This window comes from Rana temporaria, chromosome 12 (genome assembly GCF_905171775.1).
Source record: "Rana temporaria chromosome 12, aRanTem1.1, whole genome shotgun sequence".
Classification (NCBI taxonomy): domain Eukaryota; kingdom Metazoa; phylum Chordata; class Amphibia; order Anura; family Ranidae; genus Rana; species Rana temporaria.
The window spans coordinates 41,275,780-41,347,868 of NC_053500.1; the positions used below are offsets into that span (position 1 = coordinate 41,275,780).

The following is a 72,089-nucleotide window of genomic DNA, read 5'->3' on the forward strand; positions in this document are numbered from 1 at the left end:
CCTCCCCCCTGACACCGGAGGGGGGGAGGGTTCCAATCAGCGTGAGTTCCACGTTAGGGTGGAGCTCCGCTTTAAATCCCCTTTCTTCCCCATTCTGACGCTTAGTTTCAACTTTGGCAAGTTGTCTTCACAGCGTCTAGATGCCTAAGGCCCAGTACACACGACCGGATCGATCCGATTGATCCGCGGATCAGTTCCAGCAGATAGATCCGGTCGTGTGTACGGCCTAGCGGACATTTTCAGGCGGATAAAAATCCAGCCGACGGATTTTCAGCGGATAAAAATTTCTTAGCATGCTAAGAAATCTATCTGCTGGAATCCTGTCCGCCGGACTTATCCGATCGTCTGTACAGACTCACCGGATAAGTCCGTCCGATCCCATCCCTCGCATGCGTCGTAATGATTTGACGCATGCGTGGAAGTATTTACCTTCCAGGGTCGCGCACGTTGCCGCGTCATCGTCGCGGCCACGTCACCGCGGATGTATTCCGTGGGGATTTTGATCTGATGGTGTGTACAGCCATCAGATCAAAATCCGCCAGAGCATTTATCCGCTGGAAACGGTCGGGCGGACCGTTTCCAACGGATATCCTCTCGTGTCTAAAAGAACCGCTGCCATGTGATTGGCTGATTAGCAATTTGTGTTACAGTACCAAGCAATTGAACAGGTGTACCTAATAAAGTGGCCGGTGAGTGTACAGTATAAGTACCTGTAATAAAAAATATTAATAATACATAAAAAAAAAGACTGGGTCGTGTGCTCGCGGCACCCTGGAGAAGTCTAATTGGATGAGAAATAAAAGCAGCGGTACAGGTGAAGTTAGGCTGCTGTTATGAAAACGCGGTTCTAGCGCAGAAGAATGGGCCATTATTCTTTATGTAAATCCTGTTCCTCATACTAATCAGATATCCCCAGGCAGCGTGGGATAAACCAGCCTCTGTCTCCCTATCTCCTTCCCAGGCCGCCAGTTTTAGCTCTACCAGTTTACAAGCAGGTATTTTCGATCCTTGTCACCACTGGCATTCCAGGAATGCCTGACCCTTCCAGCTAGAGTTTTCAGCCAGGCCAGACTAAAGCCGCATGGTGAGTAATCGCACACTGCAAGCCTGACAATCCCTAAAGGCAAAGCAAGCAAGGTAAATAATAGTAGAGAAATGATTATCCTGAGCCCAAGGTGAGTGAAATGTGAGCTGGCGGCACGGTTCACTTGCCAAGCCAATAACACGGCTAAGATTAGGCAATAAGATTTCCTTCTTCGTTTGTGTTACTATGGGAGCTGTATAACCACTCTTCTGATCATGTCCTAAACAAGCAGGACCTCACTGCTCACTCCTCTCGTCCTTACCCCATCGCAATGTCACTCTGGCGAGTGGACGAATTGGTCAGGATAAAATGCCAACTGCAAGACAACGGGCGCCGACTAAACCATGGAAATAAGAGTGCCGGTGGAGATTTTTATTGTCCCAATCAGAAGGACGTCTTGATCAATTTAAATGATCGCTTGGCGGCTTATCTGGAAAAGGTGCGGACGCTGGAAGAAGCCAACCGACAGCTGGAGGAGAAGATCAAGAAGCTGTCCGAGAAACGGGTAATAGACTGTGATCACAGTCGTTATCTGAAGACTATCGATGAGCTGGAAAGTCAGGTAAAATAATTCATTTTCGGGTCTATTACTATCTTTAATTGGTTAACCACTTAGGGCCAGATTCACATAGAACTGCGGCGGCGTAACGTATCGTAGATACGTTACACCGCCGCAAGTTTTCATCGCAAGTGCCTGATTCACAGAGCACTTGCGATGAAAACTACGCCGGCGGCCTCCGGCGCAAGGCGGGCCAATTCAAATGGGCGTGAGGCATTTAAATTAGGGGCGCTCCCGCGCCAGAACTACTGCGCATGCTCCGTTTCTTAACTCCCGCCGTGCTTTGCGCGCCGTGACGTCATTTTTTCGAACGGCGACGTGCGTAGCGTAATTCCGTATTCCCGGGCGGCTTACGCAAACGACGTTGATTTTTACATTTCGACGCGGGAACGACGGCCATACTTTAGACAGCAATACGTTTGCTGACTAAAGTTAGGGCACCAAAAAAAACGACTAACTTTGCGACGGGAAACTAGACTAGCGGCGACGTAGCAAACGCGAAAATCCGTCGGGAATCGCCGTAACTCCTAATTTGCATACCCGACGCTGGTTTACGACGCAAAATCCCCCCAGCGGCGGCCGCGGTACTGCATCCTAAGATCCGACAGTGTAAAACAATTACACCTGTCGGATCTTATGGATATCTATGCGTAACTGGTTCTATGAATCAGTCGCATAGATAGAAACAGAGATACGACGGCGTATCAGCAGATACGCCGTCGTATCTCTTTGGTGAATCTGGCCCTAAAGACCCAGACCTTTAGGCAGCTAAAGGACCCGGCCAGTTTTTGCGATTCGGCACTGCGTCCCTTTAACTGACAATTGCGCGGTCGTGCGACGTGGCTCCCAAACAAAATTGGCGTCCTTTTTTTCCCACAAATAGAGCTTTCTTTTGGTGGTATTTGATCACCTCTGCGGTTTTTATTTTTTTGCGCTATAAACAAAAATAGAGCGACAATTTTGAAAAAAAATCTATATTTTTTACTTTTTTCTATAATAAATACCCCCAAAAATATATAAAACATTATTTTTTTTCCTCAGTTTAGGCCGATATGTATTCTTCTACCTATTTTTGGTAAAAAAAATAGCAATAAGCGTTTATCGATTGGTTTGCGCAAAATTTATAGCGTTTACAAAAAAGGGAATAGTTTTATTGCATTTTTAATAATTTTTTTTTTTTTACTACTAATGGCGGCGATCAGCGATTTTTTTCGTGACTGCGACATTATGGCAGACACTTCGGACAATTTTGACACATTTTTGGGACCATTGTCATTTTCACAGCAAAAAAATGCATTTAAATTGCATTGTTTATTGTGAAAATGACAGTTGCAGTTTGGGAGTTAACCACAAGGGGGCGCTGATGGAGTTATGTGTGACCTCATTTGTGTTTCCAACTGTAGGGGGGTGTGGCTGTAGGTGTGACGTCATCGATTGTGCATCCCTATAAAAGGGAACACACGATCGATGTCAGCGCCACAGTGAAGAACGGGGAAGCTGTGTTTACATACAGCTCTCCCCGTTCTTCAGCTCCGGTGACCGATCGCGGGACTCCAGCGGCGATCGGGTCCGCGAGTCCCGCGGCCACGGTCACGGAGCTTCGGACCGGGTCGCGTGCACGCGCCCGCGGCGCGCGACCCCGCGGCTGGGCTTAAAGAGCCACGTACATGTACGTGCCCAGCCGTGCCATTCTGCCGACGTATATCGGTGTAAATGGGTCCTTAAGTGGTTAAAGCAGGCCATACACAGTCGAATTTCGAACAAATTTTCTTTTCAAAATCAGAAAGTTCGTTTTTTTTGTGATCCGATGATGCCACCATTGATTTTCGAAATTCGGCCGGCCAAACCTTCATGTTGCCGGGAATTTTCGTTTCTCTCCGGGAATATTATTTTCTTGCACATGCGCATTTTTTTTTCTATTACATTTCTTGCACGATTCTCCCATCATTGATCAGAAAATCGTTTGTTTTTCAAAAAATTTCCAATATGTCGGATTTCTCAAGTTTGTTTGCGCACGAAAATCGGCTGTTGCTGCAGCCCACTAACGGTGCGAAATTCTTTCGAAAATTCTTTGATACGATTTTCGAAAGAAAATTCTTTCGAAATTCGAACCGTGTATGGCCGCCTTAACTTTTGCAAAGAAAAGCATATTACAGTATACCAGGGGTCTCCAAACTTTGGCCCTCCAGTTGGTCATGAACTACAATTCCTATCATGCCTAGTCATGTCTGTGAATGTCAGAGATTTATGGTGCCTCATGGGACATGTAGTTCTGCAACAGTTGGAGGGCTGTAGTTTGGAGATCCCTGCAGTATACTACACATTAGGCCCCATAGGTGATAGGAGGCACAGGTGGTGCATACAGCCCACAGACTGTCAGATTCAATGACAGGCTGACATATGCTCTTTTAAAGGGGTTGTAAAGCCTCGTGTTTTTTCACCTTAATGCATCCTATGTCGAGCACCCCGAGCCCCCGTTTTACTTACCTGAGCCCCAAATTTACGTGAGCGCGATCCCGCATCGCTCTCCCCGCGGCTTCTCGGCTATTCATTGGATAGATTGATAGAAGCGCAGTCATTGACTCCCGCTGCTGTCAATCAAATCCAATGATGCGCCCGCCAGGGGGTGAGGTCGAGTCATACACTCGGCGGCTATGTACGTCGAGTGTATGACACGGGAGCGCACCCACAAGGTAACCCCCTCGGGGGAGAGCTTCCCAGAGGGGGTCATCTATTGCGGGGAGAGCCGCCTTGGGACCCCAGAAGAGGATGATCGGCGCCACGCTGGTATGGGGCCCTGGAATTTCCCAAGGCGGAGACGCGCTCTTCCTCTGCCCGGGGTTCTCGGCTCTCAGCTTGGATAGATTGATAGCCGTGCAGCCATTGGCTCCCGCTGCTGTCAATCAAATCCAATGACGTGGGCGCCGGGGTGGGGCAGAGTCCTACGTTTGGCATGTATGGACGCAAATGCTGGACTCAGGAGCGAACCCGCAAGGTAAACCCCCCCCCCCTAGAAAACGCTTCTCTTAGGGGTTATATGATGAGGGGAGGATCCGCGAGAGCCGCCAAGGGACCCCAGAAGTCGAAGATCGAGACCACGCTGTGCAAAACGAACTGCACAGTGGAGGTAAGTATGATATGTTTATTATCTAAAAAAAAAAAAAAAGAGCTGTATGCATACAAGGACATATGCTGAGCGCAGACCTTCTAAGTTCAAGGCATACGTCATTGCCATGTACAGCTGAAGCATACTTCATCCTGTCATTGATTTTGACAGGCTGAAGGCTACAAGCATTACCTGCGCCCTCCAGGTGCTGAAACACGTCCTCTTTTTTATGATGTATAGGCACATGGGCCTGTGTGCATGTGGCCTAAGGCTGGGTTTACACTGATGCGAATTGTATGCAGCTTTCCACGCATCAAATTTGCATGACAGCTAAAAGCTGATTGGTTGCCGTTCCCATATTGCCTTTGTTCCAGTCTTTGTAAATTGGCATCTAAGAGTCACAGTGCGGATTACAAAAGGGTGCTGTGCAAAATTCTGACCTGAATCGCACTTGAACCAGTGAACAGAAACGCAACGGACCCCTGGCTGGAAACCACGGCCGCACATATGCAAACCTGACTTCAAAGTGTTTTTATGTTCTAAAACACCATGGGCAATACACATTTTATTAACCACTTACCTACTGGGCACTTTTTCCCCCACACAAATAGAGCTTTCTTTTGGTATTTAAACTCCTATGAATTTTTTTGTTAAACAAATGATAAAAGAACAAATATTTTAAAAACAATGTTTTTAGCCACTTAAGCCCCGGACCATTTTGCAGCCAAAGGACCAGGCCACTTTTTGCGATTCAGCACTGCGTCGCTTTAACTGACAATTGCGCCGTGCGACGTGGCTCCCAAACAAAATTTACATCCTTTTTTCCCCACAGATAGAGCTTTTTTTGGTGGTATTTGATCACCTCTGCGGTTTTTATTTTTTGCGCTATAAACAAAAATAGTGCGACAATTTTGAAAAAAAAATCTATATTTTTCACTTTTTGCTGTAATAAATATCCCCCAAAAATATATAAAAAAACATATTTTTTTTCCCCAATTTAGGCCGATACGTATTCTTCTATATATTTTTGGTAAAAAAAAAATCACAATAAGCGTTTATTGATTGATTTGCGCAAAAGTTATAGCGTTTACAAAATAGGGGATAGTTTTATGGCATTTTTATTAATTATTTCTTTTTACTAGTAATGGCGGCGATCAGTGATTTTTTTCGTGACTGCGACATTATGGCGGACACATCGGACACTTTTGACATATTTTTGGGACCCATGCCATTTTCACAGCGATCAGTGCTATAAAATGCACTGGTTACTGTGAAAATTACATTGGCAGTGAAGGGGTTAACCACTAGTTGGCGCTGTAGGGGTTAAGTGTTCCCTGCATAGTGTTTCTTACTGTAGGGGGGATGGGCTCTGTGTCACATGACACTGACCTCTGCTCCAAGTACACAGAGCCGAGATCAGTGTTATTGTCACTAGTCAGAGCGGGAAGATGCTCTATACCTCCGTGAGACAATCGCAGGGATCCCTACGGCGATCGAGTCCAAGGGACCGGCGGTCCGACTCACGGGGATGGCGGCAGGGTCACGAGCGCGCCGGAGGCGGTCCTGGAGACCAGTGTTACCAGGACAAAAAGTAATAGGAAGTCCATATGTTTATTGGTTACATAAGGCTGGAGAAAGAGGTGAAGGGGAATCTTCCAATAGGGATAGCTTTTCTAGTTACAGCTTTTCAAAAGTTGATTTCCCTTCACTTTGAAGAGATTTTCTCTCACTTCCTGTTGTATCTCTGGAGCGAGAATTGAAGAGATATCTACCCAACAAGACAAAGACCACAGTATGGTCAGTATACCTGTCAGCATAGCCCAGTAATAGAGACAATATAAAAAAACAGCATTTGCTGCAATGCTCACCTTCAATCTGTAGCTGTACTTTTTCACTTTTTGACAGGTACCCAATTTCTGAGTTTCTCAGTTTCTGACAGGTACCCGATCCCACTTTGAATGCTCTGGTCAGGTCAGATGAGACCAAAATTGCAATAAATAATTTTTTTTTTTTTTTTAAATAACAAAAATGCAAACTTTTTGGCCTAAAAGCAAAACGCTATAGGGGTTATTTACGAAAGGCAAATCCACTTTGCACTACTAGTGCAAACTACAAGTGCAAAGTTGCTGTTGATCTGAAATGAGGGGAAACTCTGCTGGTTTTATTATCCAATCATGTGCAAGCTAAAATGCTGTTTTTTATTTTCCTTGCATGCCCCTCTCGGATCTACAACAACTGCACTTCCAAGTGCACTTCCAGTGCAAGTTCAAGTGCTCTTTGCACTTGTAGTGCAAAGTGGATTTGCCTTTCGTAAATAACCCCCTATGTGTGGCGGAAAACTAACACTTCACATCACCCTGAACACACCATCCTCACTGTGAAACATGGTGGTGGCAGCATAATTTTGTAGGGATTCTTAACTTCAGCAAGGACAGGGAAGCTGGTCAAAGTTGATGGGAAGATGGATGGAGCCAAATACAGGGCAATCTGAAGCCTCGTACACACGACCGAGAAACTCGACGGGCGAAACACATTGTTTTCCTCGTCGAGTTCCTTGTTAGGCTGTCGAGGAACTCGACAAGCCAATTTTCTCCATTCCCGTCAAGGAAATAGAGAACATGCTCTCTTTTTGACTCGTCGAGTTTCTCAGCGGTTTCCTCGCGGAAAATGTACACACGACCGGTTTCCTCGGCAAAAAAATATCTCCCAGCAAGTTTCTTGATGTTTTTTGCCGAGAAACTCGGTCGTGTGTACGAGGCCTTAGAAGAAAACCTATTATGCCGCATACACACGATCGGAATTTCCGATGGAATAAAATCAGATGGAATTTTCCGTCGGGATTCCGATAAAGCTGACTTTCATCAGTCTTGCATACATGCCGTCAGACTAAATTCCGACCTTCCAAAACGCGGTGATGTAAAACCCCCACGACGAGCCGAGAAAAATTAAGTTCAATGCTTCCGAGCATGCGTCAACTTGATTCTGAGCATGCGTGGTTTTTTTCGTGAGTTGCCGGCTCTTCACCTTATATTCTCATGTATCCAGCTTTGGAGCATCATTGGTCTACCTCCAGGGGGAATTAACCTAGGCGTATATCTTCGTTTGTGTCATTGACCCATCTCCTGGGGTGGCATTATCACACAGCCTAGGCTCAGAATACTAGTACACTAAAAGCTGCTCACATGTCATTGCACAAGCGATGTTCGGAAAATAGACATCTATTTAAGATGTATTTAAAACTGCCCACTAAGGTACTTATTTTAGTAACCAGTTCCTCAGATTTTTCTAGGAGCCAATAGTCTTTTAATAGCCCTAGCCTAAGAAATGTGATCTTGATAACGTAAGGTAACTCTGTACTGTATTTAGGAATGGGTCATTGAGAAAAAAATATTCCAGTGGACCAGTGTTTTACTGAATATTTTTCTGAGCTTATGCTGCTTGGTGTTGTGAAGCTCAGTAGCAGGAAAACCATCTTTGAAAAATGTGTCACATTTTGTTAGGCCTTGGTCACATAGGTGTACTTTAGGGTTGTCCCGATACCACTTTTTTGAAACTGAGTACAAATATTGATCCTTTTTTTAAGTACTAGCCGATACTGATTACCGATACTTTTTTTTAATGTCATGTGACAGTGGCAGTATTTTTTTTTACAATTTTTTATTTATTTTTGTACAGTGCTTTCTTTTTTTGGGGGGGGGGGGAGTGGATTGTGAGTGTGTTTTTCTTATTTACATTTTTGTTATTTTTTAAAATTCATTTTTTTTATTTATTGCATTTTTTTTCTTTTTTATCAGCCCTGTTGGGGGGTCTTTGGTGAGATATTAGGGGTCTTAACACCCCTGACATCTCCCCTTTAAGACAGAGAAAGGGACTAAGGACACAGATTTCCCAGTCCCTTTCTCTGCAGCTTCAGCGAAAATGAATGGAGAGAAGCTTCTCTCCATTCATAAACTGAAGCATCGTAAACACAGTTTACGATGCTCAGTTATGTGAATGGACAGAGTCAGTGATCACTGACTCTGTTAATTCTGAAAAGGTAGGAGCCGGATTTAGCGGCTCCTACCTCCGCTTTACATCCTGACAGATCGAGGCGAGAGAGCAGCATGGAGGGGGACAGCATGGAGCAAGGAGGGGGACAGCACGGAGGGGGACAGCAGGGAGCACGGAGGGGGACAGCACAGAGCACAGAGGAAACAGCACGTATGGGGACAGCACGGAGAGGACAGCACGGCGCGTGGAGGAGACAGCACGGCGTACAGAGGAAACAGCACGGAGCACGGAAGGGGACAGCACGGAGCACAGAGGGGGACAGCACGGAGCACAGAGGGGGACAGCACAGAGCACAGAGGGGGACAGCACGGAGCACGGAGGGGACAGCATGTAGGGGACAGCACGGAAGGGGGACAGCACGGAGGGGACAGCACGGAGCATGGAGGGGACATCACGGAGGGGGACAGCACGAAGGACGGAGGGGGACAGCACGGATGATGGAGGGGGACAGCACGGAGGATGGAGGGGGACAGCACGGAGGGGGACAGCACGAAGGACGGAGGGGGACAGCACGGAGGGGGACAGCACAGGGACAGTCAGCGGTGATCTGTGCAGCTTTGGGGGGAGTTACAAGCATCAATCTCTGCTGTATAACTTTAACTAAAGCAGCTTAAAAGGGGACAGATCAGTGCTTCTAACTCCCATGTCGCACCGATCACCCTGACTGCCCTGGTATCGAGTGAAGCATCAAACAATTTCCCAGAGTACAAGTACTCGGGGAAATGCTCGGTATCGGTACCGATACTAGTATCGGGACATCCCTAGTGTACTTAAGGGTATACCTGTGTGATGACCACGTTAGCCTTCACAGAGACGCACAGATGTTCAGTGCATCGCATGCAAGCAGTCCCCTTCCTGTCAATGGGGCTGGGGGGCCCGTGATTGCCAGGTGATTTTTCACCTTAATGTATAGGATGCATTAAGGTGAAAAAACATGAACCTTTACAACCCCTTTAAGACATTTCAACAAAGTTCCAACAAAAAAGTAAACAGTGTGATGCAGTGGAATTAGCACATTGTCACTGTTCCTCCCAATGCACACCACATCTGTGTAACAACAAGTGTTTACTTTCCCTATATAACCTCTTTCTCCCTTTGGAAAGTTGATGGCATCCGAGTTAAATCATGAATATCTAAATCTTTTTAAATGCCATTAATACAATTTTTAAATACAAATTGAAAGAGGGATTGGATGAATGTGTTGATAAACTGGAAAAACCTTTTAACCATGGCTGTAGGGTTTATACAGCCCCACACTAAAACCATTATGAGACCTCTGCCTCTGTAATCACCATGTCAGAGGTCATTCCTTTAAGGCCTCATGCACACAGGGTGTTGGAAAAACAAGCTGAAAAGCCACTACCAACACCAGGAGAAAGCGGCTGTAAAAACACGCTTTTAGTAGCCTTTTGCATTGGCGTTTAGCCGCGTTTTAGCAGCGTTTCTCTGCCTCTATTCATAATCAATGGTTTCCTATGAGAGTCATCTTAACTGATCCGACTTTCAGTCCATTGATTTGAATATAAGTTACATCCAAGTCGAATCATGATGATCCGACTTGTAGTGCAACTTACGCTCTAAGAATCTTGAAGAGAAACCCCACGTCAAAATGAAAAAACAAAAACAAACAGCGTGCCCCCCCAAGACCATACCATGCCACCCCCCAAATAAAAAAATCCATACCAGACTTATATAGATCAGACCATAGGTGTGTGCAGCCTATTGCATTAGAATGTGCACCCCAAAGCTTAAATACACGTGAATGCCACCCGCTGTCACAGGGAGGAGGCTCTGGTGGTGGGAGACTGTTGATTGGGAGCATATTACGCTACACCCTAAATACGAGTATAATGTATTCCTAAATTTGAACCTAGCTTTTTAATATAATGGGGACATTTCTGGCCACTGGCATCCCCCAATCACCCACCTGGTGCCGCCCCTGGATAATGCTAATTCACAAGGGGTGATTAGGGTGTGCCCAGGCACACCCGGTACACCCTGTGCGCATGCCTATGGATCAGACCAAAATGAGAGACAAATGAGGAGGAAAGAGAGACATTGGGTTTGATTTACTTAAACTGAAGAGTGCAAAATCTGGTGCAGCTGTGCATGGTAGCCAATCAGCTTCTAAATTCAACTTGTTTAATTAAGCTTTGACAGTAAAACCTGGATGCTGATTGATTTTGCACCAGATTTTGCACTCTCCAGTTTTAGTAAATCAACCCTATTGGTCCAAATCGGGAACAGTCCCTCAAAATCAGGGACAGTTGGGAGCTATGTCTTTAGTATCTTCTTTAAACAGTACCAGACAGATGGTATGTATTTCATTATAATTTTTTTTTTTTTTTTTTTATAAGTTAATACAGCAAGGCAATGGAGGGAGGTTAAAGGGGTTGTAAAGACAAAAATATTTTCCTCTTAAATTCAAGTCTGACAGTAGCTGATAAAGTAAAAAGTAATGTTTTGCATTATAACTAGTTTGATACCTGTTGAAATCGAGCCGTTTTATTCACCTCCAGCACTCCTGAATCATTATTCTCACTGACTTCCTGGTTTGCGGTGCGCATTCATTCTTGCTACATCACAGCCTAATGGGAACTACAGTTCCCATTAGGCTTAGCCTCCATGCCTGTGAGGGATAAGAGAGCATCTTCACGCAGGGCTGTAGTCATAGGGAGGGGGTGAGCACATTCTGCTTTCCACCATGCAAAACAGCTCAGATGCTGGTGGAAAGCAAGAAGAGGAGAGACAGGAAATGGCATTTTCAAACCTGAATTACTATATTTTGGAGGTCAAAAGGAAAAACGAGGTAAGTGATATTTAAATGCTTTAGCTTACAGCAATCAATTGATCTAATAAAAAACGAACCTTTAGTGTTCCTTTAAGCCTTGGGCGCCCATAGGAGGAAAATTATAGGTGGCACACTGTGGCGAATAGTAGTTGTGGCAAAATTGCGCTACCAGTGGTTTAAATTTGAGTCTACTCACTATGTACACAGTAACATATGCTACAGGTCCTGTACCCAAATCTTGCAGTAATTCATATGAGCAGTAAAAACACATGAAAGGTCAGCAGTGGTTGCACTAAAGCGACAAAGAACCCCAGGGGAGCGTGGCTTGATATATTCATGTTAGGTGTCCTCTCGGCAGTCTCCCAGCAGCTCTCTTTGCCAGCTGTGGGTCCCGCTGATCACCTCCAGCATACTGCACTTGCCAGTGCGTGACGCCAAAGTCCAGCTGCTAATGCAGCCAGTCAAAGTTCTCCATTCTCTGTGACACTCATCAGCAGTGGACAGACATAGTCTGCTGTGTTAAGAATGACCAGGCTGTGCAACTCTTGGCATCGGCGATACACATTGCATTTAACCCTTTCTTCGACCACTAGCGGGGGTTAAAAGCGCCCGACTAGTGGCCGAATAGCGCCGCTAAAACGATGGTAAATCGCTGCTCAAACTAGTGGCGCTTTACCGATAACACGGCCAGATGGCAGTGTGAAATGGCTCTTGAGATAATTCAGCTTCACTCCATGCCCATATAAATATAGCCTAGAGAATGTACATCTTTCTACATTGCAATACATCTGTTGTGGACATATTTTGATCTTTATGAAAGCAGCCTCTACTGTATAGGTTATTTTCATCAAGATCAAAATATGGCCACAACAGATGTATTGCAATACATTGCAATATAGAAAGATGTACATTCTCTAGGCTATATTTATATGGGCATCATGGACTGGTATGTCTGAGAGACTGGGTAACTTCCATACAAAGTGAAGAAGATATTATAACACACACAAATATATTTTTGCTGCAATAGCTCAGCTGTCCAACTTTCCAAGCAATATATATATTCTCCTCCTAACTGGCACAGTGGCACTGCAGTGCTGTTACCTGTGGTTCTTCAGTGATGCGATAGCGCTGGCAGCGTATTCTCTCTTGGCCACTGCACGCACCTGTGGGTAGAGCAGGCAGCGCGCCGGCCGGATCGGCATAGCGACATTACACAGGCCGGCTGAGGCAGCCAATCACGTTCTGGAACAGCTGAGATGTCAAGCAGAGGCCCGAGCGGCAGTCAGAGCCAATCCGATGATCGGGCAGGGGGTGAGGGACGGATGTCTGTGAGAAGTCGGAACAGACTGAGAGCAGCCCCAGGTCAGCAGACGTAGAAAAAAAGTCCACGGCGGCCATTGTGTTACACAGGGCAACTGTCTTCACTCTTCAACACCTTCTTACGATTCCAAGGGGGGCAATTGCCCCCTCTTGCCCTATGCTGCGGACGCCCATGCCAATATCCCCCCCATCTACACTCCTGAATAGAGATAACCTCTTATTTTACTATATAACCCTTGATCCTTTTCTCTGTAATTGTAGCACACAGCAAGCTAGGCTAGCAATAATACAATTGTTACATTGAATGTCAAAACAGTATATACATGTTGATATCGGCATCCTTTTGATGAAATGCAAACCACAGACGCCAAAAGGGAACAGAATATCTTTTCACAAACAAAGGGTACCTTTATCTTTCTGAGAGAAGTCAAAGAGAGTCAACAAACGCTTGCACAAATAGCGTGGGAAAGAGATTTAGATCTTTAATCGGTTTTATTTGCAATAATTACATTGATGGGAGGCATGTATGGAACTATTAAAATATCTGTTCTACAGAATACGGTCAGTGACCAGTGGAGAAATTATAGTGCCTTGGTTACTTCTAAAACTTCTAAAAGCAAACAGAGTAGGAGATAATCGGGCAGATTGGAGTAGGGAGTTCCATAGGATGGGAGAGGCTCTGAAAAAGACGAGCATGGAAGGAGGTTATGAGGGAACTAGAGAACAGGAGGTCTTGGGAGGAATGAAGAGAATGATTAGGTTGGTATTTTGAGACTAAGTTATTGATGAAGGTGGGGGCTGAGTTGTGGATGGCTTTGTAAGTTGCTGTTAGTATTACTGTTAGTATTTTGAATTTATTTCTTTGGTTGAGTGGAAGCCAGCAGGGCCGGACTGGCCTACCGGGATCCCGGGACATCTCCCGGTAGGCTGCCTGCCCTGAGGCTGCTTTGGGCTAAGCTGTGGCTGCAGCGCAGCGATCCGCTCTCTCCTCCTCCACTACACGTCACACTCACATAGAGTCAGCGGGCATCCCCCGCTGTGTGTTTGCGAGCTGCCTGTGTCTGCTGTGTGAAGACTTTGGCCGCGGTACTGTTTGAAAAGGCCCCCCCCCCCCCCTCTCCTCCTAGACCAGCTTGTGTCTGCTGTGGGGGGGTTGGGGCAAAAGCTAGTAATGTGGCTTCAGGGTTGCTGGCTTCAGTTATGCTTGGACCCCGCACTGACAGAACGCCCCCCCCCCCCCTCCTCGCACGGACGTCAGACAGGAGAGAAAAAAGGGATACAGATAGCAGGATCTTCTCCTCTCACCCCCCTCGTGTGTGTCCCTGTGGCCCCGCCCACATTACAATCCTCTGCAGCTCCTCCGTGCTTCCCAAAGAGAAACTCCAGCAGCAGCCTGCAGCAGTTAGATAGTGGAGGGAATGACAGCTTGTAATATGGATGCTGCAACCCTCCACAGAGGATCCACAGCTCTCCAGGTCAGTGAATGAAAAGAAACCCGCACACAGGTGGGTCAGTCTTTGATGGGGCTGAACATAGTGTGTTGTCACCTCCAGAGTCCCTCAACCAACACAGCAGCCCACTAGGGTTTCCCTAGTGTGGTGCACTACAAGCCCCAGCATGCTCTGCCAGCCTATGTATATGTATAGTACAGACTAGTAGGCCTTGTTTGCTGACCAATCCAGGGCCCAAGCCTTCATTTATGGTAAGGAAAATATCACCCCCCCACTTCCTCTCATTTCGCCAGCCTCTGAGCACACCTCTGTGGACTGTGATGTAAAGGGGGACTCTGATGTACGTGGGGGCTTTGCTGATCAGAGACCCCCTTACGTGAGGATTCCAAGAGTACCTCTTTGGGCCAGTTGACTCCAGACGCAGTTCCGTTTGCTTTTTTTATGCACAAAATGCATGCACAGTTTTTTCCATGTATTCTAATGGCTTTTGTTGGCTCTAGTTCACACCATGCAGTCAGTTTCTGCACCAGAAACTGACTGCATGGTGTGAACTAGAGCCATTGGAATACATGGAAAACACTGTGCATGCATTTTTACTGCAAAAAAAATACGCACAAAACTGTACGGAACTGCGTCTGGTGTGAACTGGCCCTTACATCAGTTTCCCTTTACATTACAGTCCCCAGATCTGTCCCTTGGAGCCCTTTCACATGGACAGACTCTGCCAAGCAAATCCACCTGCTCAGTGGGGTTCTCTATGGACCGGTCTGACTGTCATCCAATCTGCTAGAGCGGATGCAGGCAGGTGTAAATGGACACGTCTGTTTACATTCGCCTCCCCATACAAAACAATGGGTAGTCCAATCAGTTCAACTGTGAGACTGCATTATGGGCACGGTGAGGCTGCGATGATGGGCACGGTCAGGCTGCGATGATGGGCACAGTGAGGCTGCAATGATGGGCACAGTGAGGCTGCAATGATGGGTACAGTGAGGCTACATTTGATGGGCACTGTTGAGGCTGCATTGATCTCTTGTACCATGTCTGCATTCTCTGACCATCTCCTGTATCATGTCTACATATCTTACCATCTTTAGTATCATGTCCTCAGGCTCTAACCATCTCCTGTACCATCCCCACAACCTCTGACATCTTCTGTACCATGCCTGAATCCTCTGACATCTTCTGTACCATGCCTGAATCCTCTGACATCTTCTGTACCATGCCTGAATCCTCTGACATCTTCTGTACCATGCCTGAATCCTCTGACATCTCCTGTACCATGCCCGCAGCCTCTGCCATCTTGACATCTCCTCCTGTACCATGCCCGCAGCCCCCGGCATCTCCTGTATCATGCCCGCAGCCCCTGGCATCTCCTGTACCATGCCCGCAGCCCCTGGCATCTCCTGTACCATGCCCGCAGCCCCTGGCATCTCCTGTAACATGCCTGCAGCCCCTGGCATCTCCTGTATCATGCCCGCAGCCCCTGGCATCTCCTGTACCATGCCTGCAGCCCCTGGCATCTCCTGTACCATGCCCACAGCCCCTTGCATCTCCTGTACCATGCCCACAGCCCCTTGCATCTCCTGTACCATGCCCGCAGCCCCTGGCATCTCCTGTACCATGCACGCAGCCCCTGGCATCTCCTGTACCATGCCCGCAGCCCCTGGCATCTCCTGTAACATGCCTGCAGCCCCTGGCATCTCCTGTATCATGCCCGCAGCCCCTGGCATCTCCTGTACCATGCCCGCAGCCCCTTGCATCTCCTGTACCATGCCCACAGCCCCTTGCATCTCCTGTACCATGCCCGCAGCCCCTGGCATCTCCTGTACCATGCCTGCAGCCCCTGGCATCTCCTGTACCATGCCCGCAGCCCCTGGCATGGTTTTAACTCTTAACTGGAATTTCTGATATCTATCTATCTATCTATCTATCTATCTATCTATCTATCTATCTATCTATCTATCTATCTATCTATCTATCTATCCCTAGCCCTATGTGCTTTCATATCTGTCTTATCTACCGTATTTATCGGTGTATAACATGCACAGGTGTATAACACGCACCCTAACTTTAAGAGGGAAGTTTCACTGCCCCCTGCGTATAACACGCAGCCACAGTTTACCCTCTTTTTTCAGGGTAAAAAAGTGAGTGTTATACGCCAATAAATACAGTATATATAATACACTCTTCAAATGTGCTTTATGGTTTTCCCTTTCATGAACAAGAAAATAATGACGTTATTATGTTGGGCTGGTATAATAATGCTCTGGGGCTGGTATGACATTTTTTCCAGGGCTGGTTTTTACTCCCAGTCCGGCCCTGCTGACGGGGCGATAGCTTATGTAAAGGTTAGCCAATGAGAAGGGAGTTTCGGTGTCTTTGGTTAGGAAAGGGCGTATTTTGGAGAGGTTGCGAAGGTTCAGGCATCAAGGTTAAACTGGATGGACTTGTGTCTTTTTTCAACCTCACCAACTATGTACATATGTAAGATTTGGACAGTTATTGGATATGGGGCCGAAAGGATAGATCAAAGTCCAGGACTACACGTAGAACCTTGGCATGCGGGGATGGGTTTATAGTTGTGCCATCGATCTTGACAGAGAGATCAAGGGAAGAGGCAGGCACATGGGGAGGAAATATGAGCTTGGTTTTGGATATATTACAGAAATCATGCCCAAAATTTGTGTAGCCTGCCTGAAATGTTGAAAAGAGTGTGCACATGTGCGTTGTGTGTATGTTACTAAAAGGTCTTCAGTCTGACAAAACAAAACTCTTGGCTAAAACAATTTTTTTTTGTTCTTCAGATAAGAAGTACAAAACAAGCTAATGCCGAATGTTGCCTGAAAATTGAGAACACGAAAATAACAGCAGACGGCTTTAAAGAGAAGTGAGTTTCATTGTTCCCATAGTAATAGGTTTATGCTATTCAGACCATGTTATGCATGACCACCCTGGGTGTTCTACAGATTACCAGAAACTCAAAGGTTCTTCTGTATGATAGAACTGAGGAATGGGAAATTGAATGGCTGACCTCCCTTTGGGAAAATGGCCAGAATTTGCAGTAGAACATGAGAAAACCAGTTCTAGAAAACGATTCTATAAGTTTTGGACAATAGTTCCATTTGGGCACACTCTAACTAAAGCAACTAATACAGTGAAATGCTTAGACAATGTTAAACACCAAAAAAGTTTATTTTAATCATGAATTAAGTTGGGTGAAACACCAACTGGCTTCATTTCTTGGGGACTCTAGATTAGAGATGAGCCGAACCCCCCCCCCCCCGGTTCACACCAGAACATGCGAACAGGCAAAAAATGTGCTTGAACGCGCGAACACTGTTAATGTCTATGGGACACGAACATGAAAAATCAAAAGTGTTAATTTTTAGTTAATTTTAGAGGTTAATATGCAAGTTAAGGTCATAAAAAGTGTTTGGGGACCCTGGTCCTGCCCCAGGGGACATGTATCAATGCAAAAAAAAGTTTTAAAAATGGCAGTTTTTTCGGGAGCAGTGATTTTAATGATGCTTAAAGTGAAACAATAAAAGTGGAATATTCCTTTACATTTTGTACCTGATGGCTGTTTATAGTATGCCTGTAAAGTAGTGCATGTTTCCTGTGTTTAGAACTGTCCCTGCATAAAATGTCCTTTCTAAAGGAAAACAAGTCTGGCTAATTCAGCTGCCTGTTTGTAAAATGAGCTTTAGTAATTTAACTCTGTAACAATGGTATTCTTTAGTGAAGAAGCTAAGTGTAGCCTAATACATTTTGAACCCAGAACTTAACCCATTGGCTGGAAATGGGCAAATATGATAAAGATTTTGACAAAAGAGATAATCCCCACACTGTATTTACATTTATATTTGAAATATGATTGTGAAAAAGGTGGCAGAGTAAATACGTAACAATCATGAAAAACAACACAATGAAATGTTTTTCCTTGAAACACAGGTATCAAGAAGAATTAGCTTTGCAAAATGCAATAAAAGGTGATGTGAAGATGCTCAAAGCTGCCAGCAGTGGTCTTGAGATGGAGATACGCTGTTTGGAAGTTGAGGAACAGATCTTAACTAAGGAACTGGAGAACCTTAAGCAAAATCAGAATGAGGTAAGCTATCTGAACTATTATAGTAATGCTGCGTACACACGATCATTTTTCAGCATGAAAAAAACGTCGTTGCCACACATCATTTTTCGGCTTCTGAAAAACGACAAAAAAAAAGTTTGAACATGCTGCATTTTTTAACATCGTTTTAAACAATGTCGTTTTTCGGGTTGTAAAAAATGATCGTGTGTGGGCTAAAACAACGTTTTAAACCCGCGCATGCTCAGAAGCAAGTTATGAGATGGGAGCGCTCGTTCTGGTAAAACTACCGTTCACAATGGAGTAAGCACATTCATCACGCTGTAACAGACAGAAAAGCGCAAATCGTCTTTTACTAACACTGAATCAGCTAAAGCAGCCCAAAGGCGAATAGAACTTCCCCTTTAGAGTGCCGTCGTACATGTTGTACAACCACTTGCTAGCAAGCCAAGGGCCAGCCGGGGAGAAGTTATTCCCACACGGCGACCAGGGTGGAGGGAGGGCCCGACTGGAAGGGGAAACCTGTATTGGCTGTGTGAGATATTCAGGTAAGGGGGCTTGAGGATCTATGTGCAAATTTGCGGCAAGTACTCAAGAGCTGCACATAAGTTATGTGTTAGACCCCTTTCACACTGGGGCGTTTTTCGGGCGTTTTTTAGGCGCTTTGGCGTTTAAAAAAAGCCTGTAAAGCGCCTGAAAGAAGCCTCATCTGCAATCCCAATGTGAAAGCCCAAGTGCTTTCAGAGGCCTTTCACACTGCCAGCGCCCGAAAAACGCTGGTAAAGCGCTGCTAAGACCCCTTTCACACTGAGGCGCTTTTCAGGCGCTTTGGCGTTAAAAAAAGCTTCCTCAATGGGAAGGGGGCTTTAGGAGCGGTGTATTAACCGCTCCTAAAGCGCTGCAAAGAAGCTGCATGCAGGACTTTTTTTGACGCCCTGCCAGCTCAGCGCCTCAGTGTGAAAGCACTCAGGCTTTCACATTGGGATTGCAGATGCAGCTTCTTTCAGGCGCTTTTTTTAACGCTAAGACCACTTTCACACTGGGGTGTTTTTCAGGCGCTTTAGTGTGAAAGCACTCGAGCTTTCACATTGGGATTGCAGATGCAGCTTCTTTCAGGCGTTTTACAGGCGCTTTTTTTAACGCTAAAGCGCTTGAAAAATGCCCCAGTGTGAAAGGGCCCTTAAGGTTCAGGTATGCCAGCAACAGAAGAGTTGCTTTATAGGTAGACAGCTTGTGTTAGGTAGAACAGGAAGCTTGTCCTCAGAGCCAGGTGATACACACCTGGCTCTGAGGACAAGCTTGCTGGCATACCTGAACCTTAACACATAACTTATGTGCACATAGATCCTCAAGCCCCCTTACCTGAATATCTCACACAGCCAATACAGGTTTCCCCTTCCAGTCGGGCCCTCCCTCCACCCTGGTCGCTGTGTGGGAATAACTTCTCCGCGGCTGGCCCTTGGCTCGCTAGCAAGTGGTTGTTTCTTGTACAGAAATTCTCCTGACGAAGCATCTATCGACGCAAAACTAGTAGAGATTTTGACTTGTATGACCCCCTTTGTTTCACCGCCACCCTTCGTCAAGGGTCCATTCCATCTCGGTGATTGGGACGGCTGGTCGTACAATATGTCTACAATTTTATACCGCTGTTTTTGATGTATTTTATATTTATGTGTGTCTCCTGTTTTTTTGATACTATATTAAAAATAAACTGATGTATATTTTTTACCCTTACAATTCCTTTCTAATTTTTCTTATCTAGTACCGGTATAGTCCCCTTGCCCCTTACTTGTTCTTGGTCTTTTTGGGCCTCTGGGGTCCCATTAACCCTTGTTCTATTCAAAATTGATCTCCAGGATGATGGTACTATAACTTTATGATTACTATTTACACTCAGGCCTCGCACACACGACGGGACCTGTCCGATGAAAACGGTCCGCGGACCGTTTTCATCGGACATGTCCGCTGGGATCATTTGGTCTGATGGCTGTACACACCATCAGACCAAATTCCCCGTGGACAGGATACGCGGTGACGTGGCCGCGCCGTGGCCGCGACAATGACACATTGGTCCGCTGGAAACCTGTCCGCTAGGCCGGGAATCCGGTCCGGTCGGCCGTACAGACGACCGAAAATGTCCGCGGAAACTGGTCCGCGGACCAGTTTCAGCAAACATGTTCAATCGTGTGTACGAGGCCTAAGAGGCTCATATAAAAATCCACCTGTTACAAGACAGCATTTTGGAGTACCCCATACCACCCAGCCTCTCTACTGTTACAAGTTCTACAAGCAATAAATCAGGAAAAAAATATCCCTAGACTGTTTAATGGAGCCAGGGTGAGTGGACTGTTGTCTGTGTGATTGGTAAAATCTCTGCAATGTTTTAGGAAGAACAAGTTAAAATCAGCGGCTCCTATGGGGGTAGTGCTACATACAGAAACACAGAAAAGGAACGTCAGAGAAAGACCAAGTGGACCCTCGAATCTGCCCTATTGTGTTTTCTTTTTTTTTTACTATGGGTACAGATCTGTTTATCCCAAGCATGTTTGAATTCACATACTGCTGACTGACTCACTACTTCTGCCAGAAGGCTGTTCCAAGCATCAACTACTCTTTCAATAAAATAATATTTTCTTAGGAAGTATGTTGGGACTACAGACCCCCCCCCCCATCACCACCCCCTCCCGTATCTCTAAAAAAATCAGAGGAGGATCTTCTGTAGTCTGCCAATATAAATAACCACTGCCAGAATCCCCTTACAAGGTATACCTTGTAGGAATATACACACTCCGGACACTTTATTAGGTACACCTTGCTAGTACCGGGTTGGACCACAAGTTGTTGGAAACATTCCTCCGAGATTTTGTTCCATAGTGACAGGTCTGCTCCCTGACTCGCGCACGCTCTGAAACGCGTCGTGGTCTCCCTCGGCCCCCGTCCAGCTGACGTCACACGCCTGCACACGAGACTCCAGCCCAGCAGCATCCTATCATCACGGACACAGTCGGCTCCCCCCGGCTCCGAGCGGCTGCAGTAATCTGGTTTAGATGACAACATCTCTCGATCCTGACTTCACTGATCGTCAGTAAAGTTCTACACCAGCTTCCCAGACTTCACCATTGTTTATCATTATGTAAGTGCTGGATACTTTTTATTATAAATATTAAAATACAGAATACTCAGAGGCGCTTTTCCTCTTGTTTTTTCTCCTGATATCATCACGCAGTTGCTTCAGATTTGTCTGCTGCACATCCTTGATGCGAATCTCATCCACCACGTCCCAAAGGTTCTCTATTGGATGAGATCTGGTGACTGTGGAGGCCGTTGGAGTACAGTGACCTCATTGTCATGTTCAAGAAACCAGTGGTGAGATGATTGGATCTTTGTGACATGGGGCATTATCCTGCTGGAAGGAGCCATCTGAAGATGGGGACACTGTAGTCATAAAGGGATAAACATGGTCAGCAAAAATACTCAGGTAGGCCGTGGTCTTTAAACGATGCTCAATTGGCACTAAGGGGCCCAAAATGTGCCAAGAAAATATCCTGCACACCATTACACCACCAACCTGAACCATTGATACAAGGCAGGATGGATCCATGCTTTCATGTTATTTACACCAAATTCTGACCCTACCATCTGAATGTCGCAGGTGAAATCGAGACTCATCAGACCAGGCAACGTTTTTCCAATCTTCTGTTGTCCAATTTTGGTGAGTCTGTGCGAATTGTAGCCTCAGTTCCCTGTTCTTAGCTGACTGGAGTGGCAACCGGAGTGGTCTTCTGCTGTATACAGTCCATCTGCTTGAAGGTTTGATGTGTTGTGTATTCAGAGATGATATTCTTGGTTATAACGAGTAATTATTTGAGTTACTGTTGCCTTTCTATCATCTAAAATCAGTCTGCCCATTCTCCTCTGACACAACTGCCCCTCACTGGATATTTTTTCTTTTTCTTTTTTGGACCATTCTCTTTAAACCCTAGAGATGGTTGTCAGTGAAAATCCCAGTTGATCAACAGTTTTTTAAATACTCAGACCAACCCGTCTGGCACCAACAACCATACCACGTTCAAAGTCGCTTAAATCCCTGAGGTGTACCTAATAAAGTGGCCTGTGAGTGTATATACGCTATATACACACTATATTTGTTTTATTTGTAGGAAAGAGAGGGTCTCCTACAGGAAAAATCCAAGTGCCAAGTGAATGTTGAGGTGGACAGCATGCAACCAACAGAGCTTACAGATGCCCTGGAGAAGATGAGAGAGCAGTACAAGGCCATGGCCAGTCATCATCAACAACACTATGAATCCTTGCTCGAGGAAAAGGTTTGGATAGTTATATTATATTCAAGAGTTCTTAAAAATGTATCTTCTATCTATCTAAAAAATTTAAAAATAGTAATCATCATTAATAAAGGGAATGCATAGTATATTTGTATTTGTTCTGAATGGGATCAGCTGGAAGTAAACAACATTTTCAATTCATGTGACTATTTTAAGAACTTTGTATAATATAGTTTTTAGTTTGGATATGTATGTGGAACAATCGTATTTTCACGGCTTCTTGCTTTGCTGTATATCACAGATGCACAAAATGTAATTTCCCTTGCACATTATTGGATATTCAACGCTGCTTTTCCATTTTTACCGAACTAAGTTAACATTCACCTTACTAAGGGAACATCCTCTACTTTTTACTAAATTGATCCATATGAGTCAACCCACTTAATAAAAGCAATACCTTACACTCTCAGACTCATCTTATCTCAACAGTTGATAAAAAGGAGGACAAGCTGAGCATTTGCCCCCTCTAGTGGCTAATTTATAAATCTCTAAATTTGTTATGATAGCACAAATATGGAAGTGTGAGCATGTTAAATGTGAAAGTCACATCAATAATTAATTAAAGACGCTGCAGTAGTAACTTAACCACTTCAATACAGGGCTTTTATACCCACCTCCATACCGGCCTATTCTGGCACTTCTCTCCTACATGTACAAATCATCATTCTATTACTAGAAAATTACGCAGAACCCCCAAACATTATATATGTTTTTTAGCAGACACCCTAGGGTATAAAACGACGGTCATTGCAACATTTTATCTTGCACAGTATTTGCACAATAATTTTTAAAAAAACTTTTTTTTGGGGAAAAAAATTGTTTCATGAATTAAAAAAATAACAAAACAGTAAAGTTAGCCCAATTTTTTTGTAAAGTATGAAATATTATGTTACACCGAGTAAATAGATACCTAACATGTCACGCTTTAAAATTGCGCACACTTATGGAATGGTGCCAAACATTCGGTACATAAAAATCTCCATAGGCAACGTTTTGAAATTTTTTACAGGTTACCAGTTTAGATTTACAGAGAAGATCTAGTGCTAGAATTGTTGCTGGCACTCTAATGCACGCATCAATACCTCACATATGTGGTTTAAACAGCGTTTACATATGTCGGCGGGACTTATGTGTGCGTTCGCTTCTGCGCGCGAGCTACCGGGGACAGGGGCATTTTCATTTTTTTTTTTATTCTTTTTTTTTTTTTTTTTTACTTATTTATTTATTTTTTTACACTTTCATTCCTATTACAAGGAATATAAACATCCCTTGTAATAGGAAATGTGCGTGACAAGTCCTCTCAATGGAGAGATTCGGGGTCAATAAGACCCAACATCTCTCCTCCGGGCTGGAAAGCATGAGATTGGTGAAAAAAATTTCACCGATCTCATGATTAGTGTTGCTTACTAGCCGCAATCGCGGCTTTGTTTACTTACGGGTACCTGGGCATGACGTCATCACATCACCCGATGGGATCGGTCCTGTGTCCTGTTAGGTATGGATACAAGTGAGGGCAAGATGGCCCCCCCCCCCCCCGTCTCCATACCATAGCAGGGCGGAAGTGACATCAAAACGTCACTTCTGCCCATACGTCTTAAAGGGACATTTTTTGTTGTCATTTTTCCAAATGACTAATTTTTTTATTTCAATTTGTTATTGCATTTAAGTCCAAATATGAGAACTGAGGTCTTTTTGATCCCAGATCTCACATTTAAGAGCTTTTTTCTATTACACGGGATGTTTACATTCCTTGTAATAGAAATAAAAGTGACCATTTTTTTTTTTTCTAAACAGTTTTAAAATCATAAAAATAAAGTAAAATAAATAAGATATTTTTTTTTAAAGTGCCCCTTTTCCGACGAGCAGAATCACATGCAGAATCTAACACATACGTGAGCAGCGCCCGCATATAAAAATGGTGTTCAAACCACACATGTGAGGTATCGCCGCAATCAAAACATGCAACCTGTAAAAAAAATTTAAACATCGCCTATGGAGATTTTTAAGGGTAAAAGTTTGACGCCATTCCACGAGCGGGCACAAATTTGAAGCGTGACATGTTGTGTATCAATTTACTTGGCATAACATTATCTTTCACAATATAAAAAAAATTGGGCTAACTTTACTGTTTTATTTTTATTTAAAAAAAAAGTGCGCTTGTAAGACCGCTGCGAAAAAACTGTGTGACAAAAAGTATTGCAATGACCGCAATTTTATTCTCTAGGGTGTTAGAAAAAATGTATAATGTTTGGGGGTTCGAAGTAATTTTCTAGCAAAAAAAAATGTTTTTAACTTGTAAACACCGAGTCTGAAAAACAGGCTCGGTCCTCAAGTGGTTAAGATAAAAAAAACTTCAGTGTGCAGCATCCCCCGCTCAACCCCCCTAATACTTACCTGAGCCCCATCTCTATCCAGCGATACCCATGAGTGTCTCAGCCGTCCGGGACTCTCCCTCCTGATTGGCTGAGAAAAAAGAAAACTGAATTATGATGAGTAACAACTATGTATCTTCTTGTAGTTTAATGAGAACACCCAGGAGAACAGCATGGACACAGAACTTCTTCAAAGCCAAAGGAGACATCTTTCTTTGTTATGGAGGAAAGTGCAGGAGCTGGAGACTGAACTGGAGGTTCAACATAGCTTGGTAATACACTAATATTAACACGTTACATTTTTGGAGGCACTCCTCATAAATAGGTTTTCCATTTTTCCTGCATATTTGCCAGATTCTATCTTAAACATCTTCTTAATTAAAGAATAAAGGTAGAGAGTGGTTAGGTGTCCCGGGAGCCGCACATCAAGTCAAAACCAGCTGTATGAAAGTGAATTGCAGTCTCAGCCTGGACCTCCGCAAGGCCACGCTTCCAACGCATTTCACTCCGTTTACCAGAGCTTACTCATGGGAAAGCTCCGATAGGCAGAGTGAAATGTGTTGGGGGTGTGGCCTGGCAGGGATTCAGGCTGAGACTTGATGTGCTGCTCTTGGGACACCCAACCAATCTCTACCATTGCCTGGAGCATAGCCAAACTTCTTTCCCAGCCAGCACTAACAGCCGTGGGCACAGGACTTTATTCCCATACAGCCTAAGCAGCTCACACACATATCTTGGTTTGTAAAGAATAAAGCTACCAATTTTCATGGAGGAACAGAATATTATGTTAACTCACTAAATGTCCTGAACAGTGATGGGCAGGCAGCTTGAGCTAAAGACATAGGTCACTGCTCCCTGAAAACTTGAGCAGACATAATGTTTTTTTTTTTATTTATTTATTGCAGCTGGATGTTAGTTGCCATAAAATGCTAAGTATTTAATATCCAGGTCAGCTAATATAAAAGTTGCATGCTCATCCATGTCTTTATGGACCATGCACTAGTCCAAATCATTTGGTAGAGGGGTAGATTATGGTATGGGGTTGCTTTTCAGGGGTTGGGCTTGGGCCCTTAGTTCCAGTGAAGGGAACTCTTAAGGCGTCAGCATACCAAGAGATTTTGGACAATTTTATGCTCCCAATTTTGAAGGAACAGTTTGGGGATGGCCCCTTCCTGTTCCAACATGACTGAGCACCAGTGCACAAAGCAAGGTCTATAAAGACATACATCTCAATCATACATACAGCATTTAAATAAAAAAATGCAGAGATAAAAATGTTGTAGAAAACTTCCATAGATAGACCAGAGTCTTTTGTTGTCAAAATGGAACCATATATGCAAAGAACAAGTGTGGGCGTACCCAAGTAAAAATGACAGCTGATGTACTGCATTAGAGATGGGCATATCTTAGAAGGCTACTACAGTCAGTTATTCCATCATTTTGAGAGCTGTCTACAACCTAAAGGGGGTGCTGAATGCTGACATAAAATGGTTAAGGGGGTATGAGCGAGGGCAGCTATGACTAAGATAAGGGATATTAGTAATGTATAGACATGTGCAAATCATTTAGTTCTGAATTTCCAAATTTTCGGATTTTCTAGTTTCGAAAAAAATTAAAACATTTTGGAAATGCAAAATCTTGAATTTCCTAAATTTTCTAATTTCCGAATTTCTAATTTTCGAATTTCCAAATTTCGAAAATTCGAGAATTTGAAATTTTGAAAATTAGGAAATTCGGAAATTCAGAAATATGAAAATTTGGATTTTCTAATTTGCGAATTTCCAATTTTCAAATTTTCGAAATTTTTGAATTTCCAAATTTCCAAAATTCGAAAATTAAAAAATTTCGAAGATTAGGAAATTGGAAATTAAAAAAATAGGAGATTTGGAAATATGAAAATTTGGATATTTCTAATTTCCGAATTTCCGATTTTCTAATTTAAAATTTCAGGAAATTCAAAAATTCGGAAATTCTAAATTTCAGGAAATTCGAAAATCAGAAAATTTGGATTTTCAAATTTCAGAATTTTAGAATTTAGAATTTCGAGTGATGACGTGTTCCTTACATTGATGGTCAGTGGAGAAGGTGGTCAGTTGACAGGTGCCCCCTTACATTGATGGTCAGTGAAGAAGGTGGTCAGTGGTGAAGTGCCCCCTACAGTGATGGTCAGTGGAAAAGGTGGTTAGTGATGACGTGTTCCTTACATTGATGGTCAGTGGAGAAGGTGGTCAGTGGTGAAGTGCCCCCTTACATTGATAGTCAGTAGTGAAGTGCCCCCTTATATTGATGGTCAGTGGTGAAGTGCCCCTTACATTAAAGGTCAGTGGAGAAGGTGGTCAGTGATGAAGTGCCCCCTTACATTAATGGTCAGTGGTGAAGTGTCCCCTTATATTGATGGTCAGTGGTGAAGTGCACCCTTATATTGATGTACAGTGGTGAAGTGTCCCCTTATATTGATGGTCAGTGGTGAAATGTCCCCTTATATTGATGGTCAGTGGTGAAGTGCACTCTTATATTGATGGTCAGTGGTGAAGTGCACCCTTATATTGATGGTCAGTGGTGAAGTGCACTCTTATATTGATGGTCAGTGGTGAAGTGCACCCTTATATTGATGGTCAGTGGTGAAGTGCACTCTTATATTGATGGTCAGTGGTGAAGTGCACCCTTATATTGATGGTCAGTGGTGAAGTGCACCCTTATATTGATGGTCAGTGGTGAAGTGCACCCTTATATTGATGGTCAGTGGTGAAGTGCACCCTTATATTGATGGTCAGTGGTGAAGTGCACCCTTACATTAAATTCAAAATTCAAAATGTCAGGAAATTCAAAATGTCAGGAAATTATAAATTTCAGGAAATTATAAATTTCAGGAAATTATAAATTTCGGAAATTCATAATCTGAAAATTTGGATTTTCGAATTTCCAAATTTCCGAATTTCCGATTTTTAGAATTTCAGAATTCAGAATCTTAGAATTTCCGAATTTTCAAATGTCTGAATTTTAGAATTTCTAAAAAAAGCTAAAAAACAAATAAAACGAAAAAGAACAATTTTTTTTGGCATTGCACATGTCTAGTAATATAAGGCATAGGTAGACCAGGCGATAGTTAGAGGGAAACAAGCAGAAAGAAGAATAAAAGGTCAACCATAAACTGTGTAAATGAAAAAGTTAATTGGTAGTTCTATCTGTATCTATTATTTGTTGAATAAAGACAACAGGGCCTTAGCAGAAATTCCCTTTTAACAAATCCTATGGTGTCCTCTTTTTCCTAGAGATCTGCCCGGGAGTCAGAACTGTATGAAACCAAAGCTGGTTATGCTGTATATCTGGAAAGTATACAGGGAACTGTAATAAAGTTACAAGATGCATTGGCAAAAATAAGGTCAGCAGCTGAGAAATTGTCTTCTGACAGTAGGCTATTGTATTACCTGAAAGACCTTCTGGAGATGGAAATAAGAACGTACGCCATATTGATGGAAGATGAGGAGAAAAGGTAAAGACATTGTATTCGAAACTTTAGTCAAGACTTATATTTTCATTTCTGAGTATTTTCTCTGGTTTTTACTTTTTTTACACTGGGGCAAAAGGTTTTTAAAGGAAGTGTATACTGAGAGCTCTGAGGGTTTCTCCGGTCCTTTCATTATATAAAACAAGCAGGATCAGTGGCGGCTGGTGCTCAAGATTTTTTTTGGGGGGGGGGGGGGGGCGCAAACGAAAAAAAAAAGAAAGAAAAAAATTGCAGCCTCACTGTGCCCATCAAATGCAGCCACTGTGCCATCAGTTGTCACCACTGTGCCATGCCATCAAACGCAGCCACTGTGCCATGCCATCAAACGCAGCCACTGTGCCATCAATTGTCACCACTGTGCCATGCCATCAAACGCAGCCACTGTGCCGTCAATTGTCACCACTGTGCCATGCCATCAAATGCAGCCACTGTGCCATCAATTATCACCACTGTGCCATGCCATCAAATGCAGTCACTATGCCATCAATTCACACCACTGTGCCATGCCATCAAACGCAGTCACTGTGCCATGCCATCAAACGCAGCCACTGTGCCATGCCATCAAACACAGCCACTGTGCCATCAATTGTCACCACTGTGCCATTCCATCAAACGCAGCCACTGTGCCCCTCAATTGTCGCCACTGTGCCAATTGTCGCCACTGTGCCAATTGTCACCACTGTGCCAATTGTCACCACTGTGCCCTTTAATTGTTGCCACTGTGCCCATTGTTGCCACTCTGCATGTCACTGTGCCCTTTAATTGTTGCCACTGTGCCCATTGTCACCACTGTGCCCTTTGTCACCACTGTGCCCATTGATGCCACTGTGCTCTTTGTCACCACTGTGACCATTGATGCCACTGTGCCCTTTGTCACCACTGTGACCATTGATGCCACTGTGCCCTTTGTCACCTCTGTGCCCATTGTCGCCGCTGTGCCCTGTAAAATGCATTTACCTTACTCCTTCCACGTCCCTCGATGTCTTCTCCCGCCTTAGGGATGCTTCAGCCAATCAGGTTACCGATAACCAGAATCGGGGAACCTGATTGGCTGAGACGGCCGTCAGTCTTATCCAAGGAACACACCCCCCCGTACATTCCGAGGATAAGACATCCGGGAGCTGAGGGCTTACTCGGAAAGCCTATCTGAACCGCTGGCTCTGATAGGTACTTCTGCACAGCCAACCAGCTGCCGTTATTCAGGTGGCCGGCGCTCAAGTTCTGGCCATCTCTAAATAAACCAGCGGCAGCTGGCAACAATAACATACATTCATGCAATGCATGAATGTATGTTATTAGACTGAGTGGCGGGCGAGAGCCAAAGGGGGCGGCGCTCCAGCGCCCTCTATGGACGAACCGCCACTGAGCAGGATGCACTGTCTCCACTTACTGCCCCCCTTGTAATTGGTGTGGAAGGAATCAAGGAAATTTGAGGGTATCTAATAGCAGAAGAACTGCTGAATTCAACTTTCCCCATTCAAGGAAGTTGTGGTGTGAACATATCGTGCACCTTTTGCTGTGAAACAAACACAGTACTTGACATATAAAATGTAGGTAGTTGTGCTGTTGTTTTATGATTTTTATTTGATGATTTGTTCACTATTGGCACTCATTCTTCTTTTAGGATAGAAACTGTGATCCATGAGCCTTCCTACAACAGACAAAGTAAGTATGCTACAATTTAGGCACAACACAAATATTAGAGACAAGCTATATAGATCAGTAGAATGCAAATCCAACATATCATGGCCTGGTTAATGGATTTTGGTGAAGAGCCCCCATACAGTACATTGATGATCAGTGAAGAAAGGTGACAAAGGATGAAGTGCCACTTTATATTGAAGGTCAGTGGTGTGGGTGATCAGTGATATAGTGCCTCCTTTTACATTGATGGCCAGTGGAGGCAGTCACTGATGAAGTGCACCCTTATATTGATGGTCAGTGAAGGTGGTCAGTGATGAAGTACCCCCTTACATTTGATAGTGGAGAGGGTGGTCATTGGTGAAGTGCCCCCTTACATTGATAGTCAGTGGAGAGGGTGGTCAGTGGTGAACTGTGCCCTTACATTGATGGTCAGTGGAGAAGGTGGTCAGTTGGCAGGTGCCCCCTTACAATGATGGTCAGTGAAGAAGGTGGTCAGTGGTGAAGTGCCCCTTACATTGGTGGTCAGTGGAGAAGGAGGTCAGTTGACAGGTGCCCCCTTACAATGATGGTCAGTGAAGAAGGTGGTCAGTGGTGAAGTGCCCCTTACAGTTAGGGTCAGTGGAAAAGGTGTTGAAGTGCCCCCTTACATTGGTGGTCAGTGATGACGTATTCCTTACATTGATGGTCAGTGGAGAAGGTGGTCAGTGGTGAAGTGCCCCCTTACATTGATGGTCAGTGGAGAAGGTGGTCAGTTGACAGGTGCCCCCTTACATTGATGGTCAGTGAAGAAGGTGGTCAGTGGTGAAGTGCCCCCTACAGTGATGGTCAGTGGAAAAGGTGGTTAGTGTTGAAGTGTCCCCTTACATTGGTGGTCAGTGATGACGTGTTCCTTGCATTGATGGTCAATGGAGAAGGTGGTCAGTGGTGAAGTGCCCCCTTACATTGATGGTCAGTGGTGAAGTGCCCCCTTATATTGATGGTCAGTGGTGAAGTGCCCCTTACATTAAAGGTCAGTGGAGAAGGTTGTCAGTGATGAAGTGCTCCCTTACATTGATGGTCAGTGGTGAAGTGCACCCTTACATTAAAGGTCAGTGGAGAAGGTGGTCAGTGATGAAGTGCCCCTTACATTGGTGGTCAGTGGAGAAGGTGGTGAGTGGTGAAGTGCCCCTTTTCATTGATGTTCAGTGGAGAAGGAAGTCACTGATGAAGTGCCCCCTTACATTGATGGTCAGAGAAGGTGGTCAGTGATGAAGTGCCCCCTTACATTGATGGTCAATGGAGAAGGTGGTCAGTGATGAAGTGCCCCTTACATTGGTGGTCAGTGGAGAAGGTGGTGAGTGGTGAAGTGCCCCTTTTCATTGATGTTCAGTGGAGAAGGAAGTCACTGATGAAGTGCCCCCTTACATTGATGGTCAGAGAAGGTGGTCAGTGATGAAGTGCCCCCTTACATTGATGGTCAGTGGAGAAGGTGGTCAGTGATGAAGTGCCCCTTACATTGGTGGTCAGTGGAGAAGGTGGTCAGTGGTGAAGTGCCCCCTTTTGATTGATGTTCAGTGGAGAAGGTAGTTACTGATGAAGTGCCCCCTTACATTGATGGTCAGTGAAGGTGGTCAGTGATGAAGTGCCCCCTTACATTGATGGTCAGTGGAGAAGGTGGTCAGTGGTAAAGTGCGCTCTTATGTTGATCATTAGTGGAGAAGTGTACCTTTAACATTGGTGGTCAGTGAAGTGACCCTTGGTTTTATTGGTTTTAGTGGTGAAGTGTTCCCTTAAAAGTTACAATGTTACAACATTCTCAGTGAGTGATCACTGAGGGGTGGGGAAAATAAGGAAATCTTTTTTTGCCTGCCTGCAGCAAACTGATTGCATCTTTCTCCCAAGAAGCTTCTCTTAGATCTGGTCAACTGAAACAAGATAATTTGGCAACCCCCCCCCCCCCCCCCCCCCCCCAAGGTGGGTAAATTCTCCAAATTGGGTGAGAAAGTCATCAAACTGTAGCAGAGAGATTTTGGTGCTCAAATTTTCTTTGGGGGGTGCAAAAAACATAAATTGCAGCCACTGTGCCCATCAAACGTAGCTACTGTACCCATCAATTGCTACCAGTGTGCCCATCAATTGGCGATACTGTGCCCCATCAATTGCTGCCACTGTGCCCCATCAATTGCTGCCACTGTGCCTCTATTGCTGTCAGTGTGCCCATCAATTGCCGCTACTTGCCCATCAATTGCTGCCAGTGTGCCCCCCCTGGGTAACAGTGTGCCCCCCCCGGGTGACAGGTAACCCGATTGGCGGGTCAGTGTTAGGAAAGCGATTTATTTTCTTCCCTAACACAACACTGAGTAAACAGCGAACACACAGTATTGTGCCCGCTGTTCTCCAATTTGGAAGCATATTAGAGCCTATGGCTCTAATCAGGAGCTGCCAAAACACCCCTGCCGCTGTAATTCAAATGCCCAGCGCCCTAAAAGAGGCTGGACACCTGAATAGGGGGCAGCAGTGGTAACCATATATAGATTCATGCAATGCATGAATCTACAGTATCTATTGGTAAAAGAGGGGTGGCAGGAGAGATGGGGCGGCGCTCCTGCACCCTTTATGGATCCCGCCAGATATATACTGTACATACGCTAGTAGGTGATTTCATCCATCAAACTTCATCTTTAGCGAAAATATTATTTTTATGGCCAGATTGATCCTTTAAATCCCCACCATCCAATCAAAAAAAAGGCATAGGAATTATCTAGTTATTTTCTACCAACTGATGATGCCCATTTTGTACCACAAGTTTTTACCTTCTCACTGTAAAATATAGTCTAAAAGTACATTATAGCATTTTCTTATAAGCGTACAATTGCATCATTGAAGTTTTTAGTGTTTTTGTTTCTGGTTTCAGAGTCGAGGTCCTCACTCACCAGGAGCTTACTGTTTGCAGATCAAGGAAGAAGATACACAGAACGTGTTGGCGCGTCGGGTTTTCATGAATTAGAAGAAAATGTGAATTAAATTTTTGTATAAATAAATAAATCTATTTATTGATCACTAAATCATAGGTTGATACCTTGAGGTTTTGGTAGTAGCATTAACTACTTAATGGGCAAATTCTACTATTCTACCAAATGAAAATTTACTAAATAATAAAGGAATGAATGAAATAAGACTATGATTAAATGTATCTATAGTATTTTTTTTTTTTACAATTTGGGTGGTGAAGGACGTGGGTCTCCAAACTTTTAAGCCTTAGGGCACCAGCCTATATTTTTAAAAATATTTGCAGTGGTAAGTAAGTTTTATTTGGACTTTTTTTTTTGAATCAGCATGAGATGGTTCAGAACAAAAGAGAAAGAACTTCAGTAAAAACATAATCCACCTCACATCAGAGTCCCCGTACATCAGGGTCCCCATCAGAACCCCCCTTACATAAGAGTTTGGCTTTACATCAGAGTTTCCATCCAAGCCCTCCTTACATCACAGTCCCCATCAGAGTCCCTGTACATCAGAGTTCCCATCCAAGCCTTCCTTACATCACAGTTCCCATCAGAGTCCCTGTACATCAGAGTTCCCATTCAAGCCCTCCTTACCTCACAGTCCCTATCAGAGTACCTGTACATCAGAGTTCCCATACATCAGAGTTTCCATATGTAACGGTCAGGGGTTAACCCCGTTACGATATTCCATTCCACCAACCCAAGACAGCTCCCGACACACCACAATCCAGCAGACAGGACCCATTGGATTTCCCCCCAGAATAACGAGACACACCTCTGTTCTCTGGTTCCAAACAGACAGGATACTTTAATGGTAAACTCAGGCTTGTAATATACAGTTAGAAGCCCCAAGAAACAATGGCTTAACTCCACCCACAACATGACACAATGGGTGCCTAATACACATTCCTTTAGATAATGACATTCAGATAATCTACATGAACTAATTACTAGCCATTTACCCAGACGTTCTGACTCCGCGATAAGATATTCTCACCTGATACACAATACACATTCCTTTGTAGACGTAATTGACATGTTAATCCACTACAGCTGAAAAGTCAGCCATCTGACCTTTCAGACTGCCAACCCCCAACAAATCTATCATCAATAGACTTTCACACAATGCAATATCTTAGGAGCCAGACTCAATTAACACCTCAACAGTATGTGTCCCCACATGAATGAGTCACTCTCCTATTGACCTATTGGGGTCAGAATTAACCACCTGTAATATTTCAAGATATCCTGCAATACATTATGAATTATCATTACTGTCCCATCTCATGTAATTCAAGATATCAGTTCTCAGTCATCCTATACCCCTAGTGGACATAGGATGACCCTAGACACAAGAGTCATTGGTAAAGCTGACACAGGAGTACCCCACATCCTTCAAGAGCCTCTGGGTCCCACGGGCCATACCGTTACACTGTACATCAGAGTTCCCATACATCAGAGTTCCCATCCAAGCCCTCCTTACATCACAGTTCCCATCAGATTCCCTGTACATCAGAGTTCCCATCTAAGCCCTCCTTACCTCACAGTCCCTATCAGAGTCCCTGTACATCAGAGTTCCCATACATCAGAGTTCCCGTACATCAGAGTTCCCATCCAAGCCCTCCTTACATCACAGTCCCCATCAGAGTTCCCGTACATCAGAGTTTCCTTCAAAGTTCTGCTTACATTAGAGTTCAGCTCAGGAGTCCCACCTTACATAAGATTTTTCATCTAAGCCCTCATTTACAGTCTCCATCAGAGTCCCCCTTACATCTGGGTCCCCATCAGAGCCTGCCCTACATCAGGCTCTTCCTTATATTAGAAAAAGCTCGGAGTGCTGCTCTAAGCTGATAAGGGGATTCTTCCCTTAATCCTCAGGATGGGGTGTCAGTATCTTAATATACTCATCCAAAAAGTGATAGACATGAAAAAACATGGCTCTCCTGGCCAGCCCGTATAGTATGAAAATAAGGAACGGCTTTAGCCTATGCTTCTCTGTAAGCCACGCCCCTGATGAATTTTTACCCCACCCATTGGAACTTAATCAAAAGTGCTCAATGCTGAAATACAGGAAGATATTTTTCCATCATGCCATACCATCAGGGAGGCGTGTGATTGGCCCTAAATTTAATTTGCAGCAGGACAACGACTGCAAACATACAGTCAAGTCATTAAAGGGGTTGTAAAGGTACAATTTTTTTTCTCCCTAAATAGCTTCCTTTACCTTAGTGCAGTCCTCCTTCACTTACCTCATCCTTCCATTTTGCTTTTAAATGTCCTTATTTCTTCTGAAAAATCCTCACTTCCTGTTCTTCTGTCTGTAACTAAACAGACAGGCCCAGATTCACATACATCGGCGCATATTTATGCCGGCGTAGCGTATCTAATATACGCTATGCCGACGCAGCACAGAGGGGCAAGCACTGGATTCACAAAGCACTTGCTCCCACTCGCTCTTAAAGACACGCTGGGTTTCCTCGGCGTAAGCCAGCGTAGGTGGAAGTGGGCGTGAGCCATGCTAATGAGGCATGACCCCATGCAAATGATGGGTCAAGCGTCATAGAAGTACTTAAAATGAACGGCGCATGCGCCGTCCCGTGGCTGCATCCCAGTGCGCATGCTCAGAATCACGGCGAAACAACTGCCTAAGATACGTCGAATCAATGCCTACGACGTGAACATAACATACGCCTAGTCATATTTACGTACTACGTAAACGACGTAAAATACGACGGCTTTGTTCCCTGGTCCATACCTTTGCATGGGTTGCGCCTCCTATATGGGGAATAACTTTACGCCGGACGTACGACTTACGCAAACTGCATATATTATGCGCCGGGCGCAAGTACGTTCGTGAATCAGCGTATCTCCCTCATTTGCATATGTGCATAGAAAATCTATGGGAGCGGCAAATGTGCCCAGTGTAAATATGCGCCCACGATACGACAGCATAGGCAAGTTACGTTGGTCGTAGGAAGCCTATTTTTAGGCGTATCTCATATTGTGGGCATGGCGCATAGAAACGACGGCGCATAGTTATACTTGTGCGGCGTATCTCGAGATACGTCGGCGTAAGTGCTTTGTGAATCCGGGCCATAGTGTTTATAAGCAATCACAGTAAGTGGTCACAGTATGTAAAAAAAAATTAAAAAAAAAAAAATTTGACATACTGTCACTGTTCCTGATCATTAACACACCAGTTATCTGATCAAGCAGTACTGCACTTGTGACAGTATGTATGAAAAAAAAATGTTAATATTTTTTTTCGTTTCTTCATTTTCCAAAAAATTGTAACAAAAAATTACAATGTCAAACATGCTTACTGTGCCACTTACTAAATACCTTGGACGATCTACTTTCCAAATAGAGGTATTTCGGGGTATACTGTATGTACTGTCCTAGCATTTTTGGGCCTCAAAAACTTAGATAGGGTGATCAATTTCCACATATATATATATACATATACTCTGGTATATAACATCGTTTGTGGACTTAATGGGCCAGATTCACAAAGAGATACGACGGTGTATCTCCTGATACACCATCGTATCTCTGACTTAAACTGGTCCTATCTATGCGTCTGATTCATAGAATCAGTTACGCATAGATATGGCTAAGATCCGACAGTGTTACACTGTGTTACACTGTCGGATCTTAATTTTAATTTGAAAATGGCGCCGGGGGCGTTCCCGCTGATTTACGTTAAATAATATGTAAATCAGCGAGATACGCAAATTCACGAACGTACGCGGACCCGACGCAGTGTTCTTACGACGTTTCCGTAGCGGCTTTCCCGGCGTATACTTACCCCTGCTTCTATGAGGCGCAGCCAATGTTTAGTATAGTCGTCGTTCCCGCGTCGATTTTAAATTTTTTAACGTCGTTTGCGTAAGTCGTTCTCGAATACGGATGGACGTCGTTTACATAAGCGTCGAAACCACTGACGTCCTAGCGACGTCAGTGGGAGCAATGCACGCCGGGAAATTCCGCGGACGGCGCATGCTCATTTAAATCGGCGCGGGAACGCGCCTGATTTAAATAGTACACTCCCCCTAGCCGCGGAATTTGAATTCCGCTGGGGGATCCGCAACCGCAAGTTTGGAGGTAAGTGGTTTGTGAATTACCCACTTGCCTCTCAAACTTGCGGGAGCGGATCTTAAATCAGGTAGATTGAGCGGATCTAAAGATCTGCTGATCTACGTGAATCTGGCCCTATACCTATCCTACAGACTAAATAATATAAACTGATTTGGGTTATTTTCACTAAACAGATGTAGCAGAATACATTGTGGCCTAATTTGTGAAGAAAGATTATTTATTTGCAAAATTTTATAACAGCAACAAATAAAGATGTGTGAGATTATATATATATATATTGTCTTTTTTCCTTTATTTAGCAAAAAATAGAAAACCCAGGGGTGATTAAATACCACCAAAAGAAAGCTCTGTTTGTGGGGAAAAAAATGGTAACAATTTCTTATGGGTACAGTGTAGCATGACCATGCAATTATCATTCAAAGTGTTTCAGCTGAATGCTGAAAATTGGCCTGGGCAGGAAGGAATGAAAGTGTCCGGTATTGAAGTGGTTAAGAGCTATCTTCAGCAAAAGTAGGGGAGGTGGGGATCATAGCGGTGCCAAAGAACAAGTAAAACAGAAAGATATTTTAGTTGCTTTTAAAAGGACATATCATTTATTGTTGATTAAACAAGTACTTGTAATATTATTGATCAGTGCAATAATCATTGAGTTGTACAGCAGTGAGTCCCAACATGTTTCGCCAAACCATTGGCTTATTCAGGGGGTAAGGTACAAACAATAATGTTTATAGTAAACATGTTTGGAACAATCTACCTGTGTACCTAAAAGAATTGATGCTGGTTTGAAGCCATACCAAATATTGATTGACTTCAGTTTTTCTTCTGTTCAATCACTTTGCCTTTTGGAGAGAAAAAATAAACAATTAAAATATACTGTATATTTTGAAAGCATTCTTACATTACAGCATTTCTTCACACATGCCTAAAAGGTTTGCACACTGCTGTACATTCTTTCATTGTGCCCAATCTAAATCAATGTACCATATATATTCGAGTATAAGCCGACTTGAATAAAACTGGGAAAACTTATTGACTCGAGTATAAGCCTAGTGTATCCATCTGCATGCCTCACTGTGTCCATGTGCATGCCTCACTGTGCCCATGCCTCACTGTGCCCATGCCTCACTGTGCCCATGCCTCACTGTGCCCATGCCTCACTGTGCCCATGCCTCACTGTGCCCATGCCTCACTATGCCCATGCCTCACTGTGTCAGTATCAAATAAAAAACACTTTATGAAAATGTTTGACATGGGAGTCTATGGAAGGGGTGCCCGATTTGAAAGATCGTTGCTCCCCAGCGGTAGGTCCCCCAGACAACAAACTTTGCACAGTTGTAGAGGAAGAGTGGGGCTATATGAGTGTCAAGCTTGGGGTCCAGGGGACCTATGGCCAACCAGTACTGGGTCCCCAAATCCGGGAGATCAGGCGCAAAAAGGTAACTCGAGTATAAGCCGGGGGGGGGGGGGGCATTTTCAGTACAAAAAAAATGTGCTGAAAAACTCGGATTATACTCGAGAATATATGGTAAGTATGCAATAAAGATCATATCTATAATTCAGCTTTAATCACTTGCTGACTGCGCTATAGCCAAATGACGGCTACAGCATGGTCGTCCATTTCTGGAAGGGCGTCTATTGATGTTCACCCAGAACTGCGAGCACCTGGAGCATTCTGTGATCATTGTGTCCTTTGGACACAGCTTATCACAGATTGGGGTATAGAGCCAATTATACAGGCTCTTTGCCAAGTGAAAGAAAATGAACAGCAGGGCGCTGAGGTCAGTATCAAATAAAAAACATTTTATGAAAATAAGTAGCACACTTACGTTCAAGTTAGCATGACACATCATGGATGGGGAACACCCGAGACCAAGCAGCTGTGATCAGTGTGAGGCTGTGGGCATCACTGAACAAACTGAGGGTAAAAGAATGGATGAGGCAACTGGATGGATGGCTGAACAGGAGAAGGGACCCAGACTGGAACCTCTGAGGCTCCCGCAGAAGATCTGGGTAGAATCACATCAATGTAGAAGGAAACGAATAGCAGGGCACTAAGGTCAGTATCAAATAAAAAACACAAAAAAATAAGCAGCACGCTTATGTTGAAGTTAGCATGAACCTGCATGCATAGACAACAACTGAGACCAAGAATCTGTGATCAGTGTGAGGCTGGGGGCATCACTGAACAAACTGAGAGCTAGGATGACAGGGGGCCAGCCAGCTCAAAGTATGGATATTAGCGGCCGAGTTCTATGCTGCACACGAGGATGACAGCTGTCAAAAGTCCCTGGTGACGCGTCTTGCACATCCCCTCTCCCGACATCCACCAGGCATTTTGACAGCTGACATCCTCGTGTGCAGCCAGGGCAGCCATCACACATTTTGGGGCCCCTTACACAGCTTTAGGCAGGGCCCCCATAAAGCAGAACCGAGGGGGGTGCTGACGAGAAAAAATCAAGTGTGATTTCTTCTCTCTCCTGATGTGGGGGGGGGGGGGGGTCTGTGGACCATCGGGCCCCTTACAAGTGTAATGCAAAAAAAATAGGAGTGGGGCTGGCCAGGACTGTAAGGGGCCCTGGGGACCATTGGGCCCCTTACAGGTGTAATGCAAAAAAAAACAACAGGAGGGGGACCAGCCGGGCCCCTTACAGGTGTAATGCCTGTACCCCCCTGATGGCGGCCTTGTATGCAGCCTAGAACGCCGTTGCGTCCTCGGTCTCTAATTGCTTACAAAGTTAGACTTGATTTGAACAGTTCCATTGCCGACAATAGGAAGTGACTAGTCATGCGATTTGGAACTATCAAATTGACTGACAAGTCGCACCGGTGTGAACGGCGGCTTAGTGTCCGATTGCCGCCACACTATCACAGTCCCACTATAAGTCTCTGATCACCACCATTACTAATATATATATATATATATATTTTTTTTCTAATTGTCTGTCTTTTTTTATTTATATAATAGATTAAAAAAAAGCTGTGGTGATCAAATACCACCAAAAGAAAGTTCTATTTGTGTGAAAAATAATGATATAAATTTCATTTGGGTACAGTGTTACATATCCGTGTAATTGCTAGTTAAAGTAACGCAGTGACGAACAGCACAAAATGGCCTGGTCATGAAGGGGGGTAAAACTTCCAGAGCTGAAGTTGTTAATTTGTGAGGTCTAAACAATGTCAAACTGTGTCCTGTAGCAAATAACATTTACAGCAAACTAATGCCCTATACACACGATCGGTTCGTCTGATCTAAACGGGCCGATGGATTTTTTCAAGCTGACATTCATCAGTCTTGCCTATACACCATCGATTGAAAATCCGATCGCGTCCAACGCGGTGACGTAAAACACAACGACGTGCTGAGAGAAATGAAGTTCAATGCTTCCGAGCATGCGTCGACTTGATTCTGAGCATGCGTGGATTTTTGACCGATGGATTTCCCCACAAACGATCGTTTTTTTTCTATCGTTTTTTTAACCATAAGAAAAATTGAAAACAGGTTCAATTTTTTTTCACCGATGGGAAAAAAAAACCATGGGGCCCACACACGATCGGTTCGTCCAGTGAAAACAGTCCATCGGTCTGTTTTCATCAGACGAACCGATCGTGTGTACAGGGCATAAGAGGTCTAAATTTTATTGTGTAGTCTTTGTCTCCATCTGCTGGCAGATAGAGGTAAATACAGCTTATAAAACTTGTTTAAAACTAACATTGTGGGCTCATGTACACCATGCTTTTCATTTGACAGGATTGGAAAATCAGTTTTAAAAAATGCCCCTAAAGCTGCATTTTTCAAATGCGTTAAGATGCGTTTAGGCATGTCAAACCTGTGGGTGTTCATTGAATTTATTGGCCAAGATAGCAATTTATTCTGGCCATTGCAATGAATGAATGCTCAAGCTATCAACACTCCTAGCATGTAGACACATTTACACGCATCTGCCTATATAGCGTTGTCAATTTACGCAGCACTTTACATATACATTGTACATTCACTTCAGTCGCAACACCTTAAGGAGCTTACAATATAAGATCCCTAACTCACATTCATATACTAGGGCCAATTTTAGACAGAAGCCAATTAACCTACCAGCATGTTTTTGGAGTGTGGGAGGAAACCGGAGTACCCGGAGGAAACCCGAGCAGGCACAGGGAGAACATGCAAACTCCAGGCAGGTAGTGTCGTGAACACATAGTGCATGAACACATAGGATAACATGGAAGGGCCAGAAAAAAAAAAATTAAAAATCCCTTCGGCGTTTGACAGCTGCAGTGTGCATTGGGCCTAAGACGCTACCACAATGGAATGGGAATTACAGTCCGGGGACATTTTTAAATAACTACATGAAACAAATAAATCCCAGACATGTTATATCTCCTGAAAAATATAAAAACAAAATCCCATGTGCACCCTTTATTTTAAATAGAAGCTGATTTTATTATTTTATTTTATTTACCTTCAACTGTCCTGTCCAGTTCTGGCTCCAATAGTCCTATCTAGCCCTGCCAGTATTCATATTTTGTTTATTATTAATATAAAAGTAGACACCTATATTGTGGTTTTTAACATAAAAAAAAAAAATTGACATACAAAAAGTAGCTCAGCCTGCAAAACTTCAGTCTGGAACAATTGCCTGCAGTACTTCTTTTCTGACACTAGATGTCCTCAGTCTTCCAGGCTGAATGATGCCTGGGATCACTCACCCTGGAAGAATGAGGAGACACTGTGATTGGACGGTGTCATAGACCCACACTTCTGGGGGGGCATCACCATAGTGTCCTTTAATCACAGCGTAATGATATAGAATGTGGTGTCATTATACAGGACCCTCTGATTCCCCTTGTATTGAATTGTATTGTCCCTGTACTGTCTGCGCTAACATTGTGAAGCACTGCGCAAACTGTCGGCGCTATATAAATCCTGAATAATAATAATAATGATAATAATAATAATAATAATAATAATAATAATAATAATAATAATAATAATAATATTGCTCTCTGCATAATCTAGGACTACCTAAAAAAAGAGATCCTTGCATGTCATATGACATTGTAATAAAGTTAGTATAAAATACTGCTGCTTTGTGTCTCTGGAAGGGAAGGCGGCGAGCCCGGAGTTGGGCTTTATTTATTTGTAAAGCGCTGCGCAAACTGTTCGCACTATATAAATCATGTATACTGTAATAATAATAATAACAATAATGTCTGTTAAATCCAGTGGGATATGGAATAAATTCATAGGATCTGATGCAGGTCTATGTTTTATCCTTGTAATGTTAAAAATATACCACTAGATGGCGCTCCAACACACGTAAACATTTATCATTGGTAAGTGCTGTTTTCCCTTAATACTGCTTACTGACATTCGAATAATGGCACTAAGCCCTGGTTCACACTGGGTACGATTTGGAACGATTTGAGATGCGATTTGACATGTCAAATCGCATCTCAAATCGGCAGCAATTGTCGGCAATGGCACTGTCCTAATCAGTGCGACGCTGCATCTGCGATTTCAAAAAGTAGTTCCTGTACTACTTTTTGCGATTTCGGGCCGCGATTTACATTAAATTGCGGCCGAAATCGCGGCAAAATCACGGCCACGAAATCGCGGTAAAATCGCGCATTTTACCGCGATTTTGAATTCGCAGCAGTGTGAACCTAGGCTTATACTGTGAAGTGTCCGGGTCGTATTTACAAAGTGGCGAATAGTGATTTGTCTTTATTTGCCGGCTTTTCAGTGCCAAAAGAACTTTGCATCATTTTTTTGCATTTAGGCGACACATTCGCTGGCTGGATCCGCAGCACATTATGTGAGAAGGCGACATATTGATGTCATCACCTGCAAATGCCCTTTGAAAAGCAATCCACAACAGATCGCTTTTCAGATGGGCGGGGGTGACAGTATAGCCGCAGGTGTGAACATGCCCTTACTGTGCCGAGTAATCATCAGTGGAAAATAATGTGATTTTATTTAATTTTTTTACAGAATCAACTTTAGCAACCTATTCATACGGGTTGCATTAGTGAGGTGGGCTTAGATTCAGTAGGTTGCTCTCTTAAAGTGGATGTAAAGCCACTCTCATCCTTTCTAAACTACTGCCATAGTGCTGATCTATAAGGATATAGATGCCTCCTGCATGTATCCTTACCTGTCAAATGTCTCCCCCTGTCTGTTATAAGAACTAAAAAACTGCAGATTCTGTGGGTGGGTCTGTTGTCTGAAGCTTGGTGGGTGGAGTCGTGATGTCAGTAGACTCCCCGCCCACCTTTACACTCCCCTTGTGAACATGCATTTTCTCCTGTGTATTCCTTACACTAAATTCTGCTATGATCACTAATATCCAGTCAAAATCCAGAAAAGTAACCACATGACTTCAGAAAAGGAGGGGGTGGGAATTCAAAAATAATGCCTGTCTCAGGCTAGTGCATGAGCCATGTAAATAACCTGTCACTCACAGCAAGGGGGAAGAACGGACTAAAGTTTTCTCCTGTTTGTCCGTTTATTTCACTGAAAAAATAAAAGAAGACTGCTCACAGCTGGATTGACTCTTTGTCGAAAGACTGGGCACAGATGATAGGAAATCTTTTACTCTACATTGTGACAGCAAAAAAAAAAAAAAAATGGGGTTTACATCCACTTTAAGCAGATTTGCATGTATCCAATCACTGCGATCTGCTGACAAGGACACTTCACCATCCCACTGATGCAGAATCTCATACCAGACCGATATACTGATTATACACAGAGAGGTTCCTTCTTGTCACCACCGGGTACAACAGGATGTCCCTACATTGTCCCTATTCTGCTGGAACCTGTCCCTAGACTTAGCCTATCAGTCCCTCACAGGAGGGTCTCTGCCCCTACCTACTTTCCTCACACTGCAGGGCTCCCCAAAATGATCCACAAGGGCTAAATACCCTTCTCTCTCAAAGATGGCCTTCCAAATCCTTAGGGAACATAGGGCCTGATCCACAAAAGGGATACGCCGGCGTATCTACTGATACGCCGTCGTATCCCTGTTTCTATCTTTGGAACTGATCCACAGAATCAGTTTCTCATAGTTAGACAGAAGATCCGACATGTGTAAGGGACTTACACTGTCGGATCTTAGGATGCAGTACCGCAGCCGCCGCTGGGGGCATTTCTCGTCGAAATCCAGCATCGGGTATGCAAATTAGCACTTACGGAGATCCACAAAGCTTTTACGCTTCGTTTTTTTCTCCGTAAGTATTAGTTTGCCGTCGCAAAATTAGGGCTGCTTTTACAAGGTGTAAACTGTTTACACCTTGTAAAAGTATACCCTTCTATCCCGTGTCGCTGTCATTTTTTATTTTTATTTTAATTTTTGCCCGCCGCAACTCTTTTTTTTTTACGCCTGTCGCGATTCTCAAAACCCGGCGCAATGTAAAACCGCGCAAAGCACGTCGGGAAAATAACGTTGGGAGCATGTGCAGTACGTCCGGCGCGGGAGCGCGCCTAATTTAAATGGGACTCGCCCCATTAGATTAGGCACGCCTTGCGCCGGACGGATTTAAGTTACACCGCTGAAAATTTCTAGGTAAGTGCTTTGTGGATCAGGCACTTAGGTAGAGATTTTGCGGCGGTGTAACTTAAATGGAAAAAGTTACGTTACGGCGGGTTTTTGTGGATCAGGCCCACAGTACCCAAAGAGACACAGGCTTTCCCAAAATGGCGCCTTGAAATCCATGACAGAGGACACACTGGTGCCATGCCTGACTTCCTCCTAGAAGACAGAACAAACGGGAAGGACTTCTCCTAAACAAGTAAAAATTAGCAGAGGCCCTGGAGAAAAAAATGGCAGTCATTGCAATTTTTGTGTGTCACACGTTTTTTGAGCAACGTGTTTCAAATGCATTATTTTTGGACAAAAAGCACTTTACCCACTTCCCGATATATACTGCGGCAAGGCGGCTCTATTAGGCAAAATCACGTACCTGTACAAGATTTGGTTAATAGCCACTGGAAGGAGGGCACATGCACGCCCGCCGCCGGAGCCGCGATCACGCGCTGATATTCTATATACACAAACTTTAATGGTATCCCAGTCTTAGTCTGTAGGGTTCAATATTGAGTTGGCCCATCCTTTGCAGCTATAACAGCTTCAACTCTTCTGGGAAGGATATCCACAAGGTTTAGGAGTGTGTCTATGGGAATGTTTAATCATTCTTCCAGAAGCGCATTTGTGAGGTCAGGCACTGATGTTGGACCAGAAGACCTGGCTTGCAGTCTCCGCTCTAATTCCTCCCAAAGGTGTTCTATCGGGTAGTCAAGTTCCTCCACCCCAAACTCTCTCATCCATGTCTTTATGGACCTTGCCTTAGGCCTTCTCACCCAACATCAGTGCCTGACCTCACAAATGCACTTCTGGAAGAATGGTCAAACATTCCCATAGACACACTCCTAAACCTTGTGGACAACCTTCCCAGAAGAGTTGAAGCTGTTATAGCTGCAAAGGGTGGGCCAACTCAATATTGAACCCTACGGACTAAGACTGGGATACCACTAAAGTTCATGGGCCAGATCCAGATAGGTCAGCGGATCTTTAGATCCGCGTAACCTATCTGATTTACGTTACGCCGCCGCAAGTTTTTCAGGCAAGTGCTTTATTCAGAAAGCACTTGCCTCTAAAGTTGCGGCGGCGTATCGTAAATCCCCCGGCGGAATACAAATTCCGCCGCTAGGGGGAGTGTAAAATTTAAATCAGGCGCGTCCCCGCGCCGAACAAACTGCGCATGCGCCGTCCGCTAAATTTCCCAGCGTGCATTGCTCCAAATGACGTCGCTAGAACGTCATTGGTTTCGACGTGAACGTAAATTATGTCCATCCGTATTCGCGAACGACTTACGCAAAAGACGTAAAAAATTCAAAATTCGACCCGGGAACGACGGCCATACTTAATGAATGAATGAATGAATGAAAAACGTATAAAGTGCGGCGCATGCGAACTGAATCGCTTCTGGATAGGATATACCGCATATAGCAGGGGTAACTATCCGCCGGAAAAAGCTGAACGCAAACAACGGGAAAAAAAAGCGCTGGACGGTCGTTCGTTTCTGAATCGGCGTAACTCCTCATTTGCATATTCCTCACGTATACAAACGGAAGCGCCACCTAGCGGCCAGCGTGAGATTGCAGCCTAAGACATGTGTAAGTCACTTACACCTGTCGGATCTTAGGGAGATCTATGTGGAACCTGATTCTATGAATCAGGCGCATAGATACGACCGACGGAACTCTAAGATACGCCGGCGTATCAGGAGATACGCCGTCGTATCTCTATCTGAATCTGCCCCCATGTGTGTGTAAAGGCAGGCGTCCCAATACTTTTGACAATATAGTGTATATCCTAGGAAACCTATGCTTGCCTTCAGTTCTGTACAGACAGATCCTGGATATCTGATGAGAGATGAGAGCTGTGTACGGTCCCTCAGCTTTATATTTGAATCACTATTATGCATTCTCTTTTATTAGTCAGATATGGAAGTCTCTCCTCTGGGAGTGGTAAAAGTTTGGTAAATAGATAGAAGTAATGCCCACACCTCTGTGTTTCACTATTTACATGAGTTACATGACAACGCTAGTAAATGATTTGCCAAAGCCGGAGGTTAAGGACCATAGGTAACCTATGTAATGCATAGATAAGGGCAACACATGAGCTGGTTAAAGAAAATCGTAAGACAATTAGACACTGCTTATCAGACATATCGCCTACCCCTACCCCCAATTTACCAGTCATGTAGGCATGCAGGCTGATAATACGATATTTCTGGAGGTTTATTTTATATACCGTAGTTCACAAAACTGCTATCGTGTTTTGAAGGTCACCTCTACCAAAATATGAGAGGGGAGGAGAGGTGGTGATGTCACAGTCTCCGCCTCATCCAATTAGAGAATGCCTTGTATTCTTGAAAAAAAAAAAATGACCCCCCCCCCCCCCCCCCGTGGCCACTCAGCATAGACGTGAAGGAGCAGAGTGATCACTGTAGTAGAACCAACTACTACAATGATCATCAGTTTCCCCAGTGGTTCCTCATCATACTTGGGGTTTAGCTTTTACTATGTAGTGTGAGATCCTTCCTTAACAGTCCATTCAAAAAATATCCTATCTGATATCATTCTATGTATTAAGATAAAAAGCCTTCTGAATGCATTAGCCCTAGGGTGACCACGTGTCCCGGATTGCCCAGGACAGTCGCGCATTTTGCAGGTCTGTCCCGGGCACATTCATTCCAGGACAATACAGTGTCCCTGCGCTTTTCTCTCAACAGCAGCAATGGGAGATATATAGCTAGATTCAGAGACAGTTACGCCGGCGTATCAGTAGATACGCCGTAGTAACACTGAATCTACGCCTTCGTAAATTTAAGCGTATTCTGGAAACCAGATACGCTTAAATTAGGCTAAGATACGAGCGGCGTAAGTCTCCTACGTCGTCGTATCTTAGGGTGCATATTTACGCTGGCCGCTAGGTGGCGCTTCCGTTGAGTTCGGCGTAGAATATGCAAATGACTAGATACGCCGATTCAGACACGTACGTGCGCCCGGCGCATTTTATTACGTCGTTTATGTAAGGCTTTTTCCGGTGTAAAGTTAGTCGAACAAATAGCTGGCCTAGTTAATGTTAAGTATGGCCGTCGTTCCCGCGTCGAAATTTGAAAATTTTACGTTGTTTGCGTAAGTCGTCCGTGAATGGGGCTGGACGTAATTTACGTTCACGTGGAAACCAATAAGTCCTTGTGGCGTACTTTGGAGCAATGCACACTGGGATATGTCCGCAGATGGCGCATGCGCCGTTCCTTAAAAACGTCAATCACGTCGGGTCACCAGTTATTAACATAAAACACGCCCCCCTGTTCCACATTTGAATTAGGCGCGCTTAGGCCGGCCCATTCACGGTACGCCGCCGTAACTTAGGAGGCAAGTGCTTTGTGAATACAGCACTTGCCTCTCTGACTTACGGCGTAAATAAGATACGCTACGCCGACTCACTAATACGCCGCCGTACATGAATCTAGCCCATATTGTATATTCATTCTGTAGGCCATCAGACTGTTTTCAGGAAGAGGAGCAACGGCCATTGTAAAATATGGTGCCAGTGTTGGGTGTAACTATTGCATTTTGTTTTACAAGTACAGTTGAACCTCGGATTACAAGCATAATCTGTTCCAGAAGTATGCTCATAATCCAAAGTACTCGCATATCAAAGCGAGTTTTCCCATTGAAGTCAATGGAAATGAAAGAAATGTGTTCTGCTTTGACTTTAATGGGATGCAATACCGAATGCGGCCAGAGGTGGGGGGGTGTCAGAGTGCTGAAAATGGCCGAAAAGGCTCGAGGACTTCTGCGCCCCGTACCTCAGGCCAAATGAGGTACTGCAGGCCAATGTTCGGCTCTTCTTGGCTCCTGCGCCCCCGTACCTCAGGCCAAATGAGGTACTGCAGGCCAATGTTCGGCTTTTCTTGGCTCCTGCGCCCCTGTACCTCAGGCCAAATGAGGTACTGCAGGCCTATTTTCGGCTCTGCTCGGCTTCTGCGCCCCCGTACCTCAGGACAAATGAGGTACTGCAGGCCTATTTAGCTTGAATTCTGCTCGTCTTGCGAGTCAACACTCGCAAATCGTAAGCTAAAAGACTTGTCAAAAGCAAAAATAGACTGGAAGTAAATATCTTCACATTTATGGGCGTCTCATTGGTTCAGTTCTGCTTTATTATGTGTAGAATCAATAGGCTCCTTTTCTCCTAGCCGAGAAGTGGGAAAGTTTAATGATTTTTTAACGGCCTTTGGCACATTAGTATTGCAGGATTGTGAGTCAGTGGTATGCGTTAACTCAGGGACAGTCAAGGTTGTCCATACAAACGCATGGCAGATACGGCATAGCACAAATCCAAGTATTTAGGGTGTGACTGTCTACATAACTATGTGCCTGGAATATTCTGGATACTTTGTGACATTTTTCAGATTTTAGCAGTCTGATGTCTATAGAGGCCTGTCAACAACTAGTAGGTAAAAGCACATTAAAAAAGTATTTTAAATGCTTACCTGCAGTGTTTTTCCATACATTTATTTTATTATTATTATTCACTTGCAATGTGCCTTTGAAAATGCTTGAAGATTTGACAATGAGAGTTTGTTAACCTGTGCAGCCCCCCCCCCCCCCCCCCCCCATAGTTCTCTTCTGAGAGCGTATAATTACTCTACGTGTTAGATAGCATATGCAGCTTTTGTTAAAGTAGAACTATAGGCAAAACCTTTTCTTTCATTTTGGATAGAGCAAAGAGGGTTGCTCTATGGGGAGATTTACTTTCACTTCCTGTCTCATAGACAAAACAGGAAGTGAGAGGAAATCCCTGCAAATTAAAGCAGAGTTCCACCCAAAAATGGAACTTCCGCTTTTCAGATTCCTCCCCCCATCCAGTGTCACATTTGGCACCTTTCGGGGAGAGGGGGGGGAGCAGATACATGTGTAATACAGGTATTTGCTTCCACTTCCGGGCCTAGATCGCCGCAGTACCCGCAGTGATCTATGCCATGTCTGGCCCCCCCTCCATCCCCCTGCTGTCTTCTGGGAGGCACTCCAAAGACACGCTGGTAGGTAAATTGGATCTTGCCCAAATTAAAATTAAAAAAAAAAAAAAAATTCCTTTACAAACCCTTTAACCCCCTTGGCGGTAATCCCGAGCGTGACTCGGGGTTGGTTTTCAATGATAGGATCGGTATCCCCGAGTCACGCTCGGGGTGGACGTGCAGAGTGTGCAGCGGCGCGGCTTACCTTCTCGCTGGATCCACAGGCAAGTTACTTACCTTGTCCCTGGATCCAGCGATGCCACCCCGCTGTGTGAGCGAGCGGGACCTCCTCGCTCGATTTACAGTGTCCCCGTGTGCCGCCAATCTCCGTTCCCTGCGACGTTACGACGCACGGGAGCGGAGAACGGCGCTAAATTCAAAAAAGTAAACAAACACTTTACATACAGTATACTGTAATCTTATAGATTACAGTACTGTATGTAAAAAATACACACCCCCCTTGTCCCAAGTGGTCTGCCCAGTGCCCTGCATGTACTTTTATATAATAAAAAATGTTCTTTCTGCCTAAAAACTGTAGATTGTCCAAAAGTGTCCCTTTATGTCAAAAATGGTTTTAGATCAGCTAGAAAACAGCGATAATAAATTATAATCACTTGCAGAATTGTGCGATAGCGATTTGTGGGGAAATTCGTCATAAAAAAAATAATAATAATGACAGCGACAATTCTGCAACTGAGCAAATTTCAGTGCTTTTGAGTTGATTACATTATTGAATAATTTGGATTATAATTAAATTATTATTTGTTATAATTATTTATAATTATTTATTATATTATAATTTATAATTTTGTTTTAAAAAAAAAATCATACCCGGGATGCCTACAAGACTCTTGCTTGGTCAGATTTAAGTGAGTTATTTCTAAAAATTACAGGCCTACAGTATAAAACGCCAAATTTCCTTGCAAAATAATTGTACCGCTTTTGGTACGTAATTCCAGACAGAATCATACCGCCAGGGAGGTTAAACTAAACAAGCACCTAATAAAAATACTGATTACGGGAATCGATCCAACCAATTCCTAGGCACATGTATGAACTATGGTTGTATGCATGTCAATGCATGATTAGCTTCAAGATATAGGAAGGTGTATTTTGTAACTCTGCGAGTCCAACATTGGCTTCCGCTGCTGTCAAAAGTCAGTTAGCCAATGAGGAGAGATAGGGGGACCACAGCTCCATGCCTGAATTAACACAGGGAGCTGTGGCTCGGCTCGGGTGCCCCCATAGCAAGCTGCTTGCTGTGGGAGCACTCAACAGGAGGGAGGGGCCAGGAGCACCAAAGAGGGACCTAAGATAAGGAGGACCTGGGCTGTTCTGTGCAAAACCACTCCACAGAACAGGTAAGTATAACATGTTTGTTATTTTTATAGAAAAAAAAACAAAACAAGACTTTACAATCAATTTAAGGCAAATAAATTAGGGTCGTAGGAGCTCCTTAAATTTATTTTAATAGATCGAAAACCATGGAATGGCTAATGCCACGTACACGCGATCGGAAATTCCGACAATAAACCGTGGATTTTTTTTCGACTTGTACTGCATGCACACGGTCACACCAAATTCCCACTATCAAGAACGCAGTGACGTATAACACTACGACGAGCCTAGAAAAATGAAGTTCAATGCATCCGAGGCATGCGTCGACTTATTTCCGAGCATACGTAGGATTTTTCTCAGTCGGAATTGCATACAGACAATCGGAATTTACAACGAAAAGCATTTCCCGTCGGAAAATTTGAGAACCAGCTCTCAAATTTTTCTTGGCGGAAATTTCGACATAAAAATTCCGTTGGAGCCTACACACAGTCGGAATTTCCGACCAAAAGCTCACATCTGACTTTTCTTGTCGGAATTTCCGATTGTGTGTACGCGGCATAAGAGTTTAGGGTCAGGGGGGGAGTTGGAGGTTTTCATCTGAAGGTCAGCTTTAACGCTTTTGTTCAGTCTATGTAAAACAAGGGTAAAAATCATGATATCTCGTATTTCTCTTTTATCAAAGGTCTAAGGGGGGGTATTTTTTAGAAATGAAATACAGTATATAAATTTACAGAATTAGCTTATAAATCAGTAGCTTGTATTTCAGGATTACTTATGTTTTAAGAGTCGTTGTTTTTTCTCACTTTACAATCACACACAGCAAGAGATCAAAGCCGGTACAGAATTGTACTACAGGAAAATATGTCATTGAGTAAACAGGTCTTTGCACACAATGACATAAAGGGGCTGTGAGTACTGGAAATTCCGCTCTGTTAATGAGTAGGAGTTGTACTTTGAACACAGAAACTCTCTGATAAAAAGCTGAACAGTTCAGTGGAGTCTGCCGGCTCCCGCCAGCTCAGCAGGAGATCTCTCCGTGGGTCTCTGCTGAGCCGGCGGATGGCAAGTCCCTCTCTGCTCACTGAGCGGGGAGGGGCTTGTGCAGCGCCACCGTCTCCTATGGAGAGATCGGATGAAAACGGACAGCATGTCCGTTTTCATCATATCTCACCACATCCGATCCGCCATGGACGGATGGCGACGTATCGCCAACCGTCTGATTTTAGTGGATCGGGTCGGATGTCAGCTGACATCCGACGCTCTATGAAGATGTTTGGAGCGGCCGTTGAGGTCCGCTGACAAATATGACAGGCGGACCTGAACGGTCCAACCGTGTGAAAAAAGGGGCCTTATAGGGAAGGAACTGGTTCAACTGATTAGCAGTGGCTGAGTTAACATGTTATCAATAGACATGTGCGATTCGGTTCGTAACGAATGTATTTTCGTACAAATTTGTTAGTATTTGTACATTCGGATCAATTTGAACATCCAAATAGCTGAAAGAACGAAATTACGAATAAGCAAAATAACGAACATGCGAAAATACGAACTTACGAATTGACAAACTTACGAAAATACGAAATACCGTAACAGTAAAAGAGCGGAAATGACATCTATAACGAATGATTTGCATTCCGTATTTTCAATCCTTTGTTCATAATATCGTATTTTATTTGTGTGTTCGTATTTCATTTGTGTGTTCGTAATTTTGTTTCTTTGTATGTTCATAATTTCGTTTGTTCGTGTTCTCGAATCGTTCTTTTGAATGGACAGTGTAAGAAAGTTCATCTTAATATGTATGTTCGTAATTTCATATGTTCGTTACGTCTGTTTGTAATTTCGTGTTCTCAAATCGTTCTTTCGAATGGGCAGTGTAGTGAGTGATGTATCTTACTTGATATCTTAGCCAATCAGCTTATCTCTTTTGTGTCTGAGTCACAATGCATTCCTGAATCTTTTTAGATTCAGTTGAGGAGGAGTCAGGTCTCGTGACTGAGGGAGTGGACTGGGAGTAAGTACAGGACTTATTGGAAATTAAGCAAGATACACCCTCTCAAAATGGCGTACAGGGGCGGAGGCTATAGCCGCGTGTTGAAAACTAAACTAAAATTACGAATCCATTCGAACCATGGTAGTAGACACGAATCAACGAAAACAAAACAATGCTACGAATCAACGGAAAAGGCAATCTCACAAAAGTAACAATTACTAAATTACGAGTAGTGTACCGAATAAACAAAAATTATTATCTAACAAAATTGCGAGTTTTCGAATCAAAGAAAATAAATTAGACAGAATTACGAATCATTCAATATCACACTGTACATCAGCCCCATTAAGTAACCAGCACTGCGTTCCAATGTGCTGCCACCGCTGCCATGGGGACAGAGGCCAGCGCTGTGAATAGCCGGGACAGGATAGCAACTCTGGTTGTTCCAGCACAGGTCCACACTGGGAGGATTCCCCCATCCATCTATAATGTGTAGATGGGAGAATTGGATAATTTTTTTTTTCATTCAAACTAATAGTTGAATGAAAAAAGTGATCAATGTATGGGCTGCCTAAGAGCTAAGACCAGCCATAGACAGTTTAAATCTCAGCTGGTTCAGCAGGAACTGACTGAGATTTGAACCATTAATGAGCAGATTCTCTTATGATTATCACTAGTGTTTGCTGTATAGACACTAGTGATAATCACTGTTTGTCGGGAGAATATAATTGCTGGGCAGGAGGGATATTGCCCTGTCACCACTGTATGTGTTGATGGGGGAATCATGCAAGTTTCTTTCCTGCAATCTGTGGATGCAGGAAAGAAATTTGTACCGTATAGTACCTGCCTAACTGAAAGTGAAAGTAAATTGTGAATGTCTTGAAAGAACAGGAGATGGAGAGGGAGACAGATGGGGGAGAAAAGGGATGGAGATAATGCAGTTGACTGATTACAGTGTACTGCAGTCTGCAGTGCACACACTTAAACACGGTCCAGGCTAGAATCTCAGGCATCATTCACACACAGCCAGGAATGCTGCTGATTTTCATATTTCCCGCCCACACATCCCCTCTCTTCAGATACAGTACACCGGGATAGTGTGGGCAGGACTGAAAGGACGAGGAGGAGCTGTATTCCTCCCTGCTCGTAAGTGAGGAGAGTGAGGGGGGTGACTGGACTCACTGGGCTGTGAAAGAGTGTCATAGACTGACACTCGGCTCAGCTTGCAGTCACCACTCTCGGAATTTACAGGCTGGTTCTCCTGTCCTAAGGATGGGAGAAATCAGTCTGTTTTTTCAGTAACTGAGATGAAGGCTTGGGCCCCCCCTCCCACAGTGCTCATGGAGTCCTTTCTGCAACTCGCTCTTCTCCGTGCCAATGAGGATGCAGGGGAAGGAGCAGATTGAGCGGCTGTGGTTGTGTGAGCGCTCGCATTATGCAGTGTCAGCGAGCAGAGGGAGGGGGGAGGAATCCCCCGCTGAGCTGACTGGGGACGCTCTCCCTCTCAGGAGAGACTGTTACTCCAGCGGCGGTCCGCGCAAAATACAAAAATAAATATAAAAACATTTTTTTGGAGGGGGCACATGGTGGGGCACAGCATAATGTTGGGGGGGTCAGGGCCCCCTCTGCCCCCCCTAGGGATGCCGTTGGGTTTAAGAAGAGAGACATGACGGATGAATCCGGGGGGAGGGAAAGCCGCATGGCACCTTGGTTAATAACCTTGGAAATAGAAAATGGACCAAGGAATTACTTGGCCAATATCCTAGCGGGTATATATAAACGTAAATATTTTGTAGAGAGCCATTTTTGTAAGCATATCAACTGTTACCCTGAAGGTATTATAACCGTTGGCAAGGGGTAGATCAATGATAAAATTTAGAGATTCAATGAGCATCAACGGGCCCTCTCGGATGAGGTAAGTGGACCACTCACAGTCCCAATCTCCATTTTTTCATCAAGGGAAAGTAGACTCAATTTCTGAGGTGTAGGGACAGGTGCTACGCAACTAAGTCTTGCAGGGTTTGGTTCTCCAATTGAAGAGTTTGTACAGTATGAGCAAGAGTGTCTACCTTTTGAGTAAGGGCGAAAACATGATTAGCAAGTTCCGCTGGGTTCATGATAATGTTCTATTATTCTGTCACAAACTACGGTGAGCGAGAGTGAACCACAATTTCAGTTAGGGAAAGATTTCAATGCACTTCTCTATGTAATGTGATTTTTAGTACTGGACCCCAGGCGTCACTCGAATCAGAGAAAAAGAGTTTGGGGGTTCACTACATCATTTCTCACACATACAGGAATGCATTGAGCTACTAAGGGAGGAGGTATTACTACATACCTACAACCCCTAGCTTTAAAAATGTATAAGCGAACATGTTGCGTTTTCAGGCCAGAAGCACGTTTCCTTTAATTAACGTGTCAAACACGTAGCATAAGAAAATACTGTATCCGGATATCATATGCTTGAGAGAGGCAACTGTTGATTAAATGGTCTAAGAATGTATGTCCCTTTAAGATATACCACAATAGTAATATGAATCCTCAATAGCTAATCCCAATCAAGATGGTAGTTTAAACTTGAGCCAGGTTCAAATACAATACTTAGTAAATGCAACATGAGAACAGGGTAATTCTAGAGCAATAAATGTAACGTAGTATGGGTACTTATCCATTTGCAGAGCATCTGACTTCTCATTAATAGCAGAGTATTGTTGGCAGCAATGGGATTAGTTACTGTATTTATCGGTGTATATCGCGCACTTTTTTGCCCTGAAAATCAAGGCAAAATCATGGGTGCGCGATATACGCCAATACCCGCTTCCCGCGCCGTGTTTGAATGCCTGCGCCGCAATATACAGAGCGCAGTACACTCGGGTACATTCGGCCAGGCTCGGCTTCACTCGTAGTCACGCTCTGTGATGTTTATGCGTGAGAAGCCGAGCCTGGCCGAATATACCCGAGTGTACTGCGCTCGGTATACGTCGGCGGAGGCTTAAAACTGAGCGCGGGAAGCGGAGATTCGACATGAAGACAGTGCGGGAGAAGCCCGGGAGGACACCACCGAGGCCGCAGACGGACGCCGGGCAAGACACCAAAAACGTAAGTAGTAAAATGTAATATATTTTTTTTACAGGAAAAACGGGTCAAAATTAGGGGTGCGCGCTATACGCCGGAGCAGACTAATAAATGATTTTAAAAACCCTTGTGTCGTGTGTTTAATAACTATCACTTTGCCTCCAGGTGAATGGGTAGGGGTACGATGTACCCCATATCCATTCACTTAGGGTGGGGGGCCGGTATCTGGGGGCCCCCTTATTTGAGGGGACTCCCAGATTCCGATAAGCCCCCGCCCGCAGACCCCGACAACCAACGGCCAGGGTTGTCGGGAAGAGGTCCTGTCCTCATCAACATGGGGACAGGGTGCTCTGGGGTGGGGGGGCCCGCAGTGCGCCCCCCTGCCCCAGAGCACCCAACCCCCCCATGTTGAGGGCATGCGGCCTGGTATGGCTCAGGAGGGGGGGGGCGCTCGCTCGTCCCCACTCCCATTCCTGGCCGGCCGGGTAGCGTGCTTTGGATACGGGTCTGGTATGGATTGTAGGGGGACCCCCTACGCCGAAAAATCGATCTCCTTACAAACCATACCAGACCTAAGGGCCTGGTATGCTCCTGGGAGGGGAACCCATGCCGGTTTTTTATTTGAAAACTGGCATGGAGTTCTCCCTCTCAGGAATGCATGCCGAGCGACGCTGTCAATTTTTTTTTTTTTTCCCCGACGCAACTTTTTTTTACCCGGCGCGATCCACAAAACTCGGCGTAACGTAACTTCGCGCATGCGCAGTACGGCCGGCGCGGGAGCGCGCCTCATTTAAATGGGAATCGCCCCCTGATGAAGAGGAACGCCTTACGCCGGCCGGATTTAAGTTACACAGCCTGAAATTTCTAGGTAAGTGCTTTGTGGATCGGGCACTTAGGTAGAAATTTTAAGGCAGTGTAACTTAAATTGGATTTTTTAAGTTGCGCCAGGTTTTTGTGGATATGCCCCAAAGGGTGTAAACCTCATCATGTGTCTGAAAACATGTAAGCTATGGGGTGCAGGACTGAATTCAAAAAGTGAAGATTTGCTTTGCTATAGTTTTAATTGTTAACATTAAAGGGAGCACCAAGAAATAATAATTGTGCCCAAGCAGTGCCCTGAAAAAACAGAACTTTTGTCTGTAATTACTTCTGAATAATAGCAGAGCACTTAATTGTACAGTATGTGAGGCTGTCTAGGCCTATGGTAAGTCAATGGGGAAACATCAACTACAGGGAGACCACATGCAAGAGATAGTCATTTACAGTGGCGGTACGTCCATAGAGGGCGCTGGACTGCCGCCCCTCTAGCTCTCGCACTGTCACTGTATACAATACATAGATTCATGCATTGCATGAATCTATGTATTGCTGCTGCCGTCGACTATTCAGATGGTCAGCGCTCGCCAGGGGGGCGAGCTGGTTGGTTGTGGAAGTGCCTATCAGAGCCAGGGGCTTTCCGATTACAGCCCTCCGGCTTCCAGATGCTTATGCAAGGGACACACGGTGGGTGCATTCCTTGGATAAGACTGACAGGTGTCTCAGCCAATCAGGTTCACCGGTTCTGGTTCTGATTGGCTGAAGCGTCATCAAGGGTGGGAGAAGACATCGAGGGACGGTAGAAGCAGGATGGCTGACCCCAGAAAGGTAAGTACCAGGCGGGGGGGACATTTTACAAGGCACAGTGGCGAAAATTGATGGGCACAGTGGCGAAAATTGATGGGCACAGTGGCTGCAATTGCTGGGCACAGTGGCTGCAATTGCTGGGCACAGTGGCAAAAATTGATGGGCACAGTGGCGACAATTGATGGCACAGTGGCGACAATTGATGGCACAGTGGCGACAATTGATGGGCACAGTGGCGACAATTGATGGCACAGTGGTGACAATTGCTGGGAACAGTGGCTACAATATTGCTGGGCACAGTGGCGAAAATTGCTGGGCACAGTGGCGAAAATTGCTGGGCACAGTGGCGAAAATTGCTGGGCACAGTGGCAAAAATTGCTGGGCACAGTGGCGACAATTGCTGGGCACAGTGGTGACAATTGATGGCACAGTGGCTGCTTTTGATGGCATGGCATAGTGGTGACAATTGCTGGGCACAGTGGTGACAATTGATGGCACAGTGGTAACAATTGATGGCACAGTGGTAACAATTGATGGCACAGTGGCTGCGTTTGATGGCATGGCACAGTGGCGACAATTGATGCCACAGTGGCTGCATTTGATGGGCACAGTGGCTGCATTTGATGGGCACAGTGGCTGCATTTGATGGGCACAGTGGCTGCCTTTGATGGGCACAGTGGCTGCATTTGATGGGCACAGTGGCTGCCTTTGATGGGCACAGTAGCTTGCGGAGTTCAGTTCCTCCGTAATTGTCCTTTGTATAAATCGGAACCTTTTTTTTTTTTTCGAATTCCGATCAAATTTTTTTTTTTTTTTCGAATTTCGTCCACGGGTTTTCGATTCGGAATCGAAAACGTTCGTTCGGATTCGGTAAATTCATTAATATTGCAATTCGGGAATTCGTATGCATCCGAATGTCCGAATAATGAAAAATTTGTCCGAATTTCGATTCGGAACGAAACGAAATGCACATGCCTAGTTAATTCAGGGGAGTGTAGTTGGCAGGCCAGAGGGGGTGGCTGGAGTTAGTTTTTCCCGAGGTAGGAGGGACCTGGGGGTCCAGGGGTCAGTTGGTGGTCAGCGTTGGAAGAAGGAGCTCCCACCCTCCCACCCTAATATATGGTTATTGCATATATTTTGTGTGTTTGGGTGAAGGGTTAGCGGTTGGGGATCTTTGGAGACAGTAGAAATTTTGACCAATTTGGCATAAGTGGGGAACCATCAATTAGAAACAAAAGATAATTAAGACAACCACACTCCAATCCAATGTAGCTTTATTGTAAAAAAAACTGGAAACAGGCACTACAAATCACAGCAACGGAACCAAGGACAGCTGACACAATAACTTTAGTGTTTACTCAAATTTGACGGTTTGGCTGTTGAGACCCACATTCTAAGAAAACGTGGGCTCTCAGGCCCAGCTATGAGTAAACACTAAAGTAAGTGTGAAACGCGCCAGCTGTCCTAGGTTCCGTTGCTGTGATTTGTAGTGCCTGTTTCCATTTTTTTTTTCAATAAAACTACTTTGTATTGGAGTGCGGCTGTCCTAATTATCTTTTGTTTCTAATTGCCATGTGCATTGCCAGCACCCTCGGTTTCTGAGAAGAAGATTTTAACCAAACGAGACCTGCCTGGAGCGGCAATTTTCTGTCTCTCTGTAGTTCTGTGGAACCATCAAGGTATGGGATCCTCGGTTGATGCCAGTTAACCGTGGTTTAACTGGCATCGGGAGATGGGTATCAGCGTGGGGAAAGTGCAGAGTGGTATGGTCCTTGAGTCGGCGCACTGCGACTGGGACCTTGTATGGCCACGCTGATACGAAGGAAATTTGGTCAATGCCTTCAATGATCCTGAACAGGGTGACAATGTATCTGTGAAGGATTGTTTTGTGTGAACTGAATTTATTCACTCTTGAGAAGAGGAGAGTTAGGGGGGATATGATCAACATGTACAAATATATAAGAGGTCCATACAGTGGACTTGGTGTTGAGTTATTCACTTTACGGTCAACACTGAGGACAAGGGGGCACTCTTTACGTCTAGAGGAAAAGAGATTTCACCTCCAAATACGGAAAGGTTTTTTCACAGTAAGAGCTGTGAAAATGTGGAACAGACTCCCTCCAGAGGTGGTTCTGGCCAGCTCAGTAGATTGCTTTAAGAAAGGCCTGGATACTTTCCTAAATGTACATAAAATAACTGAGTACTAAGATTTGTAGGTAAAGTTGATCCAGGGTAAATCCGATTGCCTCTCGGGGGATCAGAAAGGAATTTTTTCCCCTGCTGTAGCAAATTGGATCATGCTCTGCTGGGGTTTTTTGCCTTCCTCTGGATCAACTGTGGGTATGGAGTTGGGTGTATGGGATTGTACTGTGTTTTTTATTTTGTTTGTTTATTTTTTGTGGTTGAACTGGATGGACTTGTGTCTTTTTTCAACCTGACTAACTATGTGTAAATAAAGATGTTATGGTTAATATGTTATGGTTAATTTAATAAAATGGCGGATGTGGCCAATTTTACTCCAAAATGGGTGTCACCTCGTTACTCGTAGGTTAGGTGGAGAGTTTTGGTAATATGGCAATAGGCGGTTGCATCTTTCTTACCATAATCATGCATCATTCTTTCTTAAACTGTGTCCAACATGCATTGCATTCTCCTTGCAGAATTTAAGACCTTTTAATAAATGTAGTCAAGGGTGTAGATAAGGGCGGCATACGGGTGTCCAACCCCCACCAGAACATCTTGGCTGGGAGCTATTTTGAGGTGCGGCGTTGCACGGGCCAAGCATTCTCCTGTGTCTTTCTGACGTTGACCCCCAGCTTGGCTGTCAAAAAAAGAAAAAAGAACAGATATTGGCTCTGTCGATCTTGGCTCTGTCGATCACATCGCTCGGGGTCATCAAAGGTTAATCCTACCCGCAAGCAAAAATTATTTACAGCCTTGTGTGCAGTGACAAACCCCAGCTTAAAGCAGCTTCTGACGGACTCTGCTTTTTAACAGTTTGGTTATAAAATGCATATACTGCTTTTAGTCCAGTATATATTACCTCTCATTTCAAGCCCTGCTGAAGGGGAGCTCTTTGACCCCCTAAACGATTTGGATTTGTGAAAACGTTTATTTTATCTTACAATCAAATAAATCTGAGTCTGGACAATTACATTTTGGTGTAGTGCTTCAATCTCATGTAGCATGGCCCCCTTGGGGACTGCTTGGATTTACCTGCTCATCTGCATTGCCATGATCCTGTGAACATTCCAACCCACCTGACACTCTGGGTTCAGACATTATTGCAACACCTTTAGGTAATAAGACAACACTCGATACATTTATGTTCTGTTAATATTTACTGGAAAACTTCAGTTAAGATATGGTTGCATAAAGGAGGTAATGGTCCAACCGAGCTTGGGATAACAGCACAAACCCAGTTGAGAGACTCATCAAAAAATGCCAGTTAAGACAGTTGGCCACAACAGATTATTATTATATACATATATGTACAATGTAGTACCACTTGAACATAACCTGAAAGGATAAGCAGAGGTTAAGTATCAATTCTGACAATACTTCTAGAAAGGGAAACCCTGTTTAACTAAGATGCTTATGCACGTTGTTCAAATAAAGGTACAGTGAAGTGTTCCCAAGTAAAGCTGTCTGTGTCCCAGAGAAACAACAAAGCAAAGGTTTTCAAAGATGGGCAGTGGCCCTCTCACCAACAACCAGACCGATTCAATGCCCTCCAGCTAGCAAATCCCACTTGTGACGATCACCTGTTCCAGAGCACAAAGCGTGGGTTGCTGCACTGTAGAGGTGGTGCTGATCAGATATCCGATGAACAGCAGGCAACACTGGACCCCTTCTTGGTCAGGTCGGATGACTGTAGACCACGTGGTAGGCCGCGACCTCACTCCCCTTGCAAGGAGAGATCCTTCACACACAAGCCTCCGAAAGAAGGGATCGTGGGGCGGATCTCTGGTCTCTTTTATAGCTCTTCCTAGCAATCTCTCTGGTGATAGCAAGGATCCCTGGGATGTGTAGTCCGGGTGTATATTCATGCAGGCGAATAGCCATCTGATGGAACTACTAGTCCCACAATCCCTTTGGTTGGGCTCTTGAATATGATGTCAGTCTAGTAACGCTGGGCACTAGAGGGACTATATGATATACAGCCAGGGCAGGGAATAGCTGTTCGTTGCATTTGTAGTCCATATTGCTACACTCAGATGCCCTCAGTTGTAAACCATAGAGGACCGTGGAAGATCTTTGTCAGTTAGCAGTTAGATAAAGAAGCCTTACATGGTTATGCTACTCTGTGATGCAAACAGAAGGAACAAGCTAGCCAGGAGGCTAAAACCTTCTTCTACTGGCTGTACTTCTGTGACCAGCTTTTGGACCAATAGTGGGTAGGAAAGCCTTGAACCAATAAAATTGCATTGACTGAGTCTTTTGTGTCTGTCCATTCACTGCTAAACCCTCATGATCTACAATGAGCAATCAACATCGACAATTAGGATTACGTTTCAAACAAAGCTTTAGCAAGGTGTAAGATTCTAAAGGGCAAGTGAATATTTTGTTGAAAACTAAGATACAGGATGAATAATGCTGTTGCGCTCTATCTAGCAAAAGGAATCCTCTATGAATAATGTTTTCGAGACAACACCAATGGCAAAGACGACACAAAAATGCAGAAAGACAACTAGAGAGAGTTAATAATGATTTAACTGGGACATCCAGTTTAACTATGTACAGTATTCAGCACTGAGCTGGAGGAGTGAAAGAGTCCAAAGGCATTGAACCATCTTACACAGTTCTGTACAGGTGTTCACACATACTTGAAATGTTAGTAATACCTGATACCACTATGCCAAAGTTCACAATACAAGATTTTAAACAGAAAAGTGTGATAATAATATTAAAGCCCTAAACCACCTTTGGATCAAAATTGTCCAGCATCTTTAAAAATAAGAAAAGCGGATGAAGTATTCACCTCCTTGACCACTATGTCCAACCCAGACTCACCACTTGACCCAGCATTAGTTTTAATTGGGGTTGAATGATGCCCAAAGTTTTACATTTTCTTCCTGTGAGCCCTGGCTGTCATGGACAAGCCGACTTTGGGGTGCATTAACACTACTTCAAGGGCCCACAGTACTCCAGAACTGTGCCACTCTTGAATGTCATTATATGAGGGTGGCTCTGTTCAGTAGGAAGGACCAGATACATCACTGGATTGGCCTGAAGACTGCATGCATTTTAAAATGTGACCCATACAGTAACAAGATCCACTGTTCAACCTCCCATTTCATCCCAATGACAACGCAATTACTTTGATGTTTTACAAGCACAGTGCGTGATCTCTTACCCTTTAGCCACAGGGTTCACATATATGTGGCCGCGGTTCTCAGCATGGCGCCCGGTATGTCCCTGTTCACCCGGTTCAGTTGCGAGTCAGCTCTGAATTTTTGCCTGAATTCACACCTGAACAAGACCCAAAAACGCACAGGACCCTTCTGCAAGCCGGACCGTGGCCACCCCGGACCTGTATGAACCAGCTCCATTGAGAGCTGGTCACACTCGTATGTCATGTAAATTGGATGCGGAAAAATGCATCCAATTTGCATATATGTGAACCCAGCCTTGATAACCCGGGAAGCTCAATCATTTAAGGCTGGGTTCACATGTATGCGAATTAGATGCAAGTTTCCCTGCATTAAATTCACATTACAGGCGAGTGTGACCAACTCTTAATGGAGCCCGTTTACACAGGTATGGGGCGGCCGTGGTCTGGAACGCAGAAGGGTACTGTGCATCTTTGGATCTGATTCAAGTGCAAATTCAGGCAAAAATTTTGTACCTGAATCACCCCTGAACTGGTAAGCAGGGAGGCACCGGACTCCATGGTGGGAACTGCGGCCAGAGATATGTGAACCCGGCCTAATGTTGGAAGCCCTCTTGTAATGTCCTGCAATTTTGGCAGGACGGAGGTGGACTTGGCTATACTTAAAAGAGAAGTATGGGGGTTGTATTTTTTTTTTAGAATCATACTTACCTCCGTGGATGCAGCATCAGTCCGATGCTGCATCTGTCTCCTGGCACCTCTGCACTGAGAACCGGGTGATTGAACATTGCTGATTGCTCGGTTGTGACAGTTCCCCGAGCAGAAAGCTGTAGACTGTCAGTCACAGCCCTCTGCTCTTCTCCCTCCTTGCTCATTGGAGGGGGTGCAGGCGGGTGGCTCAGTCTCTTAGCGGCTTGCCGACAGGCTGAGCAGGGTGTCAGTCCAGGCACCTAGCGGATCCAGAGTCCCATTGTATGATGATGCGGTGCCTGGACTGATATCCGTGACGTCAGCAGAGAGCTGACTTCACTCCTGTGATCCATAGGAGAAGTAGAGCCAAATGAGCTGTGGCTGGACTTCTCCTTTATAAATTGTTGAGAAAATACATCAGTCAGGGTGCATTTGAAAATGTGAAGTCTATACATTCAGTTATTATGTACTATGCAGTCAATCATGCAATGAAGGGGTTAGATAGAGCAGTCTGTGGCCGGAGGCTGAGATTACTGCCTTACAAATCACTGCTGACATCCTAACAGTTTTTCTTTTGTTACCGTGACTTTCTATAATGAGTTTAAAGAATGTATAAAAAAAGATTAAAATGCCATCTAGGGCAAAAATCTATTATATGTGTTAATCCAAGATGTAGGGGCCACTTCAAGTTTTCTTTCAGATGTTTGAAAAGTCGGTCATGGTGTTTACTTTGCGTCATGCTAACTGGTGATAGAAAAGATTGAGGAGAACCCTGAAGGAAAATAAACCCTCCTATCACTTTGAACACATTTATATTCTCAACTGGGCGTTGATAGCATATCTAAAAATATAATTTTTTTTAAATAGTCTTGAGATAAGACCCTTCTCGAAGATGCATATGCCTAGCATAGGTGTGCGCAGCCTATAGCCTTAGGGTGTGCACCCCAAAGCTCAAACACACACTACCGATCACTCACAATATTCATTCAGAAAGGGAAGGGGCCAGTAAATTACATATTTACCGGCCCCGTCCCCCAATAATTCTAAAACATCCCCACAGCAACAGTCAGCGGTAGGGGAGAGGAGGGAAGCCAGGAGAACTAAAGTGAGAAAGGGAGGAGCTAGGGCAGATGGGGGAATTTGGGTGTGCCTGGGCACACCATGCACACCCTGTGCGCACACCTATGATGCCTAGAGAGACAAAAAAAAATTGTGTGTTAATGGTTAAGTCCACCCATAATTGACATAATGGACAGGTAAACCACCTGACAAGTTCCTATATCACTTTGGGCTCTATTTTTGGCCATTATGAGGTTTTTACTTTTTAGCCTCCTTGTTGGCTTTTTGATGAAGAATATAACAAGAGGTACCAGAACACCTAAAACTGACTCTAAACCAACCGGCTACTTTCTAAGAGACGCTAGTCTCTATCAAGCATAATATAGGTTCCTAGTGCATTTCATGGTGACATCCATTACTTAAGCCCTGGGTAAAAAAGGGGTAGGCTCTTTCCCTCAAAACATATTGGCTATATCTGATGATTTTAACCGATAAATGTTTAAAAAACACTTTTTAAGAGATAGGATCCTTTGTACCAGGTACCCCTCAATACACATCCAAGAGCTGATCATCTGTTCAATAACTGATTTATTGTGAACCGAGAGCTAGTGTAAGGAAAGTCCAGTGTTTTCAAGTACGAGTAGACCATGCACATGTGTGTGTTTCTGGGCATAAGGTCACTACCAGATGCATATTAGTGTGCAAACTAAGCACTTGACTGCACGTGCACTCTCGGCATTGGAATTGGCACCAAAGGGCCTACTATATATGCTGCAGGGTGACATGGACAGATTTCTGAGTTACCTTCCGCAAGTTCCTGGCTTAAATGTGATTTATCTGTGACCTGACCTGCTGTTTCTGCCTGCCCATGTATGACTTGGCTTGCCTTTGATCTGGATCATTGTATACCCATTGTGACCTCGGCCTGTATTCTTACTCTGCCTCTGTCTGATGTTCCTGTATCTTGCTATCTGACTGTTGCTGACCTTGGCCTGATACTGTTTCTACTTTCTGATTTGATACCTTGCTACCCAGCTGTTGATCTTATTCTTGTGTCCTTGCTTTATTCTTGTCTTCTGATCAGATGCTACCATGTTCCTCCAATTGTGTACAAGTGTGCCTTTGCGCTACCCAAGTACAAATAAAACAAACAAAAACTCTGATAATCACTGTGAGTGGCCTATTGGCTAGATAGATAGTGAAAAACAATAATATAATAGTGCTAATGTAGTCACGTGACGTAACGCGTAGGGCATCTTGGACCGGAATTGATGCAAGAGACTGGCAAGTGACTGTTTCTACACAGTACAAAGCATGTAAGAGATGCTATTTTAATAAAGTTTAAGTTCACCACACTCTACTTATAAATAAAATAACACTTTTGGGTAAAATGACCCTTCAAAATGACTTGGACATCACATATGGCAATCCACAGGAATGTGGAAATACTTGCAAGAAATACTTGAAAGCTGGAGCCTGTTGTAAAGAGACCATTTTGGCACATATGAACACAGTGGCAGGATTACTGTATATCTTTTGGCCAGTCTAGAAATGCCTTGAGTACAGGGAGAAAGATGGCTACATGTTGGAAAATGGGACCTTGGGTGGGGGGGGGATCTTGTTTTTTTCTAGCTTGTTTTTTTATTTTATGATAGTTCTATATGGACTTTTTGAGAAAGTCTCAGTGTTTAGCTATAGCACCCCCATATTATATTTTGTCTATGTTCTTCTATAGAATTAACTTAGGGTGTGCCATCAATAACCTTGTCTTGGTTATTGATGGCTATGAGTTTTCTCCAATGCTATCATTGTCGCTTTCAAAATTGAAGAAACTTTGACTTGTCTATAAAGATGTATAACATTATTGCTTTAAACTGTCCCTTGCTCTCTTCTGCCTGGCTGTGGAGAGTCAATTGAATGCATCCCTGTGTAATATTTAGCCAATAAACAGATTACAATGTCATACAGCCTGTTTTTGGCAGAAGTGGCAGCTGGGAGGTAGTTTTTAAGCAGTGCAAAATACATACCAGGACCTAATAAGAGTCAGGGCTGGACTGGGACAAAAATTTGGCCCTGGACTTCATCCAGACTGGCCCACTTTGAGAGGTCTCTCCCATGGCGGCCAGACAACTCCCACCCCCCCCCCCCCCCAGCCACCCAAACCCCCTCTCCCCCTTCACTAGCCAATAGCCGTTCTACTTTATTAGAGTAGAATGGCTGGTACTTGTACTCATTTGGCAGTACCAGTGGGGAGGCTAGACATTATATTACCCGGGGCAAAGAATCAATTTGGTGCCCCCCCCCCATGGGAAAAGATTAGGCAGAAGTGAGTAACTCCCAGGCCATAGCTGTAGAGCCAGCTGTTTGTCCCCTCCCCCGTGCTCCTTCTGGTCCCCCGTGCTCCTTCTGGTCCCCCCTGCTCCTCTGGACCTCCCCCTACTCCTCTGGTCCTCCCTCTGCTTCTCTGGTCCCCCCGGGGAGGGAGAGACAGAGAAGCGGAGGGGGGCGGTCCGCTATCACTGAAGCCAGCCCACTGAGCCATCGGCACACCGGGAAACTCCCGGTAGTCCCAATGGCCAGTCAATCCCTGATAGGAGTTGGTCTATGTGTGGATAGTTACTAATAAACAAGCTTACAGCTGTTAGCCACAAACCCCACTGCATGGGAAAGTCATGCTGTAGCCAATAAAGGGGTTGTAAACCCTCATATTTTTTCACCTTAAGGTGAAAAAACTTCTGACACTGACTGACCCCTTAAACCCCCCCCCCCCCATTTTACTCACCTGAGCCCGTTCGTTCCCTTGGCGGAGACGCAATGTACCCCTCTGCCTAGGGTTTCAGCTTTTGATTGGATAGTTTGATAGCAGTGCAGCCATTGGCTCCCACTACTGCGCATCTCCTAGGGGGCTTACCTATGCGAGGAGGAGCCGCAAGCTCTGCCGGGGGACCCCAGAAGATGATGATCTGGGACACACTGTGGAAAGCTAATTGCACAGCGGAGGTAAGTATGATATATTTGTTATTTAAAAAAAAAAACAACCCCTTTAAGGATACAAGCAACATGAGGGTGACAACTGTACATATTTCCAAAGAGGTGGCATAACGTTGTCAATGTCACCCTTTTACAGAGAGTAGGAAAGTATTTAATGGTCTGGCACAGCCTTTCTCAACCTCTACAGAGGAACTCTTGAAATACTTTTCAGGTCTCAGGGAACCTTGATAAAATTAATTCAATAGAGGTCAGTGGCAATAATGCCCCTTTTGTGAGTGGCAAGTATGAAGAATACCCCCCTACATTGGTGGCCAGTGGGAAAAATGCCCCCCCTTGCAGTGCTGGTCGGAATCCCCCTTGTTTTTAAATAACAAACATGTTATACTTACCTGCTCTGTGGAATGGTTTAGCAAAGAACAGCCCGATTCTCCTCTTTTTGGGTCCCCACAGACGGTCATGGCTCCTCCCCCTGCCGAGTGTCCCCAATAGCAAGCTTTTTGCTATGGGAGCACTTGAGCAGGCTCGCTCCCAAGCCGTGCTCTGTGTGTCTATTTACACAGAGTGTGGCATGGCCCCACCCCCCGCTCCCTCCTCATTGGCTCACTGGATGTGATTGACAGCAACAGGAGTCAATTTATAATCATAAATGACAACGTGCTCCAGCATAAACAAATAGTAATATCCTTTTAAATCTGCATAAAAACACTTTTCATAAAAACTAAATTAAAACATAACGTGACAGTAATAGTTCAACAATATACCAGTCCATGTAATGTCCTTTATGTGTATTTGCTTGCATGTATTAGATCTTTCATCAATCAACAAACTATATTCGCATATTCAATCATATGTTTCCCTAATTAGTGTTCACCACTTATGTGCTCCAATCATCTGCATGTGTTGGTGATTATCCCCTCACCTGATGTGCACTCACCTGGGGGATAAGATCAACCAATGGTCAACCACTATGCGCCTTTGTCCCACTCTCTGTATCTAATGTGAAGTTTCACTTTTTTGCTGGCAACCTTGAGGTTAAAATCGCTCCCTTTTGTTTATCTCCATTTACTCAGATCATAAAAAGAGAAAGCTGATCATAGTGCTTATCCTTTTAAAACAACCGGTTTTATTCAATGGTATAGTATAAAAACACTCACATTTTATAGGTGCTGAGAGTGCACAAAACTATACAAAGTATGCAATCCTCATAATACGGGTATAAACAACCAGACTGTGTGTTACTACAATGTTCTCTCAGTGCATGCCACGGCGTGACGTCAGACTGGCCCTTCCCCTACGTGTTAGGCCACAGGGACACATGACTTCCTCAGAGGGTTGTTAGCAGGAGCCAATGGCTCCCTCTGCTGTGTAAGTCAGTGCAGGGAGAGCCACTGTTCTCATGCACATCGCTTGATCAAGGTGGGGCTAAGGTAAGTATCAGGGGAGGGGGGGTAGCTGCACAAAGAAGGTTTTTTACTTTAATGCATAGAATCTTGAGCCTTTAGAACCACTTGAATGTACAACTAGTACATCATTATGAAGTTTGCCCCTGTTATATTATATAACCCTAATGTACCCCAATCCCTAAACAAATCCCATTTATTATACTTAAAAATGAATCATTGGCTGTTATTTTCCATATTATATACACTGTAAGGTTATGATCTGTAGATATTCAACTAGTTTCTTATCTCTTACTCGACAAAGGGAAACATATCTGACTCTTTTCTTAGTTGTCACCACTATATACAGTAAAGAAGAAATAGGTTATGGATGGCCAGGAAACCAACACAACTACAATCCAGGTTAAAAAAGTCAAGCTGATAGCGAACAGTAAAACATGATAAAATAGCAAACATATAACATACATTTTAAAGAGTAGACTAAGGAAATGCTAAATGTGCAAAGTTTGCTGTCTGGGGGACCTACGGCCAGGGAGCACCGCTTTTTCAAAGCCGGGCACTCCTTCTATATACTCCCATGTTAAACATTAGGCCCCATACACACGGGAGGATTTATCCGCGGATACGGTCCAGCGGACCGTTTCCGCGGATAAATCTTCTCGAGGATTTCAGCAGATTTTAATGCGATGGAGTGTACTCACCATCGCATTGAAATCCGCGCCAAAATCCTCTGGCGATGACGTGTCGCGCCGTCGCCGCGATTATGACGCGGCGACGTGCGCGACGCTGTCATATAAGGAATTCCACGCATGCGGACGGATGGATTCGGTGAGTCTGTACAGACCAGCGGATCCATCCGTTGGGATGGATTCCAGCAGATGGATATGTTGTGCATGTCAGCAAATATTTATCTGCTGGAATCCATCCCAGGGGATAAATATCCGCGGAAAAAGATCCGCTGGCGTGTACACACCATAGGATCTATCCGCTGAAACCCATTTGATGGGATTTATCTGCGGATGGATTCTATGGTGTGTATGGGGCCTAAGTCTAGTCATGGACACAGTGAGGCATGGACACAGTGAGGCACAGTGAGGCATGGACACAGTGAGGCATCAGCCAGTGAGGCATGGACACAGTGAGGCATGGGCACAGTGAAGCATGGACACAGCAAGGCATGAACACAGTGAGGCATGCACATGGATACAGTGAGGCAAAGTGAGGCACAGTGAGGCATGCAGATGGACATGGCTTATACTTGAGTCAATAATAGACATGTGCACACTGAAATATTTTGTTTCGTAATTTCGTTTTCGTCGGAAAAATAAATTTATTTCGTTACTCCCGAAATTCGTTTTTATTTATTTTGTTTTTCCTTAAAAAAAAATGCATTCGTCCGAAAATCCAAATTAAGGTTGAATCTGTCATTGAAGGCTTATGGTGTCTGTCGAATGTTCTAAGAAAAAAAAAGAAGATTCGACTCTTTTTCGACTCTTCATGTCTCTCTATGTCGAATCTTCATGTCTCTCTATGTCGAATCTTCATGTCTCTCTATGTCGAATATTTTCTCTCTGTGTCGAATCTTTTTTCTCTATGTCGAATCTTTTCTCTTTATGTAGAATAATATTGGACTAATAGAGTTAAGGTTAGGCACATTCGACCGCAACGAAAACGAAAATAAAGCATTTGTTTATGTCGGATCTTTCGGTTTTCGTTTTCTGTGCTTTCGTTATCGTTTGTTAAAACGATAACGAAAATAACTGAAATTCGGACGAAAATGCATTCGGACGAAAATGAATGCACATGTCTAGTCAATAAGTTTTCCAATTTTTTTGTGATAAAATTAGGTGTAAATAACATGCTTTGCATTAGCTTCCTCTTTATGTAACTGTTCATTTATGCTTTGCTCACCTATAAAAATGTTACTTATAACTGGAAAAATGAACCACAATTAAGATAATCTTTCTTGAACCAGACCTATGTACCTGTTTGTTATCTAACATGATGAGTACTTTCCTTTTACTTGATCGTACTTGGCACAAAATCGAAAAAAGTACTTTACAAGCGTACGACATGTGTTGTGCGCTGCCAGCACAGCTCACGCACCTTTTCATAGTTCCATAATAACTCAGTTTTGGGTAGATGCCAATAGGTTCACTCACCTTCCAGTTTTCTATAACACAGAAGGCCTACTTACTCTGTTGCTTTTAATATGTGTTAACAAGCTTTGGTCAATGGTTGTTAACACTATCTACTTAAAATTCTAAATTCAAAAGTGCATTGAAAATGCGTGTCCACATGCGCTAAAACACATATGAATGCACTAAAGTAATGCACATTGTTGCATGACAACATACCTGCCTAAAGCTACAAAAAAGCAACTCTAAGCACAGTCAACATTCGAAATGATCCCTGAAGGGTCTATCCCTGGCCCCTCTAATGCTAGTGATATAGGTAGCGATAAATGAACAGTTGATCATGGATTTAATAACGTAAAACAATGTTGTACTTACAAATAATCACTCAGCACAACAAGAAAAAGGTGGTTTTGACCAAAATCTAATGGATCAGAACAGATTATCCATTTTGATAACAACTTTCATTTG

General features: G+C 44.2%; 1 protein-coding gene across 2 annotated transcripts; it reads left to right on the top strand.

The window, feature by feature from the left end:
- The first annotated feature begins 958 nt into the window (after positions 1-958).
- On the top strand, positions 959-33,478 carry LOC120918540 (keratin, type I cytoskeletal 15-like). Of its 2 annotated transcripts, none has more exons than XM_040330172.1 (8): positions 959-1,646; positions 17,169-17,251; positions 18,316-18,472; positions 22,609-22,773; positions 25,310-25,435; positions 28,436-28,656; positions 30,296-30,336; positions 33,209-33,478. In XM_040330172.1, exons 1-8 carry the CDS (start codon positions 1,356-1,358, stop codon positions 33,316-33,318), a joined length of 1,194 nt encoding a protein of 397 aa, XP_040186106.1. In that variant the 5' UTR covers positions 959-1,355; the 3' UTR covers positions 33,319-33,478. The 2 variants fall into 2 exon arrangements, with proteins under 2 accessions (XP_040186106.1, XP_040186105.1); XM_040330171.1 differs by having other exon boundaries at positions 960-1,646; positions 33,188-33,478.
- The last annotated feature ends 38,611 nt before the right edge of the window (positions 33,479-72,089 follow it).

Bases quoted from the DNA above. Each gene is read 5' to 3' on its own strand.
- LOC120918540 (XM_040330171.1), top strand. From the start codon at position 1,356: ATGTCACTCTGGCGAGTGGACGAATTGGTCAGGATAAAATGCCAACTG. The intron at 28,657-30,295 runs GTAAAGACATTG...TTCTTCTTTTAG, and splicing joins ATGGAAGATGAGGAGAAAAG to GATAGAAACTGTGATCCATG. The intron at 30,337-33,187 runs GTAAGTATGCTA...TGAAGTTTTTAG, and splicing joins GCCTTCCTACAACAGACAAA to TGTTTTTGTTTCTGGTTTCA.